Raw genomic sequence first — 72089 nt, 5'->3', positions numbered from 1 at the left:
GAAGAACAATCCCAAATGAATAGTCTAACATCACAGTTATTGAAACTGGAAAAAGAAGAACAAATGAGTCCTAAAGTCAGCAGAAGGAGAGACATAATAAAGATCAGAGAATAAATAAACAAAATTGAGAAGAATAAAACAATAGCAAAAATCAATGAAACCAAGAGCTGGTTCTTTGAGAAAATAAACAAAATAGATAAGCCTCCAGCCAAACTTAGCAAGAGAAAAAGAGAATCAACACAAATCAACGGAATCAGAAATGAGAGTGGAAAAATCATGACAGACTCCACAGAAATACAAAGAATTATTAAAGACTATTATGAAAATCTATATGCCAACAAGCTGGAAAACCTAGAAGAAATGGACATCTTCCTAGAAAAATCCAACCTCCCAAGACTGTCCAAGGAAGAAACACAACAGTTAAACAAACCAATTACGAGCAAAGAAATTGAAATGGCAACCAAAAAACTACCCAAGAACAAAACCCCCAGGCCGGTCGGATGTACCTCGGAATTTTATCAGACAAACAGAGAAGACATAATACCCATTCTCCTTAAAGATTTCCAAAAAATAGAAGAGGAGGGAATACTCCCAAACTCATTCTATGAAGCCAACATAAACCCTAATACCAAAACCAGGCAAAGACCCCACCAAAAAAGAAAATTACAGACCAATATCCCTGATGAATGCAGATGCAAATTAGTCAGTAAAATATTAGCAAACAGAATTCAACAGCATATCAAAAGGATCATATGCCATGACCAAGTGGGATTCATCCCAGGGATGCAAGGATGGTATAACATTCGAAAATCCATCAATATCATCCACCACATCAACAAAAAGAAAGACAAAAACCACATGATCATCTCTATAGATGCTGAAAAAGCATTTGACAAAATTCAACATCCATTCATGATAAAAACTCTCAGCAAAATGGGAATAGAGGGCACGTACCTCAACATAATAAAGGCCATATATGATAAACCCACAGCCAAAATTATACTGAACAGCGAGAAGCTGAAAGTTTTTCCTCTGAGATTGGGAACTAGACAGGGATGCCCATTCTCCCCACTGATATTTAACATAGGACTAGATGTCCAAGCCACAGCAATCAGACAAAACAAAGAAATAAAAGGAATCCAAATTGGTAAAGAAGAAGTTAAACTGTCACTATTTGCAGATGATATGATATTGTACATAAAAAAACCCTAAAGACTCCACTCCAAAACTTCTAGAACTGATATCAGAATATAGCAGAGTTGCAGGATACAAAATTAACACACAGAAATCTGTAGCTTTCCTATACACTAACAATGAACCAATAGAAAGAGAAATCAGAAAAACAAGTCCATTCACAATTGCATCAAAAAGAATAAAATACCTAGGAATAAACCTAACCAAAGAAGTGAAAGACCTATACCCTGAAAACTACAAGTCACTCTTAAGAGAAATTAAAGGGGACACTAACAAATGGAAACTCATCCCATGCTCATGGCTAGGAATAATTAATATCATCAAAATGGCCATCCTGCCCAAAGCAATATACAGATTTGATGCAATCCCTATCAAATTACCAGCAACATTCTTCAATGAACTGGAACAAATAATTCAAAAATTCATATGGAAACACCAAAGACCCCGAATAGCCAAAGCAATCCTGAGAAAGAAGAATGAAGTAGGGGGGATCTCACTCCCCAACTTCAAGCTCTACTACAAAGCCATAGTAATCAAGACAATTTGGCACTGGCACAAGAACAGAGCCACAGACCAGTGGAACAGATTAGAGACTCCAGACATTAACCCAAACATATATGGTCAATTAATATTTGATAAAGGAGCTATGGACATACAATGGCGAAATGACAGTCTCTTCAACAGATGGTGCTGGCAAAATTGGACAGCTACATGTAGGAGAATGAAATTGGACCATTGTCTACCCCATACACAAAAGTAAATTCAAAATGGATCAAAGACCTGAATGTAAGTCATGAAACCATAAAACTCTTAGAAAAAAACAAAGGCAAAAAGCTTGTAGACATAAAGATGAGTGGCCTATTCTTGAACATATCTCCCTGGGCAAGGAAAACAACAGCAAAAATGAACAAGTGGGACTATATTAAGCTGAAAAGCTTCTCTACAGCAAAAGACACCATCAATAGAACAAAAAGGAATCCTACAGTATGGGAGAATATATTTATAAATGACAGATCTGATAAAGGCTTGACATCCAAAATATATAAAGAGCTCACATGCCTCAACAAATAATCCAAGAAAAAAATGGGCAGAGGAACTGAACAGACAGTTCTCCAAAAAAGAAATATAGATGGCCAACAGACACATGAAAAGATGCTCCACATCGCTAATTATCAGAGAAATGCAAATTAAAACTACAATGAGGTATCACCTCACACCAGTAAGGATGGCTGCCATCCAAAAGACAAACAACAAGAAATGTTGGCGAGGCTGTGGAGAAAGGGGAACCCTCCTACACTGCTGGTGGGAATGTAAATTAGTTCAGTCCTTGTGGAAAACAGTATGGAGGTTCATCAAAATGCTCAAAACAGACTTTCCATTTGACCCAGGAATTCTACTCCTAGGAATTTACCCTAAGAACACAGCAATCAAGTTTGAGAAAGACAGATGCACCCCTATGTTTATCGCAGCACTATTTACAATAGCCAAGAACTGGAAGCAAACTAAATATCCTTCAGTAGATGAATGGATAAAGAAGATGTGGTACATATACACAATGGAATACTACTCAGCCATAAGAAGAGGGCAAATCCTACCATTTGCAGCAACATGGATGGAGCTGGAGTGTATTATACTCAGTGAAATAAGCCAAGTGGAGAAAGTGAAATATCAAATGATTTCACTCATCTGTGGAGTATACGAACAAAGGAAAAACTGAAGGAACAAAACAGCAGTGGAATTACAGAACCCAAAAATGGACTAACAGGTACCAAAGGGAAAGGGGCTGGGGAGGATGAGTGGGTAGTAAGGGATAAGGGGGCATTAAAGAAGGGGGTATTAAGATTAGCATGCAATGCATGTTGGGGGAGGGAGAAAGGGGAGGGCTTACAACACACAGAAGACAAGTAGTGAGTCTACAACATTTTGCTATGCTGATGGACAGTGACTGTAAAGTGGTTTATATGGGGACCTGGTATAGGGGAGAGCCTAGTAAACATAATATTCTTCATGTAAGTGTTGATTAAAGATTAAAAAAAAGAAAGAAAGAAAAGGGGAATTACTCCTTGATAGGATAAAACTAACTGTAAATCAACGATTAATGCATGCTTTAAATATCCTTAATTTTGATCACTTAAAGGGTGTCAGATGATTGGCTATGGAGGTACACTTTTCTGTTAATATTCCTTTCTCTTAAAAGAAAAAAAAACAGTTCCTGTGTGGTGACCTCCAATGAGTTCTACACAAGTGTATAAAGGGCATATCAAAGTGTGGGCAAATGGTCTGTTTGTGTTTATACAGAGGATCAAAGCATAATTTGGCTACCCAAAAAATGAACTAAGATATGACGTGAAGAAGAACTTCCAACATCATCACTGTCTGGAAGAGTCATACCAGCAGATGATCATCAAAAAACCTCAACAAAGATCCAGGCAATGCTGCAGTTGTAGCTGCATGCATCCCACCATTTCCTGGACTTGCCATTGGAATGAAGAAGGAGATATCTAAGCTGGCCTGTGCTTTCAGTAAAACAATAAATTTGACTGGATCTATACTGTTGGAACTCAACCAAGAATTAGGAGAAATGCAAGTTGTAGCGCTCCAAAATCTTACATCTACAGACTATCTACTGTTACAAGAACATATGGGATGTGAACAGTCTCCAGGAATGGGTTGTTTTAATTTGTCTGATTTCTCTCAGACTGTTCAAGTACAGTTGGACAATATCCATCATATCATAGACAAATTTTCACAAATGCCTAGGGTGCCTAACTGGTTTTCTTGGCTTCACTGGAGGTGGCTGGTAATTATAGATCTGCTTTGGTTATGTAACTGTATTCCTATTATGTTAATGTGTGTGTGCAATTTAATTAGTAGTTTAAAACCTATACATGCTTAAGTTACTCTACAAGAAGATATGTCAAAGAAATAATCAATCCTCCTATGTTTTCTTCCATCTGCTACCTCTATAGCTTTTCTTCTTCCTTTCTAATTACAACCCTTAAATAGAATTTGTGCCTCATATCAAATTTACCGAGTATCATAATTCCTCCAAGTGGTAAAGATACCTCAAGACAAGTGCTGGGCATAGAAGCCACAGGGCATAAATCTGCAAAGAAGTAAAAAGCTAACCTTTTCAAACAGTATGGCTTCTCTTTCACTTACCAACTTTACATCTCCCTATATGGCCCCGGAAGATGACTGGTTAGCCAGAGACGGGTAAGATTCCTCAAGGGAGGAACAACCTAAGACAGGCACAGTCACAGGGGGGCCATCAGGTGAGAAATTGGGGATTAACAGTGGTGAGGCTTAGAACCTCACCCCCCCCCTGTTTTGAGAGAAATCTTCTGCATCTGTGGATGTTTTAATGCCCTTGTCTAGCTTGGATTAACACATAGTCTACAGGCACACACCTGATCTTCTACATTTGCTCTCTTACAGCACTAAACTATGTTTTCTACCTTTATCTTGCATCTACCTACCACTTCATCATTTTATTAAAAATAATAATATTAATAATAAGGGAGAAATTTGGGATTCACATATAAATCAAGTATAAAAATCAAACAAATATGAATATTTGACCTGATTGTTTATAGTTCATAATGCGTGATCAAAACCGAAAGTTTCTGTGATGACTGCCCTTGTACTGTTCACCGTGTAAGAACTTACTATGTCAGAATTTGTTCACCATGTAAGAACTTGTTCGTTATGCTTCAGAAGATTGGAGACTGACGAGAATTAGGCTTGAGGTGGATTAGTGATTGTGCATTGAGCATTGACTCCCCTATACAGAATTTTATTGTTGTTAACAACCATTTGATCAATAAATCTGAGAGATACCCTCTAAAAAAAAAATACATCCAAGATTTAATGTTTCAAGTTAGTCTTTATAAAAACACAATTGTTTTAAATTATTGGCAAAGAAACAACTGTGCCAGCTATTGAAATAAATCCTTCAGTGATCTGCCTCTAGTTTCCAAAAATTCAATTAAGTTTAATTTTCCTTCTAATTACAAGTAAATTCTTTTTAATATCATGTGTAAATAAAAATCATGAGTTGGTTAAACAAGAACAGAATTATATTTAGAAAAATCTGAATCTGAACAATGATCTGAATCTGAACAAAAGCATCAGTGGATAAACTTGACATATAGCTGAATGATGTAAATTTTTGATATATTTAGATGTCTGCATTTTCATCTCTAGTTTTAGAATAACATTATCTATAGTTATTTATGCTAGCTAATGAGATAAGAGTATTGAAAGAACTTTGTATACCACAAAATTCATTGTTCCTCAAATATAAAATAGTATATGATGACACGTGTAATTATTTCAAAACTGTTACTTGTTTGAATATTGTATAAGCCTCTTATCTTTCTCTGAGTACCCCAAAGTAGTAAACAAATCATATTCTCTCATGTGATGGTTTACCTTTTTTTATAGGAAAGAGAGAACTAGTGTTAAATTGAAAAAAGAAGAATCAGACTGTTTGAAGTCACAGAGCTCTGACATGTTAATCTTAGGCAAGTTTCCTACTCTTTTGAAGCTTCCACTGCACATGTATAAGAAAGGAATGTAGAGATAATGTATATAAAGCACATAACCAGCACGTGCTACAGAGTAAGTACTTAGTTGTTAACACTTTTTCTTCATTGGTTGGATTTCATGGTTATCTTTAATCCTGTTATGAGGTTGAGATGCATCTAGCTCATCCAAGTGGGGATGTTACCCTTAAGAAAGTAACACTGTAGGCCTTAGGGTTTTCTTTTACTATACTTGCAAATCATCAATTCAACTCTGAGTTCTTCAGGACTCAGTAGCTTTTCTCTTAGCTCTCCTTTTACCCGATGCCAAGTTTAACATTCTCTTTTTATATTTTCATGCCATTTTGTTTATATTCCTGGAAGACACTTTCTATATTGCATAGTAATTACTTGTTTTCTTTCCCTGCTTTTCCTCACTTGTCAGCTCTTGTCTTATGCATCACTGTACTCCAATGCCCAGCACAGTGCTTGGCACAGAGAAACACAATTAAAAAAAAAATACATGGACGGGTTACATTATTTTATCAGGGTTTGCATCTCTGCATGAGGTCCTACTCCTCTTACTGCATTTACAACCAGATAGAGCCTCTCTGCAAGGTAAAGTTATCTTATCTTAGGCTCTGCTTCATCCTGACTGAAGTGGTCAGGGCTTTTTTAGACTCATTCTAGACTGCCTGTCTTTGAATTTCAGTCAGTATCATTTACTAGCTGTGCAAATTTGTGGATGTTACTTTTTCTCCATTACTTTCCTCATATGTAAAATGAGTGTAATTGTTACAATAACTAATCATAGGACTCTGTAAAAATTAAGTGAGTTCCATGCATAAATGAGCTAGTATACTTAGGATGTTGCCTGGTACTAAATAAGTTAGATATATTTACTCCCACATGCTCTTCCAACATCACTGATCTTAGTCTTAATTAAATGTAAGTGGGTCCATTCTACAATTATGACTTAGTTTTATTTACAAATAATTACATATTAGAGTAATGACAAGGGATGTATTTTGACAAGGGAGTCCAATAGATAGATTTTATTATACAAATGTGAATGGAATTGTGTGTCTGTGTTATATGTATATGCATGTACTTTTCAGTCAAGGGTGTGGGAAATACGATATATATGTTGAAAACTAGTACTTCACAGATTTAAAACTATAGTTATGGGAGTCTTTTAATAAACTGATTTAAGGCATACCTCTGTTTTGAATAAATCAATACATAAATATTTAAAAAATACATGATTTTTAGCATATAATTAAATCATTCCACTCAATTTAATCCATTATAGATATTTCTATTAATTTTACTTTTACGGTGTTATGAGGGTGAATATCTTTAGTGGAATTTTTATAATATTGTGATTATGACTTTATTATACCTTTCACTTTTTATGTTTTTAAATAACACTGCCTATATATGCAAACTAAGGTGGTAGCTGAAGCAAGTCTCCATATATTCTAAATTATTTTAATCCTTTGGTGTCTATCCTGATTTGTGCTCACCAGTGAAGTAACCACAAGCCAAATGTGGCTATTCAGTACTTGAACTGTGACTGATATGAGTTAAGATGTGTCATAAGTGTAAAATAATTATAGAATTTTGAAGACTTACTAGTAAAAATGTAAAACATCTAACTAATAAGGTTTATATTGATTAAATATTGAAAGATTTCAATTTATTATTCTAAATAAAATACTATTAAAATTAATTTTAGTTTTTCTTGTTTTGATGTGACTACTAAAATATTTGAAATTATACATCTGGTTGATGTTATGTTTTTATTGGACATCACTGATCTGGCTAGTTTAACTGAAATTTTTTTTATTTTGTTGGTTGAGAGAAACCTCTTTAATTATCCATTTCACCTTGTAAGTATATATGTAATCTTAAATATTGTATTTCCTCCTTTAAAGTTAATGTTTGGCAGAGGCAAATAATTATGTTTTAAGCTGTACTAAATCTAAAAGGGCAAGCAGTCTAACCAAGATATTTTTACAATAGTGTCCAGTCTAGTAGACAGTTGTGAGATTTTTACTGCTAATTTTTTCTTCTAATTTCTAATCTACACTGATACCAATATATAGATATATTACATACCAACATAAATATATAAGGAAAGGGAAGAGGAAAGTTCTCCCTTACATTAGAATGACAACTAATAAATACAGAACTAGAAAAATTACCATTTGTAAATGTTAATTATTTATGCAATAATGAATCTTTCATGACTACTAAAATGATTAGATAATAAGTTGCTGAGGACAAAGATATTTAAATAGGTATAAGAGTGGCAAAAATTATTCATTTAACAGGAAAAATAGTAATTTTACAATGGAGAATCCTAGCAGAACACCACCTTAGCCAAGTGATCAAAGATACCATGATCGGTAGTGGAAGGCATCAACATAATGTTGTTCTGATGTAAAGAAAAATACAGAATCATTTCTGTGATATCCCTGCCCAGGATGAAAACACTGAATTTAATCATAGGGAAATATCAGGTACCCCAAACTTAGGAACACCACAATAGAACAGGCCTGCACTCTTTAAAAGCAAAGAAATTATTGAAACAGCCAAAGAGACATCTCAACTGTACTCAATATGTACTCTTGTACTAGATCATAGGAAAAAAAGAAAAACATTTTTTTCTATGAAGTAGTTATTGAGATAACTGATGAAATGTGAATGGTGTGAATTTGTTGGCAGTATTGTATCAACATCTTTTCTCAGATTTTAATGATTATACTGAGGTTACATACAACTACCTAGTCTTTTGGGAAATATCAAGGCATTCAAGAATATTGGGCAAAATGGAAACTTATTCTCATTTGGTTCAGACAAAAACATTACACACACACATACATAAACATAAAACACGTGTAGACATATGCACAGAAACAGACATAGAGATAAAAAGAGAATGACAAGACAAAATGCACTGAAATGTTAATATTTGCCATTTTACCTGGGTGAATTCTTTGTTCTATGATCTGTAAGTCTAAAATTATTTCACAATAAGAAGGTTTTAAAACCCTTAAGTGACATCTAAGGTAAACCTTGAGAAAGTGCAGGTAATTCTTTCTCTGAGATAAGAGAGAAGCTATCTTTGGGTGAATAAGGAGCATCTAATGTTATTTAAATATTCTGAAAATTACTAGGGCCAGAGATTTACTTTGCTTAAGCTCCCACAATACCCTTAGCTCTCTTCTTGTCTGATCATATGCAAAGGTAGAGAAAACTGCTCTTAAAATACTTCTTCCTTGAGCTAAAGGAAGAAAGAAAAGTTCTACTGAGTTTTCCTTTTTGAGTAGCCTCAGTCTGTTCAAAAGAGGGGCTGTTTCCAGGCAAAGAGCAAGGTCCACAGCGATTCTTGCTACCTTAGTGATGCCCCTGGTGTGTGCAGGGCTTCTGCACACTCCTCTGTCACATTGTTTGAAAAGGTTTGCAGAGGATAGAAAGAATATGTAAGTGCTCTTGGGAGACTATATTATCTTTTGCCTACTTTTTAGATTTTGAACTCTAAAACTATTTTAACTTTTTAAAATGTCCCTTCATGCAGAATCTATACACTCTGAACCAAATACCCACTTATTTTAACTTCTCCTTCAGAGCAATCTTTCTTCATTATGGTCCCAAAACCATAAGATAAAACTGCATCTGGAAACAGAAAAAATACTAATAAGCATAATAAAGTTACCAACATAACCTCATTAAGCCTTTTATAAGGTCCCTGTTATTTGAAATCAATGATCATCTTCGAAAAGCTAATTCCTTATTTTGTTACTGAATATTTATTCAAACTGTTGCTCAATTTGCAGTATTTAAAAGACATAAGAAACTTATGAAAATTTCTTAGAGCATATTAAAGACTAACAAAACAACAAAAATTATACAGAATTCTTCTAAGCTAGAAAATACAAAAAAACTGAGTCTGTAAAGAATTCTGAAATAGATTATAAAAGTACTGTGTCTAAGGACTAGGTAATGTTTCTGATATTACCTAGCCTTGAGACACAAGACAAATTATGTGGTCTGTGATACCCAAACATAAAATGAAGAAGTGGAAACAGATCTAATACTTTGATTCATTGCCTTATACATAACTTGAAGTGTTAAAACTTCTTGAAAATGCAAAGGTCTAATTCAAATTTCTATTTTTAAGTCTCCAAATACCTTAAATGAAAGTCCCTATAGGTTTTACAAGGCCTTTTCCTGAGCTTTGCTGTTCAAGAAATGACTAATTACCAAACTACTTTAGTGACTCAAATAGAATTTTATAATATGCTCTATATACAAAATTTAATAGAAAAAATGCATAAGACTTACAGTTCAATTCTGGAAGTACAGTATTCCTAGTGACCTATGCACTAAATGAAATTCTGCTACTGTGATCTCTGTACTGCACAGAGGACTATAAACACACAGATAATGACCTTCATTCCTAATTCACTTGAATCACCTTTTTCTCACCTTTATTCAACAGAGAAAAACAAAAATCTAAACCTCCGTAGTAATATTGCTATCTCTTAGTAGATGCAAAAATAGTTTTGACATTTTAACCCCATCAAGGAAAAGAAAAAAAAGAATGCTTAGAAAGAAAAGAGATTGCCCATACTATAACAAAGTAAAACAACAAAGAAAGCAGGTTTCATTTTCAAATGGAGGGATTTCCTCATGTCAGGTTTTTTTATTAAACTTTTTATTTTGAGATATGTAATATTATTTTGAGATTCATATGTATTACAGAAATAATACAAGGAGATCCTCTGTATTTTTAGCTAATTTTCCCCAAATGTAACAACTTGAAAAACTATAATGCAATATCACAGTCAGAATATCAACATTAATAGAGTCAAAATACAAAACATTTCTATGACTGTCATTATCTCTCATATTGCCCTTAATTAATAGCTACATTCAGTTTGCTTATTCCTTAATCTTTGGCAACTACTAATCTGCTCTTCATTCTATATTTTATCATTCCAAGGTGTCTCAAATAGATTTTCTCAGTCACTATACGTTTCTAGAGATTATTCAGTTGCCTATATTAGTAGTTCATTCCATTGTATTGTTAAGTAGTATTCCATGGCATGGTATATCACGATTCAACTACCACACATTGAAGGACACTCTTGGTTGTTTCCAGTTTTTGACTATTAGGAATAAAACTGATATAAACATTTGTATACATATTTTGTAAGAACATGTTTTCATTTCTATAGGATAAATGCTTAGGAGTGCAATTGCTAAGCATACAGTAGTTGCAGGTTCAGTTTTATAAAAAACTAACAAACGTTTTGCAAGAATGGCTGTACTATTTTACATTTTCATCAGCAATATATGAGTGATCCAGTTTTTCTGCATCATTGTCAGCATTTGGGGTTGTGACTGTCTTTTACTTTTGCCATTTTTATGGGCATGACATGATATTTAAGTTGGCTTTTAATATGCATTTCCCCTAATAACTAATAATGTTGAGCTCTTTTACTGTGCTTATTTGTCTGTGTATTCTTCTTTAATGGAATTTCCCTACATGTCTTTTACCCATTTTCTAGTTGGAGTTTGCTACTGTTTTACTCTTGAGTTTTGAGTGTTCTTTACTTATTACATGTAATAATCCTTTATTGAACATGTGGTTTGTAAATATTTTCTCCATGTGTGGTTCATCTTTTCATTCTTTTCTAACCGATCTTTCTAAACAAAATAGTTTTAATTTAAATGGAGCCAAATTTATCAATTTTGTTTTCATGGATTATGCTTTTGATGCTAGAGTCTGTGCCTAGCCCTAGAGCCTAAAGATTTGCTCTTAATGTTTTACACTTTACACAGTTTTACATTTATTTAGGCCCCTGATCCATGCTGAGCACATTTTCTTTTTAATTTTTTCTTTCTCCCCCCAGCTACACCTTATCTGCCCCCATCCATCGATGTCCAATTGTTCATTCTTCCATTCAGTTGCCTTTGCACCTTTGTCAAAAACCAGTTGAACTTTTGTGTGGCATATTTTTGGATTCTTTATTCTTTTATAATGAATAGACATGAAATGTGTTTATCCTTCTACCAATACCATAAGGTCTTGACTAATGTACTATACAAAAAGGTCTTGAAGTCAAATAGATGATTTGTCCCACTTTATTCTTCTTTATCAAGATAGTTTTCAGCTATTATAATTTGCCTTCCTATATAAACTTTACAAAAATATCACCTGTATCTACAAAAATGTATTGCTGGAATTTGGCTAAAAATTGCTTTAAACCTGTTTATCGACTTGGAGAGACTGACATTTACTATTTTGAGTCTTACAACTCCTGAATATGGTATAACTTTCCATTTACGTAAGTTTTCTTTTTCTATTTATTTTATTAGCACTGTGTAGTTTTCAGCCTACATGTCCTGGACATGTTCTGTTAGATTATGCAAGTATTTCTCTTTTTTAACAATTGTAAATGCTTTTGTATTTTAATATTTTTGTTCATTGGTTCATTGTTAGTATGTGTATATACAACTGATTTTTATATATTTATCTTGTTTTCTGTGGTCTTGCTGAATTCACATTAGTTCTAGAAGATTTTTTGGTAGATTTCTTGGGATTTTCTATATAAACAATAATTTCATCTGCACATAGGGCAACTTTACATCCTCCCTTCTGATCTATATGGCTTTTCTTTTCATTTCTTTCCTTATTGGACTGATTAGAACCTTTAGCACCATGTTGGATAAGAGCAGTTAAGGTAGGCATCCTTGCCTTGTATCTGATTTTAAGGAGAAAGCATTCCATCTTTCACAGTTAAGTAAGTTTTTGTAAATTTTTTAATCAAGTTAAAGAAGTTCCTCTCTATTCCTATTTCCTGAGTCTCTTTTACCATGAATAGATCTTAAGTTTTGTCAAATGCCTTTTCTGCATTGATTTATACATTCATGAGTTTTCTTCTTTAGCCTGTTTAATATGGAATGTTACAGTGATTGATTTTCAAATATTGAACTAGCCTTGCATCCTTGGAATAAATCCTACTTGATTATGATGTATAATTATTTTTATGTATTGCTGAACTCTGCTAATCACTATTAATGACTTTTTGTATCCATATTCGTGATGGATATAGGTCTGGTCTGTAATTTTCCATATTTTTATAATTTGGGGGGATCAGGGTAATATTTCTTTCAAAAACATGAATTGGGAAGTATTCCTTCTTCTTCTATTTTATGGAAGTGATTGTGTAGAATCAATGCTAGTTCTTCTTTAAATTTTTTTGGGACTTCTCCAGAAAAATTGTCCAGTCTTGGAGATTTCTTCTTTGGAAGTTTTATAATTATGAATTCAATTTTCTTAATAGTTTTTGGCTATTCAAATGCTCACTTTCACATTTGGTGTGTTGTGAATCATGTTTTTCAAAAACTATGTTGTCTAAGTTGTCAAACTTATATATGCAGAGTTGTTTATGGTATTCTCTTATCCTTTATTATGCCTGCAGGGTCTGTTTCATTCTCCATTTCATTCTTGATATTAGTAATTTGTGTCTTTTCTCTTTTTTCTGTTGTAGTCTTCCTACAGTTGGCATATTTTATTGATTCTTTCACAGAATTAGTTCTATAGTTCATTAATTTTCTCTATTAACATTGACTGCTGATTCCATAGTTACTATTTCCTTCCATTTTCTGACTTTCAGTTTACTTAGTTCATTTGTTTCTAGGTTCTTGAAGTAGGAGCTTAGATTATTAAATTGAGGATTTTACCTCTCAGCATTGAGTTTGTTTTGTCAAATAAATTTTGATACAATGTATTTTCACTTTTATTTGGTTCAATGTGTTTTTTAAATTTCTCTTGAGACTATTCACCCATGGATTATTTAGATGTCTTTTGTTTTCAAATGTATAGATGTTCCTGTTATCTTTTAGTTTCTATTTGATACCATTGTATTCAGAGAACACTCTGTGTATTATTTCATTATTTTAATTGTATTGAGGTTTATTTTGTGGATCTACCTTTCATGGACACTTTCAAAGAATGTGTATCAATTTGTTAGTTGGATGTTCTGTGTCGATTAGAACATGTGCGATGGTGGTGTTGAATTTTTCTATTTCCTTTGATTTCCTGTCTACTTGTTATATCAACTGTTGAGGGAAGGGTTAACGTCTGCATCTATAACTGCACATGTGTCTATTTCTCTTTCACTTATATCAGTGTTTGCTTTACATATTTTGTATGTTTGTTCTTTGGTGTATACACATTTAGAAATGCTATGCACTGTTAGCATATTGACTTTTCATATAATGCCCCTCTTTTTATATAATGCCCCTCTCTGTCTTTGGTAGTTTTCTCTGCTCTGAACTTTACTTTATCTGATATTAATATAACCACTCTTCCTTTCCTTTAATTAAGATTTGCATAATATATCAGATATCTTTTATTTATTTATTTTTACTATAAGACACCGTATTTTTTGTATTTGAAATTAGTTTCTTATATATAAAAATAGAGTTGGATCATATTTGTTAATCCATTCTGCTAATCTCTGGCTTTTAATTGACATACTTAGACTATGTATATTAAATGGAAGTTTTAATATATTAACATTCAAGTCAGCCATTTTATTTATTTTTTGTTTATTTTCTCTTTCTCATTTCTCTTAATTGTCTCAATTTGGAGACTCAAGAAATTAAGTTTTCTTACCTTGGTGTGGGTCATATGGACTTTTTTTAGAATTTCATTTTGATCTGTAATTTTTTTAGTCTACATATTCATAGAGTTTTTGCAAAGGTTAGTCTAGGTATCAAATTTTACCAATTATAATATTAAAAGTTACCTCTTTTATTGTTCCTTTAGCCTCATCTATTTATAGTTATTTTAAATATTTAATCTGCATACATTTAGAACAATATAAGTTGCTAAAACCAACTAACATTATTTTAAAATTCAAAAGGAGAAGAAAAGCCTAGTATATTTATCCTTATCTTTGGTTTACTGTCTTCTTTCTTTCTTCCTGAAGGACTGTTGCATTAGTTTATTACTTCCTTTCTGTTTAGAGAACTTTCTTTAGCTACTCTTTTAATTTTCATCTTCTGTGACAAACTCAGTTTTCCTTCACCTGAGACTGTCTTCTCCTTCATTTGTGAAGAATACTTTTGCTGAGTACCACGTTCTGAGTTGTCAATTCTTTTCTTTCAGCTCTTGAAAAATGCTATGCCACTTCCTTTAACTTCCATTGTTTCTAATAAGAAATCTACTGTCATTCTGATTATTTTTTCTCTTATCTGTAGAGTGTCATTTTTCTTTTGTTACTTTCAAGATATTTTTATTTTTTTCTTTTAGTTTATGATGATGTAATTTGACATGAGCTTCTTTAGTTTACCCAGTTTCAGGTTCACTCACCATTTTGAATCTGTAGGTTTATGTCCCTTGTCAAATTTGGAACGTTTTCAGCAAATATTTATATGAGTACATTTTCAGCTTCTCCTTCTCTCTCCTGTCCTTCCAAAACTATAAGGACACAAATGTTACATCTTTTGCCCCATAGGTCCCTAAGTCTACATTCACTTTCTTCTTATTCAATCTGTTTTTGTTTATTATTAATGCTGGGTAATTTATATTATTAATTTCCCATTCTTTGATTATTTTTGTCTCTGCCATTCTATTTTTGAGTTTATCTACTGAGTTTTCTATATCAGTATTCCATTTTTCAATTCTAAAAATTTCTGTCATCTTTGTTGTATAACTTCAGATTATTTGCTGAGCTATTCTCTTGTTAAGACAATTTTTTAAAAAGTTTTAGGTTTACAGCAAATTTAGTAGAAAGGTAGATTTCCCATATACTCACTGACTCACAGTCATATAACATCCACATTACTAAAATTCTCACCAGATTGACACATTTGTTACATGTGATGAATCTACACATCATAATCATTCCATAGTCCATAGTTTGCATCATAAATCACTTTTGTTGTGGTACATCTTATGGGTGTAGACAAATGTATGTCATGTATCCAGCATTCTAGTAGCAAAACAGAGTATTTTCACTGCCCTAAAATTTCTCTCTGCTCCACCTATTCATTACTGCCTCTGCCAAACCCTGAAAACCATTGATGTTTTTTTAAAAATGTGTCATTTTATTTATGGGAATTTTAGATTTATGACAAGGTTGACAAGACAGTACAAACATTCTCCATATACCCTTGTTCTTACATGTGCATAGCCTCCCCCATTTTCAAAATTACTCACAAGAATGGTACATATTTTTTTACAAAGGATGAACCAACATTGACACATCATCATTTCCAAAGTCCACAATTTACCTAAGGATTCACTCTCAGTATTGTACAGTCAATTGTACAGTCAATGCATTTAGATAATGTATGATGACATATATTCATCATTATAATATCATACAGAGTATTTTCACTGTCCTAAAAATCTCCTATGCTCTGCCTATTCATCTCTCCCTACCCTCACCCAGGCAACCACTGACCTTTTGACTGTCATCATAGTTTTGCCTTTTCCAGAAAAATATATAGTTGGAATCATACAATATGTAGGCTTCCAAATGGACTTCTTTCATTTAATAATATATATTTAATATATCATCCATGTGTTTTTAATGGCTTGAGAACTCATTTCTTTTTGGTGTTGCATAATATTCCATTATATGGCTATACCACCACTTATTTTTTCATTTACCTAATGAAGGACATCTTGGTTGCTTCCAAGTTTTTGAAATTATGAATAAAGCTGCTATACTGAAAACTATGGACTTTGAATGATTATGATGTGTAGATTCATCACATGTAATAAATGTGTCAATCTGGTGAGAATTTTAGTAATGTGGATGTTACACACATGTGGGTCAGTGAGGATATGGGAAATCTCTACCTTCCTACCAAATTTGCTGCAAACCTAAAACTTCTCTTAAAAATTGTCTTAACAGAAAAACAAGAGAATAGTGTAGGTTTTTATATGGAAATAAGTTTTCCACTCATTTGGGTATAAGTGCTAAGTTATTTGGGTATAAGGAGCATAAGTGCTAGAACATATCGTAAAAATATGTTCAGTTTCTAAGAAACTGTCAAACTGTCTTCCAAAGAGACTATACTATTTTTTGTTAACACCAATGACAAATGAGAGCTTATGTTTCTCCACATTTAAAAATTTTTATTTTGGTGTCATTAATATACACTTACATGAGCAACATTGTGATTACTAGATTCCCCCTATTATCAAGTCCCCACCACAAACCCCATCAGCGTAGTAAGATGCTATAGAGTCACTACTTGTCTTCTCTGTGTGCTATACTGCATTCCCCATCCCCACACCCTCAACATTATGTGTGGTAATCATAATGCCCCTTTTTCCCCTTATCCCTCCCTTCCCACCCATCCTTCCCAGTCCCTTTTCCTTTGGTAACTGTTAGTCCATTCTTGCATTCTTTGAGTCTGCTGCTGTTTCATTCCTTCCATTTTTGCTTTGTTCTTATATTCCACAGATGAGTGAAATCATTTGATACTTGTCTTTCTCTGCCTGGCTTATTTCACTGAGCATAATACCCTCTAGCTCCATCCATGCTGTTGCAAATGGTAGGAATTGATTTCTTCTTATGGCTGAATAATATTCCATTGTGCATATGTACCACATCTTCTTTATCCATTATCTACTGATGGATACTTGAGTTGCTTCCATTTCTTGGCTATTGTAAATAGTGCTGTGATAAACATAGGGGTGCATCTGTCTTTTTCAAACTGGGCTCCTGCATTCTTAGGCTAAATTCCTAGGAGTGGAATTCCTGGGTCAAATGGTATTTCTACTTTTAGTTTTTTGAGGAACCTCCATACTGCTTTCCACAATGGTTGAACTAATTTACATTCCCACCAGCAGTGTAGGAGGGTTTGTTTCTCCACATTCTTACCCACATTTGGTGTCATCACTCTTCTGGACTTTGGCCATTCTAATAAGTATGTAGTAATATCTCATTGTTTTAGTTTTGATTTACCTGATGACTTACAGTGTGAAACATCTTCACATATGCATACCTGTCATGTATATACATATATATTCTTTGTGAGGTATCTGTTAAGGTCTTTGGTCCATTTTTAATAGGGTTTTTTAATTTTCTTATTGTTGAGTTTTAAGAGTTCTTTTATTTTGAATAACAATTCTGTACCAGATGAGTATTTTCCAAATATTTTCTCCTAGTCTGTGGCTTGTCTTATTCTCTTGACATTGTCTCTTGAAGGGCATAAATTTTAAATGTTAATGAAATCCAGCTTATCAATTATTTATTTCCTTTGGGATCATTTGTTTTTGCATGTAAAAAGTCATTGCCACTCCTAAATCTTCTGAATTTTCTCCTGTGTTACATATTAGGAGTTTTTATAATTTTGTGTTTTACATTTAGGTATGACTCCTTTTGAGTTAATTTTTGTGAAGGGTATAAGATCTGTGTCCATATTCATTTTTTGCATGTGGATGTCCACTTGTTTCAGCACCATTTGTTGAAGAGATAATCTTTGCTCTATTTTACTGTCTTTGATCTTTTGTCAAAAATCAGGTGAGCATATTTGTGGAGGTTTATTTCTGGATTCTTTATTCTATTCCATTAATCAATTTGTCTATCTTTCCCTAACACTACATGCTCATGAATACTGAAACTTTATAGTAAGTCTCAAACTTAGGTAATGTCAGTCCTCTAACTTTGTTCCTCTCTTTCAATATTGTATTGACTAATTCTGTGTCTTTTGCCTCTCTACATAAATTTTAGTAACAGTTTTTAATATCCACAGAATAACTTTCTTGGATTTTGTTTGAGATAGTATTTAATCTATAAACCAAGGTGGGAAAAATGGGCATCTTGGCAAGACAGAGTCTTCCTATCTGTGAACATTGAATACCTCTCCATTTATTTAGTTCTTTGATTTCATTAATGTTTTATAGTTTTCTTCCTATGAATCTTGTGTATTTTATAGTTTTATGTAAGTGTTTAATTTTTGGTGATGCTAATGTAAATTACACTGTATTTTTAATTGCAGATTCAAATTGTTCATTGTTGATAAAGGAAAGAGATTGACTTTGTATAGTAACCTTGTATTCTATAACCTTACTATAATTGCTTAGTTCCAGTCTTTCCTTGAATCTAGTGGATTATCTACATAGACAGTCATTTCATATGTGAATCAGGATGGTTTAGTTTCTTCCTTTGCAATCTTTAAACCTTTTATTTCCATTTCTTGTCTTATTGCATTTGGAAGATTTTTAAAACAATATTAAAAAAGTTGTGATGAGAAATGCCATCCTTGCCTTGTTCCTGATCTTAGTGGGAAAGCTTCAAATTTCTCACCATTAAGTATATTTGCTGTCATTTTTTTCTAGATATTCCTTCACAACTTGAGGATGTTATCCTCAATTCCTAATTTACTATGACATCTTACTATGAATGGGTGTCTTGATTTTGTCAAATACTTTCTCTGCATTTATTGATACGATGATATAACTTTTCTTTTTTAGCCCATTGATGTAATGAGTTGTATTAATTTATTTTCAATGTTGAGTCAGCCATATATGCTAGGAATAAATCCAGTTTGGTCATGTTGTATAATTCTTTTTATGTATCATTTAATTTGCTAATATCTTATATAGGATTTTTGCATCTATGTTCATGAGATATTGGTCTGTAATTTTCTATTCTTTAAATACTTAAGGTGTGTCTTACAACCCAGAAAGTGGTCTATTTTGGGGGAATGTTCCATGTAAGCTTGAGAAAAGTATGTGCTCTGATGTTGTTGGATGAAGAAGTCTGTAGATGTTGATTATATCCAGTTGGTTGAAAATGCTGTTCAGTTCTACTATGTCCTTACTGTTTTTCTGCTTCCTGGATGTGTCCATTTCTGACAGAGGAGTGTTGAAGATCCCAACTATGATAGTGGACCTATCTATTTTTCCTTGCAGTTCTGTTTTTCCCTTATATAATTTGAACATTTCCTTTGATTCATGTAAGTGTGCTTTTAGTTGCCTGTTTAAACATTCTTATTGTGGCAGCTTTAAAACTGTCAGGTAATTCCAATATCTCTGTCAGCTCATTGTTGACATGTATTGACATCTTTTTCTTAAGTTTGGATCTTTCTCATTCTTGGTACAATGAATGATTTTCTATGGAAATCTGGACATTCTGGTATTATGTTATGAGACTCTGGATTTTATTTAAATCTTCTGTTGTAACTGGCTTTCCCTGATACCACTTTGATATGGAAAGCAGGAGTTCTTCATTGCTACTAGCAGATGGAAAGAGTTTGGATTGATTATCACTGAAGCTGAGTGATGGTATATACAGATTTATTATATTGTTTTCTCAACTTTTGTATATGTTTCAAATCTCCATTCTAAGAAATAAAGATGAAGAGGAATAATATCTACATTGAAGATGTATCTTGCTTATCAGAGCCTAACATTCTGAGTTCACTTGACCCTCAATGAATAATGACTAAATAAATAACACAAAATGCCTACACCAAGTAAGAATCATGATGGGATTTCAGGGTGAAAACTCGGTAAACTTGTAGGTTATGTTGTGAACATCAAGCTTATAAGGTTCAGTAGATAAGTTTAAAAGTGATAAACCTGGGAGTTCATAATATAAAATGCCAACAAGAAACAAACATTTGGTTTTTACATAAAAATTCCCTTGTTCTTTATTTTAATTTACTTTGCCATAATTTCTATGGTAGGGAATGTCAGTATGATAATACAGTTCAGATGTATTTAATGCAAAATGAAATTGTCTACTTTTGGTTCCTTCTCTTATTAAAAGTTTCATATTAAAAAAAAAAGAAGTTTCATATTAATGGCCTGTCAACTTAAAATATGTGCTTAAAAATGTCACACTACAGTCTTGAACTTTGGATAAATTCATAATACAGGGCATTTTATTATTTATTTATAGTTTTTCCTGCCCTTATAGGCATGTATTTTTTAGGGACTTTGGAAGAGGTATACATTAGGAACTAGAAGGTACCTTAGCAATCATGTCATTCAGACTTCATTTTAGAGATTAAATCATTTAGACCCCATAGAAGATATGTATGTGATTGTTTGCACAACATTCTCCACCCCAGCTTTCCTGGGAACTACATTTTACCTGTTTCATCCGTATTATTCCTACTTTAATATTCTTAAGTTATTTCATTTTACCTCTGGCCACAAGTGATTGTTCCAGAGGTTGGCATCTTTATGAATAAATAGTATTAGATTTTGATAAACTCTAACTTAAAACTAACAGTTGTTTTCTATCGTTTAGGGAAAAAGTGTTTGGCAACAAGAAAGCTGAAGCTGATAGAAAGAGAGAGGAGAGCCCCATCAGGACTCAAGTCTTTGATGCCTGCGTCCCTGAACCTCTGTCCAATAATTATTTATTTCATTAAATATACCAACACCCTTCAAATACATTTTTTCTTTTGTTTTGACTAATCTAAGTTTATTATATGCTGCTGTAAAACAAAGAATCCTAATTAACACCGTGCTATAAGGTAAAATCGCTTACCCAAGGTTTCAAAACCAATTCAAAAGTTGTTTTGGAAGCCATATAAAATTCCAGCCCAGTAACAGGCACTAATTGACTCTTGTGAAATCAAATAGAATGTCATATATTATATTTTCCAGAAATATTTTGGTGTACTTCATATATATTTATGACTATCATGTTGCACTGTCTTCAGTAGGACTTTGTCTCAAGTAATGAAATAATATAATTTATTTTATATTTTAACACAATTGGGAAGTTCTATAGTGGAAATAACAATATGTCCGGAATTTGCCTTCAAACACTGTAGCACAAAAAAGTGGGGAGGCAGCAATATATAAAAAAGATTAGCAAAATAATAACAGTAAATTGCATTCATTATACTATTCACTCTGCTGCATGTTGGAAATCTTTCATAAAAAATTGTAAGAAATATCATAATATCTGGTGCATTATAGATTCTCATTTAATACTGGCTATTTCTAGCCCAAAATAGGAAGAAATGAGGGTAGCCAATAGAGATAGAGGCCATACTTGCTAACACTGGATACATTATTTTTCTGAATTGTAAGTGATAAGAGAAATTTTAAAGTTCAAGTCTCTTAATACCTAGTTCCAAATTCTATCCACTTTTATCTTCTCTTTCACCATTTGGCTATTTCTTCATTTGACAATATCTATGATACATTTTTATTGCATTTTATTGCCATTTCACTTTTTGACTCACCACACTTTTATAGGCATGGGAAATAAAAACATTTTATTTGTAAAAATGGGATTCTTATTGCTTGTACTTTGGTATATTTTAAGTTTATGGGCTTTTCTTCTAAAGATTCTTTGTTGTAGCTAAATTTGCATGAAACTGGGGAAATTCACAAACTATATTCACTGGTGAAAAAGATGTATAAATGCATATGCAACATATTTCCTTTTTTCTTCAGAGTTTTGTTTTTGCTTTTAAAAAATACTGGAAGAAAAATCTCAAATGCTAGCAGTTCTTAATCTAGGATACCAAATTATAGAATTCAATAAACCATCATTCAGACTGCTGTGTGATTGGATGGTAGAGCCATATTAATTTCTATTCATTTCTGTACTATATACTATATATATGTTCTTAATTAAACAGGCATTGTTTTTGTAATCAGGAAAAAATGTATAAAATTTTAAATGAAGATTTCTGCAAACATTTCTTAAAAACATTATTCCAATCTGGGTAGCAAGATCATTTTGGTTAGGATAGAAACTCATCCAAACAGAGCTGAGATGAGATATAAACCAGTACAGATGGAACAGTAGTCCATTCCTTCCCTCAAGAAGAGAGAAGGTAAAAATCAATAGAAGCCTATGAGAATAAGCATTTGAGGGCAGCTAAGGAATTCCTCAAATGCCTACAAGTGACAGTAGATGAAGAGGCCAGCCATGCCATCAGTGAGCTTGCTCTGCTTCCATCTTGTGCTACTATTAATGTCAAGTAACAATTGAGCTAAACTCAAGATCTGCCCCTCCTAACCTGGCCCTTTCTCAATTAGGAGAGAAAAAAGCAAGAAAATGTCAACAACATTCATCTTGTTGAACAAGCTAGAAACTTAGGAAACATTTTTGACAGTTTAGGAAACAACCTCTGACAAACATCTTTGACAATAACTTTTCATTATCAAATCCTCCATCAAAGACTGCAGGTTTTGTTTCCTACATACCCATCCTTGAATCTATTAACTTCTCACCTTCACTACCTACTGCTGTTCTAATCTAAACCACTATCATCCCTTGCCTAGACCACAAAAATAGACGACTAACTCCCTGCATCAACTCCAGCCTTCTTCTATTCTGCAACCGAGGTACTTTTTCAAATATAAATTTCCCACTTTCCTTGCAGATGGCCCGCTCCATCTTCAAAGCCAGCAAATTCCTTTCTCACATTGAAATCTTTTGTCAGCAAGAGCTCAGTCTCTTTTAAGGCCTTATATTATCAATCAGGTTTACCTAGGATAATTTTGCTTTCTTAAAGTCAACTATGTCATCTAACCTAATCCAATCTAATCATGAGAGTGAATATCCCATCATTATGCATATGTCCCTATGCGGGGAGATGAGAATCTTGGGGGACCATCTTAGAATGTGACTTATCACTATGGAATTCCATTTTCTTAGACTTTTTGTTTGAGGGTCAGCTACTCAGACTTTCTATTCCAGTAATTCTTCTGGTGGGATGCTGTGCCATTTACTAGAGTTTGGTTTGGGTTTATGAAGATAATCCCAGTCTCTTAAGAGTACACTTGCTCACACTGACTACATCAGTGCACTGGGAGTGATGGGTGGGAGATAAGGTAGTTACTTCCACCTAAATTTAATCATACGCCTTATATCTTGAGTTACACTATCTTCATTGTTTAAGATTACATAATATTGTAGCCCATATTCCCAAGAAACAGCAATTTTCCAAATTTCAACAGAATTTTACTTCCCTATATGTTTTTCTTCTCTCCTTTATTTCTTCTACACAAAATGATGTAGATATAGATGGGAAATTTTTGTAAGATAAACATACATTAACAATGACAAATGTCCTGTGTTTTCTTCCATCTGCTACTTCTATAGCTTTTCTTCTTCCTTCCTAATTACAACCCTTTAGTAGAATTAGTGCCTCATATCGAAAATTACCGAGTATTGTAATTCTTCCAAGTGGTAAAGATACCTCAAGACAAATGCTGGGCATAGAAGCCACAGGGCATAAATCTGCAAAGAAGTAAAAAGCTAACCTTTTCAAAGAATATTGCTTCTCTCTCACTTACCAACTTTACATTTCCCTGTATGGCCCCGGAAGATGCCTGGTTAGCCAGACGGGTAAGATTTCTCAAGGGAGGAACAACCTAAGACAGGCACAGTCGCAGGGGGGCTATCAGGAGAGAAATTGGGGACCAACAGAGGGGAGGCTTAGAACGTCACCACCCCCTGTTTTGAGAGAAATCTTCTGCATCCGTGGATGTTTTGTTGCCCTTGTCTAGCTTGGATTAATACTTAGTCTATAGGCACAGACCTGATCATCTATATTTGCCCTCTTACAGCACTAAATTATGTTTTCTACTTTTATCTTGCATCTACCTACCACTTCAGCATTTTATTAAAAATAATAATAATAATAAGGGAGAAATATGGGATTCACATATAAATCATGTATAAAAATCAAACGAATACTACTTAAGGGTTGTAATTAGGAAGGAAGAAGAAAAGCTATAGAAGTAGCAGACAGAAGAAAACATGGGAAGATTGATTATTTCTTTGCTTGTTCGTTATGCTTCAGAAGATTGGAGACTGTTGAGAATTAGGCTTGGGGTTGATTAATGATTGTGCATTGAGTCCCCTATACAGAATTTTATTGTTGTTAACCATTTGATCAATAAATATGAGAGATGCCCTCTCAAAAAAAAAAATCAAACGAATAATCATATCTGACTTGATTGTTTGTAGTTCATGATGCGTCATCAAAACCGAAAGTTTCTGTGATATGACTGCCGTTGCACTGTTCTCCATGTAAGAACTTATTCACTATGTAAGACCTTGTTCACCATGTAAGAACTTATTTGTTATGCTTCAGAAGATTGGAGACTGTTGAGATATAGGCTTGGGGTTGATTAATGACTGTGCATTGCGTCCCCTATACAGAATTTTATTGTTGTTAACAACCATTTGATCAATAAATATGAGAGATGCCCTCTCAAAAAAAAAAAAAGAATGACAAATGTATATAGAAGTAACAGTAAAGTGCTCCCACAGGGCTTGAAAATAAAGATAATAGTTGTACCTTTTGCAAGTTAAACACTGTATAATTAGAGCAGAGATACACTCTGGGAAATAAACTTAGATAGAAATGTAACTTTTTCCTCCATTATTTGATATTATTAAACATTTTAACATTCTGAAAGCCTGATCATCTTATAACTGATGGATACATTTAAAGTGGTTTCTGTCTTTTCAGAAAAAAAAGAGAATAGGTAATATATTGATAAAGTGTCTTACAATCAGTAGAAAAAATACTAAATAACTCCTGGCCAACAAGACTAAGTATTAACAGACATAAAGAAAAAAAATGCCATTTAACAAGTTCAGGTTTTTAACTGAAATGAAAAAAAATGGGGAAGCAGACTTGGACAGTTCTTATTTAAACATTTTCCAGGAATATTCTGGTTCAAATTCATCATGGCTACATGCATCCTTCTGTGGAGATGGGTTTTACAAATATACATAATTTTTCTATTTTTACTATTCTTTGTCTCCCTGTTTGTTGAATCCTGCTCATCTAAGAAGCTTTTCCTAATGAAATTTCCCCTTAGGCTGGACTACATACTATACCCCAACTGTATCATGCCCAATTCTGTCATTGCAGTTATCGCATTGTACTTATTTGTTTATTAGTTTGTCCCCCAAACTCATCTTGCTTATCTTTGTTTTCCAAGCACATGGCACAGTACAGGGGTCATAATAGGTGGTTAAATACATACATGGGTGAATGATGGCTTACATCACAGTTATCAAGCTGAGTACTTTATTACATTGGGAGAGTGATATATGATGCTACAGGAGACAGCATCATTTTTTGACAGTAAAAAGGTCAGAACATTGTCTCTATTTTTTATAAAACATGGATATATTGTGAAGTAACTATAAAGTGTATAAACATATTTGGATCATATTCTTAGATTTTAAGGTAAGTTATTTTGATCTATATTCCAATCTCTGCCCACAGAAGCATGCACAGAAATGTTTAGGCCTAGGCTGAGGCTGTCTACCCAATCTCTCCACATCCTTGCACACTTACCCCCATAGGAGTACTTTGGTTGTGGTACTTAGCCAGCTATCCCCAGGGAGCAAGCATGACCCACTTGGAGAAGTTAGAGTTGACTAAATTATTATTTTAAATACATATGTCAGTAAAAATATTGAATAAGAAGTTTGAATGCTTGTATGTCTAAGTCTGAAATCAGACCTAAATAAAATATGCTGAATTTTCCAAGTTAATTCCCCCTGATGAATCCTTGTTGGTCACAACCCAGCTATTCTGAAATATCAGACTTGTACATTTTCTTATGTATTCTATGTTATAGATTGATTAGAGAGAAACAACACTAGGCATTCAAAAGTTTTAGTCAGGTAAAGACATATTTCAGGCATTGTCTAATAATAGCCTCCAAAATTCATGTTTAGTAAATATCTGCTATAGGTTACTTATTATTGTGAAAATAAGTCACATCTCTAAGCTCATGAGGCATGAAAACTCATTCATTGATTTAACAAATATTTATTGAGATACCAACATTGTGTGCTGAGTGTTTGAGACACTGAGGATGCAGCAATGAACAAAATAGTATTCCTGTTCCCTATGGTTTTATAATCTAGTGAGGGAGACAGACAAAACAAGTCCATACCTTTCACGTCAGGAAACTGGGGCAAAAAGAGTAGTAGTCAAGGAGGAGCTTTCTGGTAAGATAACATAATTGCTGAAATCTCTAACTGGAGGGTTTTGTTTCTTCATTTAGAACTATACAGTCTTTTCTTCTGTTTTTCTTACTCTTCCTCCTCACTTTCAAGTAACTAATAAAAAGGATATTCAGAGGACTGACTCATTGCCCATTAACTGCAGAAGGTATCCCTACAGGCCTGGCATCCTATCCACGCATGCTAGCATTACCCAATCATGTGTCAAATCCAATGACAAACACACAAGTTATTTATATGTGGCAAGCAAGTTCATTCAGGATTTGAGATCTAACTTAATTTTTCCTTAAAAACATACAATTTGCTAAGCTTAAAAACCTTAAGAGCTGTTGTGCTATTCTTTTTAAAATTGTCCTTTTAACTAATTCTATTTCTCTTGGTGACTTCAGGCAGGAAGCTTGTTTGCAGTATTATTCTTTTCTCTTTACCTTGTGAAGGTGACTGCCTTTAGCAAACTTTTATCCTTATTAGTCTTTCTAGTCTGCTTAATGAGCATTACCTTTCACCTTTGGCTTCTGTAACTCATATTTTATTCTGAGAGTACTGTTTTCATGTGAAAAAGTAATATCCTGTAAATATGACTATAGCTATAAAAACCATGACTATATATATATATATATATATATATATATATATATATATATATATATATACAGTGAATACAGTGAAAATGAGTATTTCTCACAGGGAATATGAGTGCATAACATCATTTTTCTCTGTTTTGATTTCAACTTTCTACATACGTGATGTATTTTGTTAGTAAGTCTATAACATTGCCTTCTTCTCAGACTACCAATTCAGAATCTTAAATCTTTTCTCTTTCCTAAAAATGACAGTAATTATTAATCTGATGGAGAGAAGTTGGTTGTCACACCCTAATGATGACATTTAGCAAAATAGAATCAATTATTTTCTTAAGTCAATGAAGAAAATGCAAATAAAATATAGCAGTATTGTGGTCTGAAATATGTCTGTTTGCTTATTTTTTCCCTAAGTGTATTAGATTGTATTAGAATATCTAAATTCAAAGCTGGATGTTTGAGATTAGAAATTTCACAGATCTTGTTGAAAAAGAAAAACCCTCAAAAATTGTATCCAATAGGTAACACCAATTGTGGATGCTTCTATTTAAAAGTTTCTGAGATCCAAGATCCTTAAGGCAGTATGAAGTATTTTCAAAATATTTTAAAAGGTCACGTAGAGAGAGAAATGCTAGCTATAGCCTCATATTCGAAACAGCAGCGCCACCTTGTGACAAGATATTTCAATGTAATTCTGCTCATTTCCTTATTCTTAACTCTCTTTGACCTGTAACACATAAAGATGTAAGAAAAATAATGTACACTGATTTCTTTAGGACACTTTAAAACCACTTATTAAAGGGACAAATGTCAACTTTATTTATTACTCACTAGACTTATCAACATTTTTAAGCAGCCACTGTATTTTAACATTTACCTAGGCTTTACAAAAATTTGTAAAATAATAAATTAAATAGCAAGACAATGGCATTTGTCAGAGTATCTTAAACCAGGAAGGCATCCTGGAAAAGACAGAACATTTGTATTTTTTATACTTTGCTTAGAGTGGAACACATATTTTAATAGAGGCCAGCTGGGAAGGACATTCCCTTTCTCATGTTTTTGTTTTGCCCTGTATTCCTACTCCATTTTTCCAGAGATAAAAGATGCAAAATTTATTTGAAAATTTCAGTTTCTATTAAAAGACATGAAAAGGACCAATACTGTGGGATTCTTTTTTTTGTTCTGGAGGCCTACACTGATGAAAAATTTTAAATTTTTAAATGTTTTCTGGTGTATTTTTCTTTCTCCCACCATGCAGTTGCTATATTTAGAGATATTTTCTTAATTTACTGAAAAATTAAATTACTATATAATATGATTTATAATGATCTGGAAATTATAATGAGGCTTAGTGCATGTGGTTCGATCTAAATCCACAATTAGTATTTGATGCCTACTTGAATAAAAGGAATAATAACTGCATTTATCTTCCTGATGTGCAAGTTAACTTTAGCAATAATTCGAGTTAATAGTAAGGGAAATTGCCTATTCCTCTGCCGTACATTGTAACTCTGTTACTCTCCTATCTGTGGGATTAGGCTGGACTGTTAGCTGGGCTACAGAACCCTAATTTAGGAACTCTAAGGAGAGGAAAAGGAAGCTGTACCAATAAAAACTATGGTTAGTTCTTCATTTCCTCACCCTAACCAACAGTATTAAAATAATTTAATCTTTTCCCACAATATCTAATTTGGCAACCAAAAAAGTAATCAGCAAGAGTAAAAGGGTAGGAAAACTGGGCAAAAACACTTTCTTTAAAATGTAAGCTCTTTGAAAACTGAGCACCTTCTTATTCTCTGTGACCCCATGGAGGCTTAGCAATAATAAATATTCATTTAATTTAACTTTTTAAGTTCCTCATCAATTCTCTTAATCACAGTATATTTTAAAATTCTTGGAGCACTTTTGTAATGCTGGCAATTGGAAATTAAGGTTTCTAAATTTCCATAAGCCCTAAAGATAACTGGGTCTTATCCTCTAGATAATTCTTTCATCACAAATAGATTATTTTTCAGACATCAGGTTGGTTGCATTCATGTCTAATCATATTTTTTTAATAATCTAAGAGGACTTTTCCCCACTAAAGGCTGCTAAATATAAACCCCTTCTCTAAATCCACTGATACTTTAACACAGAAAATTAAAGAGAAGTATGTTTTTCCCTTAGGCTAGATTAAGTGGAAATGAGAGAGATTAAAGAAGAAATTGTGAGAAATTAGAACATTTTTCCCCTGGAAATTTGTACATTGATGAGCCTCTTTCAGTCTTGACAATGAAAGACATTTATCAGCCAGAAATAGAAATAAAGACAGTAAGAGCGAATGTGGAGAGTGAAGAATTAGGACTAATTATAACAATTTAGATTTGGATTTCTCCATTATTTGTTTGTTTTTATTGGCTTTCACTTATACCAGAAAAATAACAAATTTAGTCAATATTTAACTTTATTTTTGTCGATATAAAAATTTTAATGTAAAAGTACAATTAAAATTCAGAAATTTAAGGCTAAAATGTTTTATTTTACATTTTTTACCGCTTAGTTTTTACATGTTATTTTTAATGTGTTTTAAGGAAGTGGAGAAATATTTAACAGTTCAAAATTAACAGGATTTAGATTTCTATTTCAAAATTTAGCCATGGGCAATCAGATGTGTTACATGTAATTCTTATGCATATTTTCAGGTTGAAAATCATACCAAATGTAGCAACAGAAAGAGAAAAAACTGGTCAAAAACAATAACGTTCTTTAGTTTGACTACTTATAATATGTAGTACTTACATATATAGTACATATTATTGGGTATGTAAATATATTCAGCATAAGATTAAGTGAATAAAATTAATAATTGTTTATAATGCCAAATAGCATTAATATAAAAAGCAATATGCAATAATGACTATAGAAGTAATGAACTTATAATTATCAGATCAGTTATTTTCCTATTAAAAATGTTATTATGCAACATGGAATGAGATGTATTGAAATTGGCAGAGTTAAATGATGAGATTAGTTTCATTAATGTCTGAATTACATGCATGTTGGAATCTGGTTAATTCAGTGCTCTGTTTACACCTTGCTGACCATCTGCTCTGTCACCTAAAGTGATTCTGTTATGAAAACAGGATCAAAAGATATCTTATTGTCTTCTTCTTGTTACGTCTGAATGTCAATATAACTTTAGATAAAAAAGGTAAATATTCACTATTAGCTTAACCTCTAGGACATGTTAATGGAATTATGTTAGGTTCATGGAAGCATATTAATACCTTTTATAATTCAAAGTAGTCATCTGTAAACTGCTTACATCTTCCGTCAGAAACTGAAAGCTACTTTCTAAGTTAACTGTAAAAATGAGTGAAGAAAATCTCAAGGGAGTTGAGATGCCCTGAAGGGGGCGCTCTCTCACACGACCCATTCTTTGCAACTAGCATTAGGAAGGTAGCAATTACCTTGACAAGGGAGGACAGAGAAGATAATTGCCTTGATAAAGAAGGCCACTTTTCACATAGGAATTTAATCTCCCACTTTGAAGAAAGAGAAATGAATTTAATCCTCCAATGAATTTTGTTCAAAACAACCATCCTCAATTTCCTCCTAAAACCTATCAACAGCTGACCATCCCTTTGTCTCTTTGACTTGCCTATGGTTTGCCAACGTTTGCTTGTCCCAAATTGCAATGCCTCCCTCTGCCATTTTGCTAGTAAAACAACTGGCTATTTTATTTTTAAGACTGACATTACATAGTAAATGTGTTGGTAAATAATGATTGTGAATAACTGTACATATATATTTATGCTATATAAATATAACAGGTACTAACTGTAGGTAACTTGCAGGGAGAAATGGTGAGGGTAAATTATTCACAGAAAATGCTTTTTGGAAGGTAGAGATGACATGTGGAGGAAGGTGTGACAAACCATAAGAAGAAAATAAACTGACCCTTGAATCAGTATACAATGATCAATATTTTTCAATATGGATAAAAAGTCTGCATACCTTTCCACTAGATTTGTCAGTTTTAGTAATTAACAAATTTTCACTTAAAATTTTGGAAATTAATCAACAATTTTTAACAGATACTGAATAGTGTTTCATTTGTCATATTCGGGTTATAATGACAAAACCCTGCATCAATTTTTTTGGCAGGGCATTTTCTCTTATGAATGGCCTAAATACTACTTTGTTTTGCCTTACATATTTAAAATACAATAAGATTAGTGCTAATAGTTGAGGGGAGTACCACAAAGTTTTGTTAAAATTTTACTTCCTCTTGTTTGCCTACTACATATCATGCTTCAGACCATTCTTCTTATCTGCTCATTTACTCATTCACTTATTCCTTCATTTTGGCAAATAATTGCAAAGCACTTATGACTTACAAGACAACATATCTAGCAAAAATAAACTAAAAGCTAAAACAACTAATTACACAACTAATTATTTATTACTGTAAAGAGAGGAGGGTAGCAGGAATGGTATGAGTGGGAGGGCATGTAAAGAACATGTTCTGCAGAAGGAGAAGCAAGTATGAAGGTCCTAAACTGGAAGAAAACCTGATCTTTTTAAGTAAATAAGCAAAAGCCAGGGAGATTGAAACAAGAAGCTTGAGTGTGTATGGAATGAAAGTTGAGAGGTAATCTGGTCAACATTATAAAGAGCTTGACAGTTGTGCTCTGGATCTGTGTCTCTATACTAACAGCAAGGGGAAACCACTGAAGACTTTCAAGCAGGGCATGATATGGCAGATTTGTACTTTTGAAACACATTAAAAAGCCTTAATAAAGCCAGAGGTATCTGTTAGGCTGGAGGAAGGAAAAACAAGGACATGCAAACAGAACAGAGAGAGATGCCATAGGGGGAGAACAGACCAGACCCCAAGGTCCATGCCTTATATGGAAAGGGGACAGCTCTTCCTGAATTCCATCCTGATGTGCCAACTAAGACCCGGATGTCAGCCTCCTCCCTCTTGGAAGGAAAAAAAATCTCTAGTTGTCTATTATGTCACCTTTAGCCAATCATACCTCTCCACGCCCCCTAGGATAGCTTGCCCACTCTTCCCCCTCTTAATCCCTTATAAGCCCCCACCTCCCTGACCGGGTGTGACTTTCAAGGCCTGTAATACCCAGACCGTGGAACATCACCCGGGAGGGGCATTCAAATAAACTACCTTTCCCTTTGTTGCCTCTCTTCGCCTGCTTATTTCAGCTAAAATTTGTCTTACAGTATCCACTACTTAATCATTAAACTGAGAAGAGTCATAGTCATGTTACTGTATAAATAGGTACTAATTTGATGTCTCTCTCAGGTATTAACTCAAGATAACATTACTTATAACTGTATAACTCCAGGTTTTAAACATTTAAAAATTATTTTAAAAGATACTGTAAGAAAAGAATAAAGTGAAATGTTTGTCTCCTATTTTCATATTTTCCACATTTGCTAAGTGCTTACAACAAGACTAAATCACTTAGAACAAGACAGGAAGAAGAAATTACTTTCATTTTCCTGCCCTCCCCCACCCAAGCAGCAAATGGCTGGCACTATGACTCCCTGTGCCACAGGGAAGTATGTTGCCCCCTTTGGTTTCTGCTGACCTCCAATAAGTTTCTTGGCATCTATCATGTTCCTGCTGAGCAGCTTCCAGCAAGTCTCTTCTTCACTGCAGTGTGGAACGGAGATAGGAAGGCATATTATCTGCAGCAACTGCGCCATTTCACAGGAGTGAATCTCAGCTTTGAGGGAGGGAGAAGATAGGAGGGAGACCCCCAAATTCTGAGTTTATTTCTGGTTCAAATGTCTCTCAGTCCTAGGAGTGGCAGCAGCCTTCTGTAGTTGCTAAACCTTTTACACTTAGAGCTCATGTTCATCCCTTTAAGTAACCACCTGGTTGATGTTCTTTATATTAAATTCACTCTGTTGAAATTGTGGGGTTATTTTCTCCTAACTAGAACTTAAGTGATATGAGTTCAAACCATCATAAAAGCAATAAACAGAAGTTGTTTAAAAGAACTTTAAAAGTTGGAAAATACAGGGGAAAAAAGCGCCAATATTAACAAGTTGAATATAGCAGGTTATTTTTAATTTTTCTTTTGTATAATCTAATACACACAATATGTATCATATATTATATATTATTTATATTACATTTTATTATATTACATATAGTTAATGTTTTCTGCTTATTATAAAATTATCTTTTTCCAAAGTCATTATATATTCTTTGAATCCATACTTTTTAAAATAACTGTATAGTTGGTCACTACAAATGTAGATTGCTGTTTATCTATTTTCTCCTGTTCTTTGAAATTAAGTCTGCTTTCAGTTTTCTTAACCTTTAAAGTGATACTTTATAAGATATGACATAACTATCTTTATAATTATACTAGCATATTCTTGCATAATTACTTCTTTATCATCTATCTTTCTATTTCTTAGTTTGGCAACAAGTGTTTTAGTGACTAATGTGCAATTTTGTGAAGGAGAATGAACTCTATGCTCTGACATGTATTTTTAGTAAGATATAACATCACTTTTTTCTTAATTTTACAACTTGAAATATTTAAAATCTTATAAAATCTGGTGATTCTAGGATAATAACTGGTATTTATGAAACTAGTAACTACATTACTGTGTAGCTAATGGAGTTGCTTCTGTTACAACTTTGCAATTGTTTTTATGGTACTTGAGCATTGTCTTTGCTTTCCTTTTATTTGCAATCTCCACTTACGGCTCATCACCCACATCCTGTAGTCACCCAGTGATGGGACGCCAACATCTCTAACTGTTCCAAATCTACCATAACATTCTATTTAGACCTCCTTTGCCAAGCTCTTTGTTTTCCTTCAACTTTTTCAAGCTCTAATTTCTTCAGCTGAAAAATAGGAGTTTGGGCTAACCAGATGAAAGTCAACGTATTAGCCTGTTATAATATTCTATGATTCTAAATTTTGTCCTCCCACTGCAATCAACTTACCAATATTAAGCATGAAATTATCTAATATTCAGTAGATAATACTGAGAATTCTAATTAACCTCTCTTCCACTTAAAAATATTTAGCTCTGAAATTAAAAACTCAACTACAAAAACTCTTTATTGTTTTATCTGTAATAAATAGTTACTGCAACTTTCCTTTTTCTGGGTAGAGGACTATTTGAATATGTCAAGTGTTCAAATATATATTACTTTCTTATATCTAGGCAAACCACTTCCTTCTGTCGCGCGCCCCATCCTCGCCGGCAAGAACAGCACGCAACAACAGCAGGATTCTTCTGCAGAAAGCTTTATTCTTCAGCTCTTTGTGAAACAAATGAGTTGGGCAGGACTCAGAGGGGAAGGAGAGGCTTGCTTATATAGTTCTCATGCTCTGACCTGGTTGGTGCGGCTCCATATGCCTTATTAGCATAACAATTTGGTGGGTCTCATTGGTCCTTATGCCAAGGCGTAATTAGCATGTAGTTTAGTGGTGTGGGATGATTTGTCATTAGGCAGTTCGGGGCCTTCCGGCTGCCCTGCATTGGGCGCTATTTTCTGAGCGCGGCTGCCAACATCTCCCCCTTTTTTGTCTAACAGAAGCTCAAGGCGGAACTTGCCAGCAGAGGCGGAGACAGAGGCCTGACATCCATCATACTTCCTGATGCCCCCTTTTTGGAGAGGGGTTCTGGGCATCTACCCCTATGCAGTCAGGCATGCCTCTCAGAGGGGTCCAAGACCTCTTGCAGTGCTTTGCCTCGCATCCTCTGGCTGGCGTTGGGACCGCTTGGTACAAAGGGTTTGGACCTTTTTTCTCAACCCTCTTGCACCATGAGCTTCTTAGAGAAAGCTGTGATTAAGCAATGAGGTACTCGGGCCTGGTGCAGTGCCACATGGGCTCAGGGTGCAAGAGCTACCTCAAGCTAAAGCTGAGCTTCCTTCTTAAGCATATTGAGCCACACTTGGGGAGAGGCGCCAACGTCTATTGCCATTAGGGCTTGAGCAAGGATCACCTTGTCCTGCTTATGTTGGTTGGGAGTCTGCATAACAACCAGAGTAGGAGCATGAGACCTCCAAGCATGAACACGCCCATCCCAGCCATGCCCGCCCACTCCTTGACGTGGGAGAGAGCTCTGAGGAACCAGGAAGAGAGTCCTTCTGCTACGGAGATATCTAGATGGGTGGAGTTGATGTGGATTATTTCTCGCCGCAGCTCTTCTAGTGTCCCATTGAAGTCTTGGGACCAGTTTCCTGAAAGATACTGGGACAGGTCTCGTGACAGATTAGCTGCCCATGTAAAATTTTCATATTGAATGCTAGTGATGCAGAGAGCATGATATTTCCGCTCACATCCCAATTGGGCCATCTGCCAAAGCACCTCCATTTGTTCCTCTACAAGGTCTATGCACTGATTGAGGATCATTATTCCTCCTTTCAGTTTGCCATCAAGTGTGGACTGTTGGTCCAGGGCAGAAGCTACTGAGGCTGCAAGGTTATTGAGCTCTGTAGCCGATTTGATGGAGGTGTCTAAAGCTATACCAGCGGCGGTGGCTGCGACCGCGGTCGCGGAGATCAGGAGCACTATGGCGGCTGTAACGCCGAAATCGCGCCTTTCTCGAAACAGAGTCATGGTGTTAGGGGCGTCTATGGGAACAGGGACCCAACGGGGGATGCGGACTACCAAAGCATTGGTAAAGTTACGCGCATCCCAACATTGAGACAGAAAGCAGGTTTCATTGGAGCAGGAGTTAAAGCTACTATTGGATAAGATAAACAGAAATGGGGGGGTATACGCATACTGGAGAAGGTGGAAAAAGGGAATTAGGTGACTCTGGACCTGATTTTGCTGAACACGTGTAGTTCTCGTTGTTATGGGTCATGGTCATGTTCCAGTGTGTGCGCGTGTGGTTGTTCTCGCACCAAAAGGTGATATTTTTTACACCGATTCCCCCACCCTGGAGGGCGGAAAAGGGGGAGAGGTCGGTACACGAGCCATTGACTCCACACAGCATCCATTTATGGAAGGGGTTCATGCTCAGCTGCTGACGAAACTCGCCTTCGAGCACCTTTACTGGCCACCAAGCCTCATTGGCTGGCCGTCCCTCCATATCTGGGGAGATGGTAAACTCCTGCCTCTCAGTTGCCCACGTTACTACAGTTGACTGACAGTCAGTCCAGGGCCACAGCTCTCCCTCATAGTCGCCCACACAATGGGAGGCATATTTGGGTTGACGTGGCCTGTCGGTGGAATTGTTCCTGGGAGAGTGTACAAATGTGCCATTGATCCAGAGAACCATCTGGTGGATAGTCATGTTCTTATAGGGCAGGCTCCCTTCCTTATTAGGCCCTTCAAATTTAGCTGACATAACGGGGAGGCCACTGGCCTCTAGAATTATGTCACTGAACCATCCGTATTTCCTCCGTTTCAGGGAGATACAGCCAGCTAGATTCTGAGTGGTGAAGCATAATGACCCATTAGTTACGAAGGATCGGTTTTCTCCCAACGGGGCTGTTAGGGTGTCCTTTTCTAGGTAGGGCAAGTTCATACTAGAGTTGGTGGTGAAAAAGCGGGGAAAAACGGCTGCATTGAAACGGACAGGCATAGGCTTAGGAAAGGCAGACAGGATTCCCCATCTCAATACTCCCTGAGTCGGGGTCTCCAGTGTCAGGAGCAGGGTCAGGAGGTACAGCGAAGTCATCTCCTTTGTTTAGGACTTTCCTCGTTAGGCGCTCCGGGATCCAGAAGGGATTTTCTTCACCCTGGGGGAAAACACACACAGCTCCCCTGGATCTGATTATGATTGGATCCGGGCCCTTCCATTGGTTAGATAACACGTCCTTCCATTTTACTAGTTCTTGTAGGTCTTTTGGCCACTGATTATGGCGATCCGCTGCTGTATGGCCTTGAGCATCCAGATTCAAAAAATTTATAGTGAAAAGTGCTAGGGCTATGGCAGTTTTTGGTGTGGGGGGTATATCTTCAATTCCCCCTTTTTGTTTAAGTAAATAGGATTTGAGCGTGCGGTTCGCGCGTTCCACAATCCCTTGACCCTGTGGGTTGTAGGGAAGGCCAGTGATGTGTTTGATCCCCATACGTTGACAAAATTGAGCAAATTTTGTAGAGGTATAGGCTGGGCCATTATCTGTTTTCAGGATTTGTGGTAAGCCCCATGCGCTCCAAGCTTCAAGACAGTGCTGGATGACATGGGAAGCTCTCTCTCCTGACAATGGGGAGGCAAAGATGACTCCTGAACAAGTATCCATGGATACGTGTATGTATTTAAGTTTCCCAAAAGGTGAAAAATGCGTCACATCCATTTGCCAAACTTGTAAAGGCCTAATACCTCTGGGGTTGATCCCAACATGAGGTGTGGGAAGGAAGCTGCAGCAATGTTGGCAGCTAAGGACAATGTTCCTAGCTTCGGCCCTGGTTCTGCTAAACTGCTTGCGCAGTGTTTCGGCAGTGACATGAAATTGTGTATGGAATTTTGAAGCTGTGGTGATAGGGTCTAGCAGGGGAAAAGCTATGCTTCTGGTTGCGAGGTCTGCCAAGTGGTTGCCTTGGGTCATAGGCCCGGGAAGGCCTGAATGTGCTCTGATATGAGTTATATACAAAGGAGATTGCCTATGAAGTAGTGCTGATTGTATCTGTTTGAACAAAGTGGCTACTGGGCTGGACGCTTTGATTAGCCCGGCCACTTCTAGAGATTTGACTGCATTAACTACATAACAGGAGTCAGACACAATATTTAAAGGTTCAGGAAAGATTTGTAGGACCTCTAAGACTATGCGACATTCCACTATTTGTGGAGTGTCAGGCGTGTAGTCTTTTGTCACAACTTTGCCATCATGGACATAGGCACCTGTGCCTGTCTTAGACCCGTCCGTGTAAACTGTTTTTCCATGAGGCAGCGGGGTTAGGCTAGTGACCCGAGGGAATACTAGGAGATGATTTTTGGCGAAGTTGATGAGGGGATGTTTAGGGAAATGATTATCAAAGGTTCCTGAGAAACTGTAAGCAAGTATGGCCCAATCATCGTTCATAGCACATAATACTTGTATCTGTTCTACGTTGTAAGGGGTTATAATTTTAGCTGGAGCCTCTCCGAAATGTGTCATGGAGGTTTTTACTCCTCTCAAAGCAAGTTTGGCCACGGCTGCCGGATAGTACTCTATTGTCCTAGCCTGAGAGGCTTGGGGATGAATCCAGATCAGTGGGCCGTGCTGCCATAAGACTGCTGTTGGCAGCTCTGGGGTGGGAAGGACACACAACTCAAAGGGTTCATTCAATTGAACCCTATTTAATTGTGCTGTCATCAAAGCCTGTTCTACTTTGCGAATGGCTTGTAATGCCTCAGGTGTGAGGGAGCGCGGTGACGTTAGTTGTGGGTCTCCTTCTAGGATTTTAAACAGTGGTGTCAACTCAGTGGTGTGTATCTTTAAGTATGGGCGCAACCAATTAATATCCCCTAGGAGTTTTTGGAAGTCATTCAAATTTTGCAACTGATTATGTCTTATCTCAAGCTTTTGGGGGCAAATTACATCTGTGTAAATGGTTGCTCCTAGGAATTTGCTAACACTAGATTTTTGGACCTTCTCGCTTGCTATATTCAGTCTCCAATTTTCTAGGGATCTAGTGAGATCTATATATGCTTCTTCTATTTCCGCTGGTTGTGGGGAGCAAAGAAGGATGTCATCCATGTAATGGATGATCTTTAGCGTGGGATAGGTCTTACGAATTGGGTCTAGTGCCCGCTGAACATACAGTTGACATATGGTGGGACTATTTGCCATTCCTTGAGGGAGGACCTTCCACTGAAATCTGGCGTCAGGTTGTTCATGGTTAATAGCTGGCAGAGTGAAAGAAAATCTTTCTCTGTCCTTGGAGCTTAGGGGTATGGAAAAGAAACAATCCTTAATATCTATTATGAGTACCTTCCATTCTCTGGGTAAGGCGGAGAGGAGTGGCAGTCCCCGTTGTACGGGTCCAAGCATTTTCATTTGAGCATTTACTGCTCTTAGATCATGAAGCAACCTCCATGATCCTGACTTTTTCCTGATTACAAATATGGGTGTGTTCCATGGGGACACAGAGGGTTCTAGGTGTCCCACTTGGAGCTGCTCTTGCACTAAGCAATGAGCTGCTTCTAATTTTTCAGAGGATAGGGGCCACTGAGGAACCCATACGGCCTCCTCTGTGAGCCAAGGTATGGGCATGGCATCTTCAATGGCCCCTATGAAAAACCCAGGCCGTGACAGTCATTCTTTACTTTGGGCAGGATGGGCTCTATGCGTCCCTGTTGGTGTTTCCCCAGCCCCTTGCCAGAGATGTATCCCATGTCCATCATCATGCCTTGGGCGGGGGTGGAGTATTCATTAATGAGTTTGAGGCCTAAGTCTCTCATGACATCCCTCCCCCATAAATTGACTGGTAGAGGGAGTACATAAGGGGTGACTGTACCCTCTTGTCCTTCAGGGGCTCGCCATTTCAATGGTTTGGCACTAATTGAAGGGCTTGACTCATATCCTAAACCTTGTAATGATTGTGAGGATTGGGTCACAGGCCACTTGGAGGGCCACCAGGTTGCAGAGATAATACTTTTATCTGCTCCAGTGTCTAGGATTCCCTCAAAGCTCTTTCCCTCTATTTGCAGAGTCAATTTCGGTCGATCTGTTAAATCTAATACTATAAAGGCTGAATCCCAGTCAGAGGAGCCGAAGCCCCTTTCTCCCCTTTTTGTATTGGTAGCTGGATAATTGGCGTGGAGACTGGGCAATACTAAGAGCTGGGCTATGCGGTCTCCCGGGGATATAGGATAGATTCCTCTGGGAGCCGAACACATGATTTTTACCTGTCCTTCATAATCTTGATCTATAACTCCGGGATGGACTGTCAGGCCTTTCAAGGCAGCAGAAGAGCGCCCTAAGAGCAACCCAACGGTATTTGGTGGTAGGGGGCCTTTAAAGTCTGAAGGGATAGGCTGAACTCCCATCTGTGGAGTCAACACTATTCTGGTGGTGGCACGGATGTCCAATCCCGCGGAACCTGAAGTGGCTCTTCTTGGGGGGCCTGGTTGTTCCCGAATGACACTTGCATGCTGGTTGCCCCATATATTTGCGGGCCCTGGTGGCGAGGGCCCCTCTGGGCATTTTTTGGCAACTCTAAGGGCTTCCCCTCTAAGTTTTTAGTAGATCGGCACTCATTGGCCCAATGCCTACCTTTCTTACACTTAGGGCATAACCCAGGGGTCTTTTGGGTTGTTTGTTCTGAAGCTGGGCTCCTACACTCTCTCTTTATATGTCCTAATTTCCCGCATTGAAAGCATTTGATACTTCTGTTAGTGATCCTGGCTTGTTTGTGGCTCTGTAATATGGCCGCGGCTAGGCCCGCATTGGTGAGTGGCCCTCCTATTTCTCTACAGGCTTTCAACCAGGCGTGTATCCCTTTTTGTTTCCAGGATGTTATCGCCTGTCTGCATTCCTTGGTACATTGTTCAAATACTAATTGCTCCACTAGGGGCATTGCTTGTTCCTGATCTCCAAATATTCTGCCTGCGGCCTCCATCATACGAGCGACAAAGTCAGAAAATGGCTCGCTCGGCCCTTGAATAATTTTTGTCAAATTGCCGGACACTTCTCCTTTGTTGGTGAGGGCTTTCCATGCCTTGGCAGCGCACGTGTTTATTTGTGCGTATACCTGTAAGGGGAAGGCGGTCTGGTTGGCTACCCACTGTCCTTGGCCCATCAGCATATCATATGACCACGCAGGCTGTCCTTCGGCCGCGTTTGCGCGTGCCTGGGTCATACTGATATCATGCCACAATGCCTTCCATTCTATGTATTGCCCCATACTAGAAAGGCATGCCTTAGTTACATATTGCCAGTCTGCGGGTGTCATGGCTGTCTCTGTTAGTCTTTCAATTTGTGCTATGGTGTAGTTAGCACTGACTCCATAAGCCCGAACGGATTCTGCTAACTCCTTAACTTGTTTATGGCTCAGGGGCTGGTGAGAGCGTACGCCATTATCCTCAAATACAGGAAACATTTGTCTAATTGCCTGAAGAGTATCTGGGTGGCAAAAGGAGAGTGCGCCACTCACGTAAGGTGGCGGGGCAACGGGCGTCGGGGGACACCCTACTTTCATTTTTTCCTTGGTCCGCTTTTCAACTTTGCTGGTTCCCTTACTTCTGCACTCTGCGGTTTTATTTTCTTCCCCTTCCTCTGTGGACGTTAATTCCTCCTCAGATTCCCTATTGGAGAGTTGGAGGTCCCTCAACTCTTTCCAGGGGTATTTACTATTTTCTCCGAGGCGATCGTCACTCGCTTCTCGGGGCTCTTTCGCTTTTGCCCTAGGCGGGCTTTCTCCCTCACTCTGGGGTTTCTTTACTTTAGTTTTTGTGGCCTTTTTTCAGCCACGCGCGCTCTCTGTTTCCCGTTCCATTTCTGACATGCTCTCTTGGATATCTGTCAATGCTCTCTGACCTTCTTTTATTACCTTTTCACATCTCTCATCTTGCAGACAAGCTCTAATCAGTTTCCAGAGGGGCCTGGTGCCTCCCCTCAGGCTACCCTCCTCCTCCTCTCTATCAAGATCTTTCCCCAGTTTGTCCCAGCTCGGGATTGAGAGGGACCCTGAACAAATGAACCAGGGGGCCACACGGTCGATCTCCTTCACAAAAGATCCTAAGATTTTGCTGGAGACCTTCAAGTTTCGCTCTTTGAGAGCTGTCTGCAGCGCCGTGACTAATGACGGTGCATTCCCCATGGTGCCTCCTTATTTACAGAGAACCATCAACCATTATCCTAAAAAGCAGGGGCCTCTCGGAACTTACCCCTCCGGGTTTTCTTCTGACCTGCAGTTCTGAATCCTCTCCAGATGTCTGAAGGGTCCTCCCTGTGCCGGTGATGTTCTGGTTCCCGGGTTTCGGCACCACTTGTCGCGCGCCCCGTCCTCGCCGGCAAGAACAGCACGCAACAACAGCAGGATTCTTCTGCAGAAAGCTTTATTCTTCAGCTCTTTGTGAAACAAATGAGTTGGGCAGGACTCAGAGGGGAAGGAGAGGCTTGCTTATATAGTTCTCATGCTCTGACCTGGTTGGTGCGGCTCCATATGCCTTATTAGCATAACAATTTGGTGGGTCTCATTGGTCCTTATGCCAAGGCGCAATTAGCATGTAGTTTAGTGGTGTGGGATGATTTGTCATTAGGAAGTTCGGGGCCTTCCGGCTGCCCTGCATTGGGCGCTATTTTCTGAGCGCGGCTGCCAACACTTCTACACTAACTTGTCCATGTAACAGAAAAAGTAATTTTGAAAGTCAGATTTAGTATAATTGGATGTACTCATAGCACAGCTGCAAATCTCTTAAAGTTGTTATAAACCATGCAACACTACTTCCTTGTAACAGTTTGTTGAGCATTTAAATGGAAATCAGAAAGCTTAAGCCATCTATTTCATTTCAGCTAGCAATTCTGCAAAGCTTAAAAATATGTTACAGTACTGTAAAAACACAAACTATCAAAAATTAACTCAAGTAAATTAAAATCTATAAAAACTACTTTGTTTTTTAAATGAAATTTTCAAACTATTTTTCTAACTTGTCCAAAATATCTTCCCCCGCAGAAACCTTGCCACTTCATTTTAATTTTTTCCTCCAAAATCTCTGGGATAATGAGATTGCAACCTTGCTTGACCTGTATATGGGCTTATTCTCCCAAATATATTAGGTATATTTTCTTAGCTGTTTTGACTGTCCCTACTATATTGGTTCATACTTGCACAGTATTCATCTTAAGCAATAAAGTCTAGGATGGGTGACAGGAAACTCAACCTAATTGCCAATATGTCAGCATTTTTCTGGGTGACATGTAATGATGGACTTGGCAAAAATTAAAGCACAGGCATACATGGCCTAGCAGCATGTAGAGCATTCACATAGACATGACTGAACTCTATGAATAGCTAATATTCCCTGCATGCATCTTCTCTTTTTTTCTAAATAAAGCTTTCGTTTTTTAAGTTTAAAACTCATGTATTAAAATTCAGATTTGACTTTAATAATCTACCAAGGATGAGCTAAATGATATAAATCTGTTTCAAAGTGTAATATGATTTCAACTAATCTGATGGAAGATAGTAAGTCAAGAGCAACAGACACTCTCTTGGACCTGCTTAAATCTGTGCCTAAACTAGGAGATTTTATAGAAACCCTTGATTTGTATATGGTGAAGGACCCTAGCTCCCACATTGGCCTATGTACGTCCTTTTACATCAAAGTCAAAATGATATAAGGTATTATCTGAGACATGTGACAGAAAGGGAGAATGCTAAATCCTTATAAGAATAGTTCTACCTCCAGACATCAGTGTTACCATTTTATGGTATATATGGAAACAGAATAATTGGTCAATCTGTCCCTGGATGGCCCGCCATGTAGATGCTCATCTTTACTGCCTCTGACTCTGTTGCAGGCCACTCTTCGTGTCTCTGCTTTTCATCTTCCAGAATCCTTTGAAGAATGCTGTTTTTTCACTCACATAGCAGGAGGGTGCTGGCCACATTGCCTTTGACTGCCCTGAACCTTTATTCCCCCCTGTGTATTTAACTATTATTAAAGATTTGAGAGAAATTAGAGCCAAACATAGAAGAGGAGAAATTCAAGACAGTACACTTGGTCCTCCCCATACTCCAAAGAATAAGCATAGAATAGATAAGCAATACAGAGCTTCTTCCTAGACACAGCTCATTCCTAAAGACTAAGCCTGTCAAGTCTACCCTTTTCTATAAGTGGCTATTTCTTCTGAGTACCATACTACAGCTTTATAACACTCATTGGTAAAATCCAAATCTGCTTACTACTTTGGTCATACATGTTTTTCCAAGTCCCCAGTGTGTAGAGGGACAAAGATTCCCAGGCTTTTCCAAAGTCTGAAACTATGGGGAGACTACAGCAGAATTTCCTAGATTTTAACCTGAGATGTATCAGGCCAATAGGCAAATTAGTCTATACTTTTGTCTTCAGAAAAGATGAAATAGGGAAAAAAATACATTTGAAAACACCTATATTTTTAAAAAGAAAAACAATGAAATATATAATACAAAATTCAGAACTTTGGTAGAATTCCTTGCATTTATATCCAATTTACTTTTCCAAAGTTTAATTTTTATTTATTTTTTTGTTTGGCTTACATCTTCCCAAACTTCCAATAGCTCTCTAAAATGCTTTTTAACCAAATTATTCACATTGTCAAACCTATCAGATAATGTATCAACTTTATGTTATTTTTCCAAAAAGAGCTTTCTCATAAATCCCACTAATGTCCTGGTCCCATATTTACTGATATACTCTCTAGTTTGCTGGAACCCTGATGTGCTACGATTTTTATTAATTGAGAATTCCCTTAGCCTTTCTCCTTTGTACTGAATTCTCTCTATCTCAGAAACCTTATTTTCCTCTTTCTGAGTTAACTTCCTCACCATGGTGGAAAAAGTACATGGGAGTTATATATTTTTTTAGGTTTTTATATCTGTTAAGTATCTATTCTCCCCCATGTATCATGACTGACAGTTTGGCTGCCTACAAAATTCTAAGTTGGAAGTCATTCTCTTCAGGATTTAGAGATATTGTTCAACTATGCTCAAGCTTCCAGGGTTGCTGTTAATACATTTTCTAATAATAGGCAACATTAATTTAGCATATCCTATGTACTGGGTTCTATATTAGCGTATTTATTCCCTATTAAAATAAAATTATTAAAAGGGAATATCCCTAATGACAGATGAGGAAATTGAGGTCCAAAGAAATTAAGTAGCTTTGTTTTGGGTTATTTTGCAAATAGATTGTATTGTCCAAATCTAAATCTACACTGTCTTGTACTGGCATTCTTGGTACTGATCTATTTTGATTTACTGTATGAGAACAAGTGGCTCTCTTTCTCTGGAATTTTTCCCTTCAGTTTTTTGAAATATTAAATATGTATCATTCTCAATAGTTCAATTTTTAGTCTATATACTCACATCCTTGAGCTTCTAATTACTTATTTCCTGTTTTTCCTATAGTCTTTTCAAAAATCATTGTAATTAGATGTTGAAATTCTTGGCACAATCCTCTGATTTTCTTACACTATTTTATTATTTTTCTTCTCTTTTTCCTTTATTTTCTGAGAGATTTCCCTAGTTTTACATTCCAACTTGTCTACTCATTTTTATGTCAGTTATCACATTTTTAATTTCATGAGTCCCATTCATGTGTATAATCATATTTCCATTCCTTTTGTGTGTGTGTGTAGCCCTTTATTAGCAACTAAAATAGAAGGTATCTGTTGTACAACAATGGTAGTAATTGACTATAACTGGAGATTTATTATATTCTAATAGAGATCATTTATAAATGCAACTTCTTTATTAAAAAGCTTCCACCCTTTTTTTGTTTGTGTACAATTTGCAAAACTATTCTGAAAGCGGAATATATGTGCACAAGTCTGCAAAGAGTACAAATTTAGGATATGGTAAATGCTTTACCAAGTTACTTTCAAAAAAACTGTCTGCCACAATTGGGCCTTTACATTGCCATTGTGTTTGATCGCATATTTTGATGGCAGCCTTCCTTCCACTGCCTAAACTGTAAAGCATTTTTTCATGAGTTGAAATTAAGGAAGGACTATACCAACTAGAAAAGAAGAAAATTCTATTAGTTTAAGGTTTCAGTATCCACCCAAACCAGGACCAGTATCTTGGTAAGGGCTAGGCTGGGACCGCGGACAGAGTATGAGTGTGTGCAGGCGGTATCCCTGAGGAATCAGAGCGTCAGTGGATCCTGAGTGCTCCAGCTGCATAACTCACTGAACTGTCTTGCCAGTTTCTACACTGGCTTGACTGGGCAGAATTCAAAAAAGAAAAGTTCATATTCATTCCATTCTTCTGAAGTTCTGTGATAGCATTTAGTAACACCCCAATGGGATGTCTTCCACATACAGTATTATGGTACTTCTTCAAGTAATTGCTAAAAGATACAGGGTCTAATTGTTCTGTAATACTTATACCCATTTTATCTAGATGTCCAATGGATCTATGAATCTCCCCCTGGGATTCAACATAGTAACTGTAACGGAACCTTTGACCCCAATGGCAGAAATCAGAAAAAACCACAAAGAGATTACTAGGATCTGCTAGATATTTACTGAAGAGTTTTCCAAATTCCTGTTCTTTCAACTCAGAGCTCCAACCAGTACAGAAATAATGGTAAACTCATCCTTATGGATATATTCAATATTATTTATATTCTAAATGATCCCTGATTTGGAATTTTAGAAGCATGAATCGTGTTTGTCTGACTAGTTCTGAACAGGACCTTGTCAACTGTGATAATAACAGATCATACGGATCTCCAGTCTCTGCAATGCAGGGGCTTCTTGGGCAGAATCTGTATCTTCCCATGGCGTTAGCTGTATAAGGCAAACGCGTTTCAACACTGTGTTCATCTTCACCTGTCTGCAGAGACATGTGTTCAAACGTTCCTGTCTTTCACAGTTCTCTGTAAATCTTTTGATCAATACGAAGGTCATAAAGAGTTGTCCTATATATATATGTATATATACACACACACTGGAAAGTGCACATCGAGAGAGGGGCACATGATGAGAAGGCCCAAGGATGAAAATTCACTGGGTAATAGACGGATTCGCTTGTTTGTAACCATGAGCAGCACAAGACCCACAATATGTGTATTCTGCCTGGGATGTAATAATGGCTCCAGCGGGTCTTTTTGTATACTGTGCTTGTGTGAGCCAGCCTTCTAGCTGTGCGTTCAGCTGCGGTCCTGAGGCCGTGTACCAGTGACCGGCTTCGTGGCAGACCACTCAGTTGGACATCCTGGTGCCTGTGCCGCCTATGCTGCACGAGGATGAATGAGGCAGCGGCGGCAGGAGCGGCTCCACCAGGAGACCTGACACCGCAGGCTGAGCCCAGGAGGAGGCTGCAGCGGGGAGGGGGTCTGCCCAGCCCAGGAGGAGGAGGAAGAGGAGGCGGCGGCGGCCCAGGAGGAGGAGATGCAGCAGGATGGGTGGCAGCAGCAGCAACAATCACCACAAACTCCGGCTACCAGGGGAAGATGGGGTCTGCGGCGGCCTCCCCGAAGCCCAGGAGCCCTGGCCCCAGCCCCTGGAAGTCGCTGCTGCTCCCCAGCCGGGTCTGGTCCCGCCGAGCAGTCCCCAGGCCCCCTCCCCTGATGGTCGGTCTCCCCAAGTGACCCCACCCCCACCCCCTGCGGGACTCCCCGCACCCACCGCATCCCCCGCAGAGCCCTCCTGCCTGCCCGCCCCCCCGGTCCACGGGCCCCGGCTCCCTCCATTCTTTTTTTATATGTCCTAAAACATTCTAGAATTTCCCTTATATCTACTTCTGTTTTTGTTATGTTTATTCTTAGGAACCTTATAGCTTTGTTGTTATTGTAAATTATATGTTTTTTAAATTAAGTTTTCCAATTATTTTTGGTGGTTTTTGAGAATGTCACTGATTTTGTATTACTGTCTTTCATTTATCTTCCTTTCCTCCTTTTATAATTACTTAACAGGGGCCATATGTAGTTTCTTTTACATTAATCATAATTTTTATTATGAGGTCTCTTAACCCAGATAAAGCTTTGTGTGTGTGTATGCTGCATTTTAGGTGGGCATGTGAGTTAGGACAGCTTTATTTTGTGTATATTATCTCAGAATACTTCTCCCTCAAAACTTCTTGTCTGGTTTAAGATGATTTATTTTCTTTGTAGTACCTTTGCCTATTTCTCAGTATCTTTTCAGAATGAGCAGAAAAATCTGTAAGATTTATTATGAAGCTTTCTATGTTATAGATTTCCTTTGTGGTATTAGAGAGTGCATTTTATTTCCCCAAGATAGCACATCGAATTGAATTATCACAGCATACACAAGTGAATCAGGAATCTTATTCCAGCATCAACCTTTCCTAATAATTTCAAGGATACAGTCAATCAAGAGGTCTAGACAAAACAGGGAAAGGCTTCAGACATCAGCAGCAACTTCCCAAGTCCCAGTGTCCTGCACTGGACATGAATATCTGACTCAGAACAATAGATCAAGTTTCTAAATAAGTTTCATGGTGTTACCTCACACAAGAGAAGAATTAGAAGTATAAAACATCTCCATTTTATATCTCAGAGAGTTTTTTAACTTATAAGACATCTGCCATGCTTCATAGGCTCTAGATTCTATTTATTATAGGTAACCCTTAGCCAAGGACACTACAAAGGGCATTTTAGAGATAAGGTTTCTTCCTCGTAGCAAAATTCAGTAGTTCCATTACCCAAAATTCCTGATGACAAGGAGTTTATACCAGTCACCTACCTTCTGTTTTTTCTCCCAGGACATCTGACTATAAAGAGAAAGAACTGCAGGTTAACTAGTTACTTCTTCATCCCCCTGAGTGGACTTGACAACAATTATCAAGCTGATCAAACATATTCCTTGTCACTACTTGCAGTTCTTACTAACTTCTAGAAAAGATGGGTTTTCTTTGTGGATTTTCTGCTCTCACACTACGGAACATGATTTATGTAAAGTCCCAAAGCCCACCACATCCTAATAACTCACTCTGCTAAGAAAGAAATCTTTGCTTAGATCTTTAAGGTTAGAGACCACCATATTTCGAGGAGGTTTGTACTATGCACAAAATCTGTTGGTGCTGTTTTATCTATAGATTAGTTCAAATTCCACTCTATTTGGTATTTCTATGCTGGTCCTTATAGTTTATTTATTGGGCTAGAAATCTCATGGTTTTATTAGAGAAGAAGATTTTTTTCTCTGGTTTTTATTCTTGTCATTTTCTGTTTTCACTAGAAGGGATAGGAGTGGATATAATTTTACTCTGTCATGTTCAAACAAGAAAATGAAACACTTTTAAAAGATCTTCTACTACTATTTAACTAAAATTTCCTGATTTGAAAAAGTTTCTGAAACCAAGATTTGCTTCAGATTCATGTGTTTTGATTTTTTGTGAATCAATTTTAAAAATTCAGAATAACAGGGACACTATATACACTTTTAAAATGCACAAAAATATTTTGAAAAGTAAATGATTTCTTTTTGATAATTGCTTTGGATTCTGAACATATGTCATTGGCAGGTGAATATAAGGGCAAATAAAGGAAAAACAGAATTAAACTTTAGATTCACTCTCAACTGTTTTATATCATCTACATCTATACTGTCAAATTTTATTTGTAGTAATAAGGAATTGAATTCATTTCAAGGACACTGTGGAAAATATTATATTGTATTATATATATCCCCTTTTTTTCTATATTTTGGATTAACCTTTTTATATATTTCAGACTAACAAGAAAATCAGATGCAAAATTCTCTGCATGGATATGGAACTACTACTCATCAGTTCTGAGTAAATGACACACCCTTCAGACCAAAGACCACACCTTATAATTTAAACTGTCATACCTAGCATTTAATCTTGCTGGTGGTAGTCACTCACTCTTCCGGTGCATGTGCATTGTACTTCTATTAATTATGTGACATATATTTAAATAATATACTTTTATTATCATTCTAATTAATTAGTATCTGTCAGTTATAATATTGACCCTTTTTTCATGTGCACCATCTCGTTTAGTTCTAACGACTCTAAATATTCTTCACAATGAGTTCAAAGAAAACAAAAAAAATACTGTCTGTTGGAAAAAGAATAGAAAAACTTCAGAAATATAACTCCTGTCAAAAAAAAAAAAAAAAAAAAGAAAGAAATATCCCAGTTAAATCAAGTTACAAAGAGGACAGACATTGAGAGTTCAAGTGCCTAAGATAGAATTGGACAAAATTCCTAAAGCAACACCCAATCTAATAAAACGTATCACAAAGAAACAGAGGTTCCATTTTACATTTCATTGCATTTGAAAAAATAATCTTCTTTAATAGAGTCCCAACTTCCCTCTTTAATTTAACTATGATATTTTATTCAGAGGTTAACAGACATTAATAATATGTACAGCCACAGAATATCAGCTAGAGCAAGAAACTAAATATAGAGTAATTCTGTGGCTTCTATTCCATTAGGATACCATCACAGAGCTCAAGTTTGACCAGATGTAAGATCTTTACACTTTAATTCATTCAGTCCACTATTGTGCCATACATCATCTGAGCAAGGCCCTCAAGGACAATGTTTTACCATCACATCTTCCCTGACTTAGTCTCTTCTTTCACAAGATCTCATAGCAATAAAATTTTGGAAACTATACGTTTTACTATCAAGAGGAACATCATTGTGAAAGACTTTGAGTTCAGGTAAGATGAGGTGTTAGTAAATGCTAATAATTATCAGTGTGCTGAGTTAAAGTATATTTCAAAATATAGGTATTGATTCATTAAAATATTTTAACAATTGTATCAGTAACCTAATATATACATTTGGATGCTGAAATCAAACAGTAAACCCAATCCCAGTAGAATTATTTATATGTAGAGAGAGGATTAAAGATGGCAGCATGAGAGGTGAGACAGAGGCTTTCTCCTAAAACTGCATATAATACAAAAATATAATCAATACAACTAATCCTGAGAAAGCAATAGGAAAGAGGATTGTGCCACACTACATACATCTGGACAAAAGAACAAACCCATGGAACAGGCTCACATACCAAAGCCATGGCCCGGCAGGACCCAAGCCCTTCCCCCACCAGAGCTCATGGGTGGGAGGAAGAGAAACAGAGCGGGGAGGGAGTGGAAGCCTGGGGCTGCTGAATACCTGACTGTGGAGATCTGCTCTGGGCACACAAACCTACATTTCATGGTGCTTGCATGGTACTCTTGTGACTAGGGGATTGGAAAGCTAAGACAGGCAGAATTCCTGGAGAGAATGAGATTCTAGCCACTTGCGGAAAGCAGGGATCCATATCAGGCTGCTCTGGGGCAAAAGAAAGGTGGATGTTTGAGAGACATCCTTAACAGCAAGAGGGCTGCTAAAGGGGCAAGGATTGTACAGGGCTTACTGGTCAGGAGAAACGACAGGTAGACAAAATTGTCCTGGTGCACTCTGCCCAGCAGGTTGGGAGCTTTCACGATCTTCAGGTGCTTCAGCTCCCTGGCTGGCTACCCAGCTCCAAGGACCCCCTCCATTATACACAGCTTACTGCACCTTTCTCTGGACCAGCCCCACCTGACTCACAAACCAGAAAACCCTAGCCTGGCGTTAGACAAGCCAGAGGGAAGATCTGTCTACAGCAAGTACAAACACAAAGCATAGAGGCTGATACCAGTGTGCTTGGCCCACTGGTTCAGGCAGTGGAGACAGGCATAGAAGCCGGGAAGAAGGAAACAGCTCTTTCCTCCCCCCAGGCACCAGTATGGCTCCCCTGCGACACCCAACATTGCTTCAGGGACTGAGCAGCTCCAGAGAGTAGAACTTCTGGGCACTAGAGAGCACCATATACAAATATGAAACACCAAAGGAACTTGGTTTACAGTAAAATTATGAATACAACTGGGAAAGATTTAAATGACATCAACCTCATGAATCTTCCTGAAATGGATTTAAAAATACAAATCATTAACATGCTCATGGAGGTACAGAAAAATATTCAAGAACTCAGGAATGAATTCCAGTCAGAGATCCAATCATTGAAGAGCACAAGGGAGGGTATTAAAAGCAGATTAGATAAAGTGGAAGAGAAGATAAATGAAATAGAAATTAGAGAAGAGGAACACAAAGAAGCTGAGGTACAGAGAGAAAAAAGGATCTCTAAGAATGAAAGAACATTGAAAAAACTGTGTGACCAATCCAAAAAGAACAATATTTGCATTATAGGGCTACCAGAAGAAGAAGAGAGAGAAAAAGGGATAGAAACTGTCTTTGAGGAGGTAAAAGCTGAAAACTTCCCCAATCTGGGGAAGGACATACTCTTTTAGGTCATGGAGGTGCACAGATCTCCTAACACAAGGGACCCAAGGAAGACAACACCAAGTCATATAGTAATTAAAATGGTAAAGATCAAGGATAAGGACAAACTATTAAAGGCAGCCAGAGAGAGAAAAAAGATCACATAAAAAGGGAAGCCCATCAGGCTATCATCAGACTTCTCAGCAGAAACCTTACAGGCCAAAAGGGAGTAGCAGGATGTATTTAATGCAATGAAGCAGAAGGGCCTCAAATAAAGAATACTTTATCTGGCAAGATTATCATTTAAATTTGAAGGTGGGATAAACAATTTCCAGATAAGCAAAAGCTGAGAGAATTTACCTCCCACAAACCATCTCTACAGTGCATTTTGGAGGGACTGCTATAGATGGAAGTCTTCCTAAGGTTTAACAGGTTTCACCAGAGGTAATAAAACCACAGTAAAGAAAGTAGAACAGCTAATTACTAAGCAAATGGAAAATTAATTAACTATCCCCAAAGTCAATTAAGGGATAGACAAAGAGTACAGAATATGATACCTAATATATAAAAAATAGAGGAGGAAGAAAAATGAGGAGAAAAAAAAAGAATCTTTAGATTGTGTCTGTAACAGCATATTAAGTGAATTAAGTTTGACTCTTAGATAGTAAAGAAGTTAACCTTGAATCTTTGGTAACCACGAATCTAAAGCCTGGAATGGCAATAAGTACATACCTATCGATAATCACCCTCAATGTAAATGGACTGACTGCACCAATCAAAGACATAGAGTCACTGAATGGATAAAAATCAAGACCCATCTATATGCTGCCTACAAAAGACTCACTTTAAACCCAAAGACATACAGAGCCTAAAAGTGAAGGGATGAAATAGATATTTCAATGCAACTAATAAGGAGAAAACAGCAGGAGTGGCAGTACTTGTGTCAGACACAAAAGACTTCAAAACAAAGAAAGTCACAAGAGACAAAGAAGGACAGTACATAATGATACAGGGGTCAATCTAACAAGGAGATATAACCGTTATAAATATATATGCACCCAACACGGGTGCACCTACATATGTGAAACAAATACTAACAGAATTAAAAGGGGAAATAGAATGCAATGCATTCATCCTAGGAGACTTCAATACTCCACAAACTCCAAAGGACAGATCAAACAGACAGAAAATAAGTAAGGAGACAGAGGCACTGAACAACACATTAGAACAGATGGACCTAACAGACATCTACAGAACTCTGCCCCCAAAAGCAGTAGAATACACATTCTTCTCAAGTGTACATGGAACAGTTTCAAGAATAGATCATATACTAGGCCACAAAAAGAGCCTTGGTAATTCAAAAACATTGAAATTGTACCAAACAGTTTCTCAGACCACAAGGTATGAAACTAGAAATAAATTACACAAAGAAAATAAAAAATCCCACCAACACATGGAGGCTTCACAACATGCTCCTCAGTAACCAATGGATCAATGACCAAATAAAAACAGAGATCAAGCAATATATGGAGACAAATGACAACAATAATTCAACACCACAAAATCTGTGGGACACAGTGAAGGCCATGCTAAGAGGAAAGTATATTGCAATACAGGCCTACCTCAAGAAAGAATAACAATCCCATATAAGCAGTCTAAACTCACAATTAATGAACTAGGAAAAGAAGAACAAATGAGGACCAAAGTCAGTAGAAGGAGGGACATAATAAAGATTAGAGCACAAATAAATAAAATTGAGAAGAATAAAACAATAGAAGGAATCAATGAAAGCAAGAGATGGTTCTTCAAGAAAATAAACAAAATAGATAAACCTCTAGCCAGACTTATCAAGAAAAAAAGAGAGTTTACTCACATAAACAGTATCAGAAATAAGAAAGGAAAAATCACTACGGACATCACAGACATACAAAGAATTATTAGAGAATACTATGATAAATGATATGCTAACAAACTAGATAACCTAGAAGAAATGGAAAACTTTCTAGAAAAATACAACTTTCCAAGGCTGACCCAGAAAGAAACAAAAATCTGAACAGACCAATTACCAGCAATGAAATTAAACCGATAATCAAAAAAACTACCTACAAACAAAACACCTGGACCAGATGGCTTCATCACTGAATTTTATCAAACATTTACTGAAGACCTAATAATCATCTTTCTTAAAGTTTTCCAAAGACTAGAAGAAGAGGGAATACTTCCAAACGTATTCTATGAGGCCAGCATCACTCTAGTACTAAAACCAGGCAAAGACACCACAAAAAGGAAGATTACAGACCAATATTCCTGATGAACATAGATGCAAAAATACTCTACAAAGTATTAGCAAACCAAATTCCAAAATACATCAAAAAGATCAACAAAAATGATCGAGTGGGATTTATTCAAGGGATGCAAGGATGATACAATATTTGAAAATCCATCAACATCATCCACATTGACAAAAAGGACAAAAACCACATGATCATCTCCATAGATGCTAAAAAAGCATGTGACAAAATTCAACATCCATTTATGATAAAAACTCTCAACAAAATGGGTATAGCGGGCAAGTACCTCAACACAGTAAAGGCCATATATGATACCCACAGCCAATATTATACTTAACAGCGAGAAGCTGAAAGCATTTGCTTTAACATCAGAACAAGACAAGGATGCCCACTCTCCCCACTTCTATTCAACATAGTATTTGATGTCCTAGCCACAGAAATAAAAAAACACAAAGAAATAAAAGGCATCCAGATTGGCAAGGAAGAAGTTAAACTGTCCCTGTTTGTAGATATGATATTGTACATAAAAACTCCAAAGAATCCACTCCAAAATTAGTAGATCGAATATCTGAATTCAGCAAAGTTGCAGGATACAAAGTTAATACGTAGAAATCTGTGGCATTCCTATACACTAACAATGAACAGCAGAAAGAGAAACCAGGAAAACAATTTCATTCACAAGGGCATTAAAAAGAATAGAATACCTAGGAATAAACCTAACCAAGGAAGTGAAAGACTTATACTCTGAAAACTACAAGACACTCATAAGAGAAATTAAAGAACACACCAACAAACGGAAACACATCCCATGCTCATGAATAGGAAGAATTAATATTGTCAAAATGACCATCCTGTGTAAAGCAATCTACAGATTCAATGCTATCAAAATACCAACAGCATTCTTCAACAAACTAGAGAAACTCATTCTAAAATTCATATGGAACCACACAAGACCCCGAATATCCAAAGCAATCCTGAGAAGGAAGAATAAAGCTAGTGGGATTATGCTCCCTAACTTAAAGCTCTACTACAAAGCCACAGTAATCAAGACAATTTGGTACTGGTACAAGAACAGACCCATAGACCAATGGAACAGACTAGAGAGCCCTGATATAAACCCACACATATATGGTCAATTAATATATGATAAAGGAGCTATGGACATACAATGAGGAAATGAAAACCTCTTCAGCAGCTGGTGTTGGCAAAACTGGGCAGGTACATGCCAGAGAATGAAACTGGATTATTGTTTAACGGCATACACAAAAGTAAACTCAAAATGGATCAAAGACTGGAATGTAAGTCATGAAACCATAAAACTCCTAGAAAAAAACATAGGCAAAAATCTCTTGAATATAAACATGAGCAACATTTTCCTGAATGCATCTCCTCACGCAAGAGAAACAAAGTAAAGAATGAACAAATGGGACTATACCATGCTAAAAAGCTTCCATACAACAAAGGATGCCATCAGCAGACAAAAAGGCATGCTACAGTATGGGAGAATATATTTGTAAATGACATATCCGACAAGAGGTTAACATCCAAAATATAAAAAGAACTTACTCACCTCAGCACCCAAAAAGCAAATAACCTGATTAACAAATGGGAAGAAGATATGAAGAGATGGTTCTCCAAAGAAGAAATTCAGATGGCCAACAGACACATGAAAAGATGCTCCACATCACTATTCATCAGGGAAATGCAAATAAAAACCACAATGAGATATCACATCACACCAGTAAGGATGGCCAGCATCGAAAAGAATAAGAACAACAAATGCTGGTGAGGATGCAGAGAAAGGGGAACCCTCCTACACTGCTGGTGGGAATGTAAGCTGGTTCAACCATTGTGGAAAGCAGTATGGAAGTTCCTCAAAAAACTAAAAATAGAAATACCATTTGACCCAGGAATCCCACTCCTTGGATGGCCAAAGAATACAACTTCCCAGATTCAAAAAGACATATGCACCCCTATGTTTATCACAGCACTATTTACCATAGCCAAGGTATGGAAGCAACCTAAGTGTCCATCAGGAGATGAATGAATAAAGAAGACGTGGTACATACACACAATGGAATACTATTCAGCCATAAGAAAGAAACAAATCCTACCATTTGCAACAGCATGGATGGAGCTGGAGGATACTATGCTCAGTGAAATAAGCCAGGTGGAGAAAGACAAGTGCCAAATGATTTCCCTCATTTGTGGTGTCTAACAACGAAGCAAAACTGAAGGAACAAAATAGCAGCAGACTCAGAGACTCCAAGAAGGGACTAGTGGTTACCAAAGGGGAGGGGTGTGGGAGGCAGGTGGGGAGGGAGGGAGAAGGGGATGGAGAGGTATTATGTTTAGTACACATGGTGTGGGGGATCACAGGGAAAACAGTGTAGCACAGAGAAGGGAAATGATGAATCTGTGGCATCTTACTACACTGATGGACAGTGACTGCATTGGGGTCTGGGTAGGGACTTGATAATATGGGTAAATGAAGTAACCACATTGTTTTTTCATGTGAAACCTTTATAAGACTGTATATCAATAATACCTTAATAAAAATTAATAAATAAGAAGAAAAAGAATTATTTATATGTGTGTGCTGCAGGGTTGTGGGCTTGGAGCAAGGATAGGACTAACACGAGTCCAAAATGACAATCCTAGCTAGTCAATAAGGAAGCAAAGAATAGATCTGATGATTGAAATAATTCTAACAGCTCTCTACTTTCTAATACAGAATGAAGGATCCATTGAGAATTCTGATGTGTTTCTGTATATCCACAAGGTACTCAATCCTATTTTAGTGTTAAGCTTCTATGATCTTAACCTACAGTGTTCTATTTGTTTGTTGATCTGAGAATAAGATAACTAATTTGTATCTTTGAATTCAGCCTAGAAGTTTAATGACTAATAGAATCCATGAGTCCAAAATAACCAATTAGAAATGTTTTATTTTTTTGTGGTAGAATTCCCAGCATGATCAGAAACAGTAATAATGGTAGAATTCAACCAGTGAAGGAGGACTTCAAGGGGCAAGTCCTCTGTCCTTCCCAAGAAACAGGAAAACAAAAAAGAACTCATGTGGAAAGAAAGACAAGGCTTCATCAAATGGTTAAGGGAAAGGAGTCACTGTGAGTACGACAATATGGCCTCTATCTCTCCAGTGGTTTTTTGAAAAGTTTCCATAGATTGATTGTTACGGCCTGGAGAAGGAAACTATGCACATAACCTAATAATCTTGGTAACACATTTGGATTAAAAGGCAACACTAATCTGAAACTTATGCAACATATCATTGTTGGGGGAAAGTTATTCTTCCCAAACAAAACAAGTTGCTGTCACATTAAGAGCTCCAAACTCTTCGTAAGTACATGAGCTTTTTTAGTGGCTTTAGAATAGAAGTGTGGCTTCAATACAGTACACGGCCTTTTTATGAAAAGAATTAGCATCAGTAGGGAAGGGGCTGGTAGTTGCGTATCAGTCAAAAGGAAATTTTACATGTAGCTTAACAGACATTAAGGTAGTTGTGATATAAATGAGGAAAATAAAAGGCACTACACGGTTCAGAAGAATACGTTTATGTATGAGATACGGCATCAAATCTTCTACTTAGAGAATTCAGAAAACTGAAGATAAGCTGTTAATACCACAGTAATAGGTGTAGTCAGAATCTGAGAAATACAATGAAGCATGTGAAACTTAGGACACATTTTCACTGAGGTCTGGGAGTTAATATGAATGCCTAAATGAGGAAACAAAAATGTTGATTAAACAACTAGCTTTATTCAGGAAATATGTACTTTAAGAAAAATAACAAATGAATTAATTAGGGATCCAGGATGTGGTGAAAAATTATCATAGGGAAGTAGATGACACTTGAAACATGAGGGGACATGCATGTGCCAATAAGGTCTTCAGAAAGGATTTTGGAGAAGGACTGAAGAACAAAAAGTAGCAATCGGTATTAGTATTAATGCTTTAGATTTCAAGTGACCCAATCAAAATGGCAAATGCACCATGAAAATGTGTTAGTTTTATAACTGCAAAGTACAGCGATACAGATGGATGGTTTCAGACTGGAACTGGGAGTTCAGAAAAACCTCAAATAATTTCTCTCCCACCTTTGGTTCTGCTTTCCAATTGGCTTCCCTCCCATGCCCTGAAAGAAAAATAAACATTTGCTGTTTAAAGTTACTGAGGTTTTAAGGTTGTTGATTATGTAGCATTATTGCCACAGAAATCAAAATATTAAATTTTTTACACTACTTGTGTTATATGAACACAGTTCATATTAAAAATGGTGCTGAGAAAAATAGTAGGAAAAGCTTTTCCCTCCCATGCCCTGGCAAAGATGTTCAAACACAGTGCCAAGCTTACTTCCTACCAAGCTATTAAACTCAGAGAACAAAATCAAAATCTCTTTCCCAACAGTTTAAGCCAAAGACCCTCAACTGATCTGTCTTATTTATAAACCCATCCCAGAACCAAACTCTGTGACAGGGAATAGAGTGTCCCATGTTCCAGCACAGATTACGTGCCTACCTCTGAATGTGAAAAATGAGGTCAGCTGTGCCTTGACAGCATGGGTGAAACATGGTCTCTGGGTGGTTTCTTAATAGGAAAGTGATGTACTCTTACTAATAAAAGAAGAAAGGATGCTAGACAGGTGTAATCAACATATATTTGTCACATGCACATGCTGAAAACTTCTGTTTCGTGTAGGCTTAGAAGCTACTATCACTAAAAGTTATTGCTACCTGTAATAATTATAAAAGGGAACTGTATAATCTTAGACTTATGATAGTAGAAAGTGTTACATGCACGTGTATGGTCTAATACATTGCTGACTCAGTATACCATATTTATCCCAAAGTGTTCATGATAAAAGCTGAGTTTGTTTTTTTTGCTTTTATTTGCCTTTGATATTTTTCATTTGGATTATTACTCTAAATTCTTTAGTTGTCAATGTTAAAGAAGTATACATCCATGTCTTTTGTGGTATGAATTTGCAATTCTCTCTATTAGAGTATATTCTGCACTCAGTCAATATTGGACCTTTGTCCATGTGTCTTGCTTTAACTAATGGAAGAATGTTTTCACAGTGAGGCAAGTAAAGGCTTTAAATGTTCTTTCATGATTTGACTTGGCCCCTTGTATTTCTGCCTTGCACTATGAAAAGAGCATACCTTGAGCAGCCACTGACTGAAGAAACTGAATCAGACTTGACTTCAACCCATAGCCTGTAGTGAAGCCCAGGTAAACTGCAGAGTGAAACAGAACAAACCCCAAATTACCTGCAGACTTGGAAGAAAGAAAAATAAACATTTGCTGTTTAAAGTTACTGAGGTTTTAAGGTTGTTGATTATGTAGCATTATTGCCACAGAAATGAAAATATTAAATTTTTTATACTACTTGTGAGTTATATTCCACTTACTTTCAACATATTGTATAAAAATGGTACTGTTAAAAATAGTAAGAAAATTTTGATGTATAACATGATTTCATAATACTCTTTAAAACAGTTTAAATTTTAAACCTCTTAAAAACATTTCCCACATAAAATATTGAAATTTAAAAATAATATGATTTAAAGATTTCTTTCTGTACATAAGTTTAAAATCAACATATCATGCCCTTATAGACGTTTTAAAGCTCTCCTAGACAGGGAGGGTGTAGATGGGGGCAGGCAATCCAGGCAAACCACCCCATCCCACTGAAACTTCAAACAGAGAAACCTCATTGCTAGATTTTTATACATTGATATTCCACAAAAAGTTTGTTTTTAAATAGGGAAGAGGGGATTCTTATGATAAATTGAAGGACAAGTTTGTAACCTACTTGACTACACTGTCATCTTACCTAAAAACTACAAGATTTCTCCTTAATTCCACAGGTAATTTGCTTATGTATATCCTAATTAAATCCAATATAAATGGCTAAAGTAATAGTTAACTATGTAAAATGATGCATCACAGAGGAAATACCTCTTTTCCCCATAGCTTAAACAGTTCATATTATAAAAAATCTTATAAAAGAAGTGTTTTTCCTATCACCCTTTAAACCGTGCCTTTATCAGAATGCCCATGTTAAAAACTGTTAATTTTAAAGATTTTAAGTCTTTGAGAAGAGTACTCCTGATGCAGGAAAAATTCTATCATTTGCACTCATAAGGGTCTACATCTGTATGTATAGGCTACTACTAAGAACAAATAAAAAATACTTGCATGGAACATTCTGGCTGATGTGTAGGTAGAAGTGATTATGACAGATTTTGACATTCAGAGCATTCTTTAATCTTAAGTGGAAAATGGGACAGTAAGCAATGACTGACATTTAGTGGTTGGAAGAGGAAGACTACCCAGAGCCTACTTGTGTATCTTCCCCATTATGATGTCAATAATCACTACCAGGTCAGTCACAACTCTGAGTTAAAACATTTATCTCCCAGAGATTTTCAAATAATTAGTAAAATTTAATTCAGTTAATAGAAACTGTATTAAGCCATTAACTTTTACTAACTCTTTGTGGCAGTGAGGGGGGTAAATTTAATATTATTTGAAGACTCACTCCCTCTTCTTTTTTGGTAGCTTGTCCAGAAGCTGGTCTGAGCAAGCTCGATGCCAGAGGCTAAACTCCAGAAGCCATCTTTTCTAACAAAACCATTTATTTACTGTTCCCTCCATATTCATGTTACACTGGGGCTTGGGGGGCGTCCCTGTCCACTGGAGCACTTTCTGTGGTCACCCAGTCTAGCTGTGCTACCCAAAGCATAGCTCTCTGTGAAACAATAAAAACTCTGTAGCTCTATACATGTTTGTAACATTCCACTGTAAATCCTCTTTTATATTTACTACAGTGAAGTTAATATGGCCTTTGTATGATAAACATACTACTTTCTGAGATTAGTTAACAAAAAGAAAAAAGTTTTAATGGAAATATTTGGGGAAGTAAAATTGTGAGGTGTTTGTGTGGGTTCCTGATAACCGAATGTTACGTAAGGGTAGGAGGGTTCCAAAAAGAGGGAGGAGACCAAAGACAATCATGGGGCATGGACAGGAAATCCAAAACAAATCAACTATTAGAGAGAGCTCTGAATTTACATGAAACTGTCCCTGGCAAAGAACAGTGAAAAGAATATGGAAAAGAAACTATAATTCAGAGGGTCCTTATTTTTTTCATATTCATTTTCTTCTCCCTCCTTCTTTGCTCCTTTAAGATTGTTGATTTTAATACAAAATACTTATCACTCTTCTAAAACATCAAAAAGTATTAAAATGAGTCTTCCCTACTCATTGCTTCTTTTCCTATGGAATGTCCACCTTTACAGAACACTCTGGCTTCACTCTGCCACTTCACTCTCAAAAGGAAGTGGGTAAAATCTTTTTGGTAAGTTTGGAAGGACATACTGGACACATGTATCCCAGCTCACTCTTTTTGACTTTGCAGTGACTTTTATATTGATATAGATATACTGCTTTCTTCTAGAGAAGCTCTGCCACTGTCCAGGTGAGCCCTATCCAGATTCAGGCTTTTTTGCTCTTTGATACAAACTGTATTCTCCTCTCTCAGCTTTTAGCAGAGGTGATGCTTTGCTTTCTATCTTCCTTATTCTTTTGTTTGCTCTTTTATTTAGTTTAACCCGAGGACCCAGGAAAAGGTACTGTACATATTGGGAAGCTTTTAAACCTTCACTCTGAAAGTGTTTGCATGTAGTACCTCTAAAACTAAACCTCTATAAAATGAAACTTTATTTTGCCAGAAACAATCCTTTTCAGAAAAATTTCTACTGAGAAATTAGTCCTCTTTATTTTTCTTCCTTTTTTTTAAAGATGTTGTTGGTAAAATTGTAATATTTCCAGAATATCTAGCCTGGCTTTAGTATATATGCATATCAATAGGCATTCACAGGTGGAAAGAAGTGTGGCTCTAGTGCATTTGCAGCTTTCCTCAGGGGTGGAGAAGTTCATCTCGATATCAATGGGTGATTACCTAGGTAACAGAGAGCTTATCTGTACCTGAGAGGTGAGGAGGAAGCTGGTGTGGTTGCTGCTGGAGCAGAGAAGAAAGATGGCCTGGAACTACAGTTTGTGAGCAATAAATGGGTTTTAGGACTTTATTTCTCCCTTTGACTAATTTTGGTTTTTAGAGGTATTTTGCCCTGGGATTTCCTTTCCCTGGACTTACAATTGGCGTAGTTGGCAGGATTCCTGTGAACCCAAAATCAGTCATAATGGGTGCTACCTTTGGGAGGGCCGCCTCTAGAAATACTGGGGAAAAGCGGCGCTAGCACTGAGGGGCATGTGTCTACACTCTTGTGGTCGTTGAGGCGCCACCACTGCTGCTGGCCATGCCAACCCTAGCCTGTGGCCCGAGCCTAAGGCTAGTGCTTCTGCCACTGCTGCTGCTCTTGCTGCCCCCCAGAGCCTGGCCACAACCATGGAAAGGAGCAGAGGTACAGGTCACCTTGATAAAGAAGCAACTGGCAGCTGTGTACCACACCTTGCTAGCTACAGAGCCCATTGCTGAAACAGCTCCAACCAAGGTAATAACCTCCTATCCTGTCACAGGGTGGGTGCAAGAGTGGACCCAAAGGCCACAGAGTGGTGTGGCACAGACACCTCAGAAGACAATGTGGGCCCATCGGTGTGGCTTGTCTTTCACCTTTGAAGAAGTCAGTCAAGCCTGGAAGGAGTGCCCTGCACATTGTGCAGATCAGCAAACCACCAAGAGGGGCCTAGAGTGTCTCTCTGCAGCTTATGGTCGGTTGCTAGTTACTGAGAATGATCGAGGTACCCACTTTATTGGACATGTGTTGCAAGTATGGGTGCAGAAATTAAGAGTAAAATGGACGTGGCCCTGGACATTTCAACACATGGATCAGCAATGGTTGGCTCTTCTGGCACCTTGGGGAAAAGGCCTGGAAGCTGGTCTTCTGTGTATTCCTGTAATAACAGCAAGTTGGCCCTTGACAATCACAGTTATTTGCTTCTATGGTCTTTGTGTCCTGGATGTGCCCCCTGGCTGGAACTGCCACATGATGGCTGGAATGGATGAGCTTTAGACTTAGTCTGCATGGGACTTTGAACCTAGCTGAATCCTCTGGCTTGAGAATTATGATTGTGTTGCTGTTATTAAGAAAATAATGTTTAAAGAGAGGCTTGACTTTGTCAAATGTTTGGTAAAAGTTTTGTGAGCAATCTAGCATGATTGTTAGGAATGAGTAAACAACTGTAGAAACGTATTCTGTGCTTAGTGAGAGATTGTGCTGTAAAGTACATTTGCTTGATCTGCATAGGCTGAATCCTCTGGCTTGAGAATTATCAAGATTTTATTGCTATTGCTATTGCATGTTACTAGATTGGTCGGAAGAGGGGATCGAGTAAATCGTAAGATGAGATTTCTAGAAGGGTGGATTGTGGGTAAAATTGTAACATTTCCAGAATATCTCACCTGGCTTTAGTACATATGCATATTAATAGGCATTCAGAGGTGGAAAGATATGTGGCTTTAGTGCATTTGCATCTTTCCTCAGGGGTGGAGAAGTTCATCTCCGTATCAATGGGTGATTACCTGGGTAACAGAAGGCTTATCTGTACCTGAGAGGTGAGGGGGGGGGGCAGTGTGGTTGCTGCTGGAGCAGAGAAGAAAGATGGCCTGGGATTGCAGTTTGTGAGCAATAAACAGGTTTTGGGACTTTATTTCTCCCTTTAACTAATTTTGGTTTTTAATTTTACCCCAGGATTTCCTTTCCCCAGACTTACAGCTGTTTTTATGTTAACAGAGATAAATTTCTTCATTGGTTTGGCACCTTTAGGAAAAAAAGGCAGAAAATACTGTATATCAAATAGTGCTTTTCCTCTCAAATGAAAATGTTAGAAGCTTATTCTCACTGAAGTAGAATTTTGCTGGATATAATTCTATACTTTAATCAAAATATATTAATATTAATTATGTAATAGAGTAATATTTTATATTTAAACTTTCTTCTACAAAGCCAGCAGCATTACTAAAACTATCAGTCTCTGACAGGTTGAGGGACTTCGTTTAATATTATGGTATGCTTGCAGTGTCTCTTGACTGTCAGTTAAATAAAGGGAGAGTTCTATTATTTCCATCCCCAATGATATAAAAATGGTAAGCATGAAGCAGGTCATCATTCACAATTAATTACTTCAACACACGACAATAGAAGCCTGGAGGACTGACAAATACAGGTTCATGCAAATCTAAAATGATTCAAAGATAACAGATCTTATGTTCCAGTGGACTGTAATGGAATTCATTTAAGCTACACAGTTGAGGGATGCTGGGAGAAGGGACACAAACCATGAAGGTAATGTACACCCAAACTTAATAAACTAACTGTGTATTAATATCAATATAAGGAATTGAAAGGAAAGGAGCGACACATAGCAGCAATTCACCGGAGAGTTCTGCTTTATTACGGAAAGGTGCTGGGTTATATAGGAGGGGGCATGAATTGATTGAGGTGTCACTTCTACGGGGCTGGTGGCTGTTGGCTAGGTGCTGGGATTGGGAGGGGGGCGAGAGGTGACTGGACTTCAGGTGGCGCCGGCGGGAACTGAGGACCCCGAAGAGAAGCCGGAAGTTTGCCACCTTACTGGTGGGGACCCTTCATTCCCCCCTTTCTCCTCTATGGGTTTGTGGACGTTGCTTTCTCTCTGGCTACTTCCTGCTGAACAGGGGCGGAGAAGGGAGTGAGGGCTTGAGGATTGGGAGGAAAGGGTTGATAGGACTCCCCGCAGTAAGGACGAGTAGATGTGGACTTCTTCAGGTTTGGAAATCAATGAAGGTTCCCTGTAACCATAGGTTGGCCAAGAGGATATGGGTGTCAGGAGCCAGGCGTCTGCGGCTATTGTTTCCAGGAACAGTTTCCAGCGGAGAGAGGGGTCCATCTCAGCATGTGGTGAGGAGGTCACGTGAGGGTGAGGGATCTTCTGTGGCCAGAAGCTGGTAGTTCCTGAGTAAAAGCTGGTTGAAAGCTTCATTAGAGATTTTTCCGACTTGGGATTTGATGAACTTTATTATACAGGGTAAGAAGAGGCAGGCGAGAAGAATGATTATTATGGGGCCTGCAATGGGCCAGAGCCAGGTGAGGAGGCGGTTTGTTAGTATTGAAGAGAATGGGTTGGAATTGGAAGCAGAGTGGAGACTGGAAGCAAGGTTGGTGAGTTTGGTAATGTCAGTTTCTACAATGCCAGATTCATTGATGTAATAGCAGCACTCTTCCCAGAGGAAGACGCAGGTGCCGCCCTTCTCGGCTGTAAGCAAATCTAGGGCCCGCCGGTTTTGAAGGGTGACCTTAGCTAGTGAAGTGACTTGTCTTTGGAGAGAGGCTAGGGAATCGGCAGTGGATGTCAGGGCTCTCTCAAGTTTGGCATTGAGATCTCTAACTGCCCATAGAGAGTGACCCAAGGCTTCTCCCGAAAACCCTGCCCCAATGGCTGAGGTGATCAAAGAGCTACTGACCATGATGGGAAGGAAAGCAGCTCTTTTTGTGTGCGAGGGCAAGGGAGGTTGGAGCTCAAGGAATTCTGCCATGCTGTAAAGTGTTAACTGTGGGATTAGGGTGACGAGAATGCAGGGTGTATCGGAGTTGAGAGGCAGTGAGTTGAAAAGACTGCTATTACACTAAAAGAAGTGTCCCAGTTGCGTAAAAGTCTTAGAGCCGGAGGTAGGGGTGTAGATAGAGAGGCAGTGAAGTGCACTGGAGGGGGGTGGAGTTGGGCCTACACAGTGGTGGATGGTGAGATTATCTGCGTATTCTGGTTCCCATAGGGGTATGTCTGCCAGGGGGCAGAGGGGTTGTCTTTCTGCATGGAAGGAGTAGTTGGAAATATTAAGGGGCATGGTGGCCAGCAGTGGGCGCTGTAGTGATGCACACAAGAAACAATTAGCTGTGTTAAGGGTGTGGTTGAGAAAGATGGTGGTGTCTTGAATGAGCTGTAATGAAGAGTAGGAGAAATGGGAAGAGGGGTGGGGATAAGAAGATGAAGAGGTGCCATCAAGAGTTTGGATAATGACTTTTTCGGAATGTCTGATATCTGATGCAACTTGAGAGATCTGGGAATGAGAGGGAACATACTTTTGAGAGATATGAAGGGTACCGTGGGGGGTCGAGGACCCCCCCCCATAGTAAACTGAGGCTGTGACTCTGGCAGCTCATCAAGAGTCCCAGGGATCTGGGATTGATAAGGAGAATGAGCCGTTGGGATATTTCATGAAACGGTTGGAGGAGTAATACTGTGGGTACTGGAAGTTACTCATGTAGTGAATTGCACAAGACCAGTAGGGACATCTCTTGTAGGTGTCTGGCTATCGCCTGCAATAGGCTTGTTTTTGGTCATAGAGGAAGCAGAGGTAGGGAGAATAAGGGTAGCTGCTAGTGAACACTTCGGTGGAAGGAGGAAAGTGGAGGTATAAAGGCTCAGAGCAGCTTTTCAGAGGGCAGTCTGGTGTGGCAATGAGGGCAGTAACTTTTGTTTGATGCTGTGTGTAAGTCTGTCTGACTTTGAATGGCCATACAAAGGAGGCTGGGGTGGTGGGGAAGACAATAGGAATGAGGAAAAAAAGCGAGAGAGCAGTAAAGGAGGAAAAAGTCATGATTCGGGTATGGATGGCAAAGGGGGTGAATGGGATTTTGGAGGAAAGAGGACAGTAAGGTCAGGGGTCTGGAGGGAGGGAGAGTCTGTAAACTTTTGTAGGTTAAGAGATCTTTTAGGTGATGTGGGGAAAGAATGGTAAGGGGCGCTCTGAATGTCAGTTTATGAGCTTCTTTCTGCAAGAGCTGTCTAGCGGCTAATGCTCATAGGCAGGGGGCCCATCCCCGAACTGTGGGGTCTAATTGCTTGGAGAGATAAGCTACTGGGGCAAAGGATGGGCCATAATATTGGCCTAGGACTCCTAGAGCTTGACTGGACCTCTCATGAATGTATAATGAGAAGGGCTTCGACAAATCAGGAAGATGGAGAGCTGGCGCTTCTACAAGGGCTTGACGGAGCTTAATGAAGGAGTGTTGGGGTGAGGAGGATAATGGTTTTTTAGGGGGGCTCTTGCTGAGGTTGTATAGGGGTCTTGCCAACAGGGTGCAGGGAGAAGTTAGGGATCTACGTTCTAAAATATCTAGCTAGGCTTAGAAAGGGCCTAGAAAGGAAAGGATTTTTGTCTTGGTTTTGGGAATGGGCAGGTCAGAGAGGAGCCATTTTCTGTCTAAGGTAATGGACTTTCTTTGTTGAGAAAGAAGGAATCTGAGGTAAGTGATAGGAGGGGAAGAGATTTGAGCTTTGACGGGGGATACTCGGTAACTTCTGGAAGCTAGAAGGTTAAGTAGGGAGGCAGTGTCAAGTTGAGACTGTTCCCACGAGAGACTGCAGAGTAGAAGGTTGTCTATGTATTATAAGGTGGACTTGGAGTGATCATGATGAAACTGTTTGAGGTCCTGAGCTAGGACCTGTCTAAAAATATGGGGACTATCTCGGAAGCTTTGTGGCAAAACTGACCAAGTGAGTTGTTTAGAATGTCTTGTGTATGGGTCCGTCCAGGTGAAGATGAAAAAATCTTGGGAGCAAGGGTCTAGAGGGATAGAAAAATGGGTCTTTGAGATCTAGGACTGAAAAGTGGGATGCTGAGGCTGTATGGATTTGGAACTAAGGGAAGGATAGGGACAATGGCTATGTTGATGAGGTGAAGGTCTTGGACAAGGCGGCAAGATCCGTTGTTTTTTTTTAACAGCTAATATGGGGGTATGTCTTTGAGATCTAGGACTGAGAAGTGGAATGCTGAGGCTGTATGGATTTGGAACTAAGGGATGGATAGGGACAATGGCTATGTTGATGAGGCGAAGGTCTTGGACAAGGCGGAAAGATCCGTTGGTTTTTTTAACAGCTAATATGGGGGTATTAAATGGGGAGTGAGTGGGTCTGCTTGAATGATGGGTTGGAGGCCTATGAGGGCTGAAGTGGTTAGGGGGTATTGGGCCTGCCAGATATACTGAGAGGGGTCACATAATTTGATATAGGCAGGGGGACATAGGGCCACGGAGGGGCTTGTAATGTCCCAAACTTTGGGATTTACAGGGTATATGAGGGCAGAACCGGAGCTTTCATTGGGTAGAGGGGGGCCGTCGGCTATGAGGGCCATCATAAAGGGAGTACTGGGGGCTGTGGGAGTGGATATAGTTATGGAAACGTGGAGGAGGGAAAGGATGTCTCGTCCTAGTAAAGGGATGGGACACTGGGGCATAACCAGGAAGGAGTGGGAGAAAGGTATGGGATTGTCTTGGATTGTGCATAAAAGGGTGGGTGGGGGTTTAATGGGAAAATCTGTTTACCTCCTACTCTGACTATAGGAGTAATGGCTGGTGTGGTAGGGCCCCGGTATTCTCACAAGACTGAGAAGGTGGCTCCTGTATCTAGGAGGAAGGAGATGGGGTGACCGTCTACTGTTAAAGTAACCCTGGGCTCCTGTTTGGTGATGGGAATGGTCGGGCGAGAAGCCCCCGGGCCCCATCAATCTTCTTCTGCCAGCCCCACTACGGCGGGCTTAGGATGGGGGTTGTTCGTCCAGCCTCCCCTTCGGGTGGTTGGGCAATCAGACCCCCCAGTGGCCCTTTTTGTGGCATCTGGGGCATGGGGTGGTAGGAGATCTGGGGGAGGGGCACGCCCTTGACCAATGTCCCTCTTTTCTGCACTTGAAACAAGCTCTTGGGGGGGCTTGTTTGTAGAGGGGCGCCCAGGTTGTGGTTTTATCAGCTGGGCCAACATCTGGAAATTGGCCTGATCAGCCTTTTGTTTACAGCATTCTTTCTCCTTCTCCCGCTTATGGAAGACTTTAAAGGCCACTGTTAGGATCTCAGTCTGTGGGGTAGCGGGGCCCTGTTCTAACTTTTTGAGTTTAGCTTTAATGTCGGGGTAGCCTTGAGCTAGGAAGTATGTCATAAGGACATGTCTTCCTTCAGGTGTTTCTGGGTCCAGGATGGTATACTGTAATAGGGCTTGAGTGAGTCTGTCTAAGAACTCGGAGGGGATTTCATCTCTCTTTTGAATTATGTCTTGGAGCTTTTGAAAATTGACTACTTTACAAGCTGCCCTTTTTCAGACCTGCTATTAAGCGGGATGCAAAAATATCTCGAGAGCGGAGACTCATGGCGGTGTTATAATTTCAGTGTGGGTCTTGTTCGGGGACAGCAGTGGGGCCAGGGGGATAGGTGGGGTCATTCCTGTGGGTTTCAGTAGCCTGCATTTGGGCGAAGTCCTAAACTCGTCTATGCTCTTCAGGGAGGAGAGTATTGGCCAGGAGCATGAAAATGTCATGATGTGTGAGGCTGTAAGACTGGAGGGTCTATTGAAACTCCCTGATGTATGTCATGGGATCAGTGGAAAAGGAACTTAGGCCTTTCTCTAGTTAGGCTAAATCTCTTAAGGAGAAAGGGACGTGAACGTGCACGATGCCTTCGGATCCTGCTACCTCCCGTAGGGGGGCGATAATTTTGGGAGGCTCTCGGGACTGAGTCTGAGGGGGACTGAAGGGTTCTGGCTCAGTCTGTGGGGGAGTGACACGGTCTAGCCGTGCCTAGTCGAGCAGGTCCTGAAGTGCAGAAGGGGGGCAAAGAAAATAAAGAAAGATAGAATCGGACCCACATGTCGCCAGCTAGCAGCCCAGCTGCTTGCCTCTGCTGCTTTAGTTGGGCTTGAACTCATGACTCTGAGGTTAAGAGTCCCATGCTCTACTGAACTACAGCAGGGCTCCAGTTAATTGCTTATGGAATGCGTTGTTTTCTATTCCTGCCACATCGGCAAGTGGGGGAAGGGCATAGCTAGAAGCAGGGGCGGTGTTTCTACACATCTTCAAGGTCTCCCTATTTTCAGAGTGAGGAGTCTTGGCAAGATATGTTTTTGTGGACAGATAACTTCTAAGGACTGCACCGGTTGTTCTCTAGCTTGTGCTTTCCCATGCTGCGTTCAGACATGGGGGGAGGTGCTTTCCCATTCTCTCTACAAACATGTGAGAAGACAAAGGCGGTCCCTAACAGGGGAGAAACAGGTGATGAGGGCACAGACGGAGGAGGCCCCTGGGACCTAGTTAAAGGGGGGCTGAAAGGCTCAGGCTTAATCTGCAGGGAATGAAGGTGGAGGAGGTGAGATGGGGGAGGAGATGGTTGGGGAGGAAGGGAGAAGGGCTATTGTAGGAGAAGAAGGGGAAGGGAATGAACGGGAGGCTTCTGCAGGGGCGGCGGCTTGCAGGCTAGGAGAACTTGGGAGGGGGCAGGGAGAGGAGGAGGTGGAAAGCTTCGATATAGGGAATCTCCTTCCATTTTTTCAGGTGCTGGCAGTAGTTAAAAAGATCGTGAGTGATGTTAGGATCAAGAGTTCCCCCTGCAGGCCATTGGTTTTTATTGTCTAGGGGGTATGTCGGTCAATCTTGGGAGCAATATTTACGGACAAGTTTTGGTTTTATATCAGGCATCAGGGAGAGGGTAGCCAGATGCTTAAGCAGGCATTCAAGAGGTGAACTTTCAGGGAGGGATGAGGAGGCTCCCATGGCTAAAGGACAGAGAAGGAGACAAACAGGGGAAGACGAACGGAGATCCTCGGACTGGAAGCAGACCACAAGGAGACAAAGGGCATCCCCGATGATCCTTGGTGGTCTGCGGAAACTCGTATACGAGTCGGAATTTCTTGGGAAGTGTGGGTCGTCACCCAGACTTCCCTAAGAAGGCAGAGTGCCGGAGTCACGAGGTACCTATCGCTAGGCGTTTTCGGCGGACGGAGCAGAAGGAGGAGGGGGGGAAAAGGGAGCGTTCTCATCCACAAAGGAGTCACCTCGTTTATGGCTGTTGGAGGGGGGTGCCTGAGAGTCAGCCGCAGCCATGAAGGCCTGAGGCGGGGATTTATGACTGTCGGAGGAGGGGCCTGAGCGTCCGCCGCAGCCGTAAAGGCTTGAGGTGGGGATTTATGGCTGTTTGGGGAGGGGCCTGAGGGTCTGCCGCAGCCGTGAAGGCCTGAGGCGGGGAGAGTTCCCTCCTCATCCCCGAGCATCAGGGCCTTGCCGGACGATCACGGTCAATGGCACTGCGATAGCTCGGGGAAGAGTGGCCCACTCCGGGGGGAAAACTTACCTAAAGGCCAGAGAGGAGTGGTGAGTGTGATGAGCCAGTGCCAGAAAAAGAGGACGAGGGCAAGCTGCTGCTGGTGTCGTGGGAAGACGGGGCCCAGTTGGGGTGTCCCATCTCCCGGGTTTCGGCACCAATGAAAGGAAAGGAGCGACACATAGCAATTCACCGGAGAGTTCCGCTTTATTAGGGAAAGGTGCTGGGTTATATAGGAGGAGGCATGAATTGATTGAGGTGTCACTTCTACGGGGCTGGTGGCTGTTGGCTAGGTGCTGGGATTAGGAGGGGGGCGAGAGGTGATTGGGCTTCAGGTGGCGCCGGCGGGAACTGAGGACCCCGAAGAGAAGCCGGAAGTTTGCCATCTTACTGGTGGAGACCCTTCAGGAATGCTAGTTAGTTCCTGGAATTTCCCAGTGTAACATGATTACCTTGCATAGATAGTGATATCCTTTATATTCAGAAATATCATTGGTAGT

The 72089-nt window shown here is 38.1% G+C and overlaps 1 protein-coding gene and 1 pseudogene across 1 annotated transcript; both read right to left on the bottom strand.

The window, feature by feature from the left end:
• Window positions 1-35712: 35712 nt before the first annotated feature.
• LOC140848933 (uncharacterized) lies at window positions 35713-42556 on the bottom strand. The gene is made up of 2 exons (XM_073234371.1): window positions 42127-42556; window positions 35713-37054 (listed from the first exon to the last, which is right to left on the bottom strand). Exon 2 carries the CDS (start codon window positions 36991-36993, stop codon window positions 36052-36054), a length of 942 nt encoding a protein of 313 aa, XP_073090472.1. The 5' UTR covers window positions 36994-37054; window positions 42127-42556; the 3' UTR covers window positions 35713-36051.
• A 3541-nt stretch (window positions 42557-46097) lies between these two features.
• LOC108385586 (protein MEMO1-like) lies at window positions 46098-47161 on the bottom strand (annotated as a pseudogene).
• Window positions 47162-72089: the final 24928 nt, after the last annotated feature.

The sequence above is a fragment of the Manis javanica genome, chromosome 4 (genome assembly GCF_040802235.1).
Source record: "Manis javanica isolate MJ-LG chromosome 4, MJ_LKY, whole genome shotgun sequence".
In the NCBI taxonomy this organism is placed as follows: Eukaryota; Metazoa; Chordata; class Mammalia; order Pholidota; family Manidae; genus Manis; species Manis javanica.
This window is presented reverse-complemented; position numbering and strand designations above follow the sequence as displayed.

Excerpts from the sequence above, each read along its gene's own strand:
- LOC140848933 (XM_073234371.1), bottom strand. The coding sequence starts at position 36,993 with ATGACTTCGCTGTACCTCCTGACCCTGCTCCTGACACTGGAGACCCCG.